Genomic DNA, 66,621 nt, shown 5'->3' with positions numbered 1-66,621 from the left:
AGAGTGTGGCCTTGAGGGCACCCTCCGGTCGGCCGAATGGAAAACAAAAACGGAAATTGGTGATTTGGTATTCGAGCAGTACGCGCAGCCGCTCCTTAATTTCGGTGAATTTCTCTTTCTCTTCGTGTGTTATGCTGCCCACACCGTCGGGCCGATTGCCGTGGACGTGACTGGCGCAGAAGGCAAATGAGTAATGGATTAGCGTGGGATCGATCATGAAGTCCTTTTCGGCGCGATCCAACAAATCGGAGAGGTAACACAAATGACGATAACAGCCCCGCACCCCGTAGCGGGCACAGTACTCGTCCAGCACGAACACCTGGCCGGGGCTGAACCAACCTAAGGAAGCGTATTGATCATTAAGGCGATATTCTAAAGCGAGATTCTGCAGCAGCTTGAAGAAGACAGCGTGATCGAGCGAGCATGGGTCAGCGCTAATGTAGTCCTCCATGCCGTGTTTGCGTGCCTTGTCGGCATCACCCTGAATTTTCGATATGGCCGAGTTCTTGTCCTGAGTAACTGGCGGTGTCGGTTTGTGTGATTGGCCAGTGGCGCGATACATTGCCATTACCCAGAGGCTACATTCGTTTTCGTCATCACAGGCAAAGGCAATACTATCACCCTCTCGCACAGCGTTAAAGAAAAAGCGGCCACCGTTCAGATCGGTGCCGAACATAAGGCTTGCGCTAGCTCCTTCGATGTAGTCCACCGTATAGCCGTCCAGCTGCATCATCTCCGACGGCTCCGACTTCTTCTCTTTGTAACTGCACATGGCAAAGGTGTACTGGGAGACTTGTACTAATACAAAATACCGTTTCTTCCATTTCTTCCATACAGATTTGCCAATAGCATACAAATGACCGCAGTGTTTCATGTTCGGAGGCTTCTCGAGGCGACAGGCTATCTTGATGCGCAAGTCCTGGTCGGGCAGATTCTTCGGCACCACCATTCGATGCCACTCAGGAGTTTTCGACGACAAGGCCGTGGGCTTTATTGTCACCTTGCCCAGCTCTTTGTCCTCTAAAGCTAGCATACCGGGGTTCTCCGTGTAGAGTTTCACCTTGACCACGGGCAGGGGATGTGTCGTTGTAAAGTCGCCCTGTGTGTCCCACATGGGCTTCGAGGCCTCGGCTTGGTCCGTTTGCAATTTCTCGCCGTTCTCCACTTCCATGGTACAGTAAACGATGCGGTTGGGCGCAAGCGATTTCAGGCCCTTCACCTCCATTACGATCACTTCCAATTGGAAACTCAAGACGACATCCAATTTTGAAAGCTGGGTAATGCCTTCCTCTGAGTCTCCCTCCAGCTTGGAGAGAGATCCGTGAGAACGCAAAATCATTTTCAAAAATGATGGCGTGCTATGATTGTAGCGCTTCAGCTTTTGCAAGCCATATTTACTGTCCATGTTACCCTTGGTAACGGGCAGAGATTCCAAATTGGCCATCAGCAGATTGATGGAGGACTTCAACTCCTCGATGTAGAGCGACTCCATCTCCTTGAGGACAAACTTTGGCATCAGCTTGCGATTCTTCTCCATTTCATTTACCCTTTGCATGCGGCCGTCCAGCTCACGCCGTATGGCGGCCGCCTGTTCGTCGGCCGAGTCCAACATTAAGGCATTGAAGAGAATTTGATGCTCGAACTTGCGAATGCTCAGAATCTGTTGGAACATGTCGTACAGTTGCTCCTTCGAAAGAATTAATTCGGAATTGAGAGACTGTTGCAACCGAGCCGGTTTCTTGGAATCCTCCTCCCCGGTGCCCTTTAAGATCACATCGAATTTGGCCATCCACGATGTCAGAACGGTGTCTTTGCTCAGTCCATCAATTTCGGGCAATGACCGTACCCGCTTTTCGATATTCTTGCGAAACACTTCGGTAAAATCTTGTATCGAACACGAGCCCTGCTGCACCATCTTGAGGACGCGATCCGATTTCAAGAACACGTCGTGATAGCTTTGTACTGCATTGCGGAAGGCCTCGTCGGCCATGATTTGGGTTTCGCCCTTGAGGAATGCCTGAAATCGTTGCGTAATCGAGTCCAATTGTTGTTTCGTCACTTTGGGCTGTCGCTTTGTCATGTCTGTGGGTTGTTTAGCATTAAATGGATATGCTATGCAACGCGAAACGAATACATACAGCTGTATGCGTTTCTTGCGCTCCTCTTCCTCAATACCTGGCTTTTGCTGACCGCCCGATTCATATTTGTCACTGGCCACTGATGGGGACGGTGATATGGGACGCGGCAGAGAGTTGCCGCGCGACGACGACCCGGCACTTTGATTGAGAGTTTCCTGGGAGATGCTGCCGGCAGCACCACCACCTACACCACCGCTGGCTCCGCCACCAACAGCACCGGAAGAATCATTGGCAGTTAGCTCATTTTTGCTAGCCACACTAGTTGCTGCGAGCGATGCAGGTCCCGGCGATTTGTCGAGACTATCGGAGGCCTTGTGGGGTATGTCACCGTTTTGTCTGGCCGCACCCACGACAGGTTTGCTGGTGTCGGCAGCTGGTGCTGCTGCTGTGATAACTTTCGGTTTGGTGGGTAGAGTACCGGCGGCCAGACGACCCTTGGCCGGTGGCTGGATTGGGACAGTGGAATCATCATCACCCTCATCTTCGCTGGAACTGGGATCAATCATGGTCTAGAATGTAAGTTGACTGGCCTTGGTGACGACGACGACGATCTACCAGTCAATCAACCAGCAAGCTAGGCAGCGCGTAGTATAGTAGCTGTAACACGAATACATACATACACATATATTTATATATAATTTTTAAAACAGCAATTCAATGCAAAACAATAAGTAAATAAGTTGTAGAAGAAGAAGAATTAAAACCAACCGAATTAACAAAACCGAAAAAAAGAATTTTATAAACCAAACCAAAAATTGTATTTAACTTCGTTATTATAACGAATTGAGTGTGTGTACGTACGTGCGTGCGTGCTTGTGTTAGTGTGTTGGTTTGTTTGCACAAAAACAAACACACCGAGCTACAAAAAGAATAACAGTAAAAAAATAAAGTTGTGCCAAAATACAATTACATTTGTTCGTTCGCTTTCATTCATGAACTTCTGATTAGCTTTTAGAATGAAAAAACAAATACGGAAATCCGCAATTGGATTTCGTCGTTTCGTTTGTTTTTGTTCTTGTTCTTGCTCTTGGTCCAATAAAATGTAGTTGTATTTTGGTTTTAGATTAAATTGGAAAGTAAGAATCTTATTGGATACGATATATTTACGGTTCACAGAAATTTTCTTCTTGTGGCTGTGGCTGCTGCTGTTGTTGCTGCTGCTTCTTCTTCTTCGGTTGGTGAATTGTGTATTAGTGGTGCGTGCGTGTGTGTGTCCTGGTTTGCTCCATCCACTTCCACTTTTTGCTCTGCTGTTGATTAGGGGTGTGAATGTAGAATGTAATCAGTCAGCAGGCACCAGCAGCAGCGACGACGACGACTGCGTCAGAAACGGCGGCAGCGGCGACCACAACAACAACAAACAAAAGAAATACCAGTGAAGAATGTAAACTGTTAATTTTTCGCCATCACTCGTTGAGTTGTTGTTCTTGTTGTTGTTGCTCTCAGTGGAAGTTGTTTGCTGTGACCGTTATTTGTTGGTGTTGTTGCCGTTGCGTTGCGTAGAAGAGGAAAGGAAACAACAAAACGAACGAATAATCAAAAGGATGTCATTGATTTCGCACAGGGTTGTATTTTATGACAACACCACAGCACACGATTAACGATTAGTTAGTTAACACTGGGTCGTCGGTTGGTTGGTTGTTAATTGCTCAGAATGTAATCGAAAGCATAGCCAATTGTCGTATTGCCAAATGATTGTTATTTAATCAACGAAATTTTATTTACTTTTATTTTATTTTTTTCCTCTAGGGGGTGATGTTTTTTTTAACTGCTTTATTTTATTATTATTTTTTTTTATGGGAAAAAAAGAAGAGAGACAGTAGAAAATGGAATTAAAACAACTATTAAAAAAATTTATATATTTCTGTAGGTATAGCCAGCAAGGCTATTAACTTGTTACATTGGGTATTTCAAACAAAAAATGTTTTTTTTTAATTTTTCCTCTTCTTCTTATTGGGGTGTTACACTCCCCAACCACACACACTCACTCACACTGAAGACAAACAGACATATACACACATACAATATGACAACATAAACTGCACATGTACACAATATACATGTGTGTGTATGTGTGGATATGTTTGTTCACCAACAACGTACATATATTTTGCAGGATTTTTTTCTTCCTTTCTTTTTTTTTTGCTTTTTAATGGTAATAATAATAAATTTTCCTTTTCTTGTTTGAAGGCTATTTTTTCTGCTTTTTTTGTTTCTTATTTAATTAAGCACACATTTCCCTTTCTTTTTTTCTTTACATTATTTTCTTTTTTTATTAAAATTTCTTATTTTTTGCAAGGAAATTAAATTTTTTATATAAATATTTTATACTTTTTTTATTGATTTTTCTTTGCTAACACAGTTATTTTTGTCCTCCGGCGGCCGATACGTTTTTCAACTGTGTGTTTCTTTGCTTTTCGATTTGCTTCTACTAACCCCCTTCGAGGAGGGTTTGTTACCGTTTGAACGCAACGATTTTCAATATTATGCTTGCAAGCTCTTGCTGCTTTGACAACTACCGCTGCTGCTGCTGCTGTTCACTAGTTAGTTGTTGGTGAGTGACTAAACTGGAGAGTGTAAAGCAATTTGACTTTTAACGGTTAGTAGTGTGTGTTCTCTTCTTGTGTCCTTATCTCAATACTCTTGTCGTTCGTCGTTGTTGTTGTCGTTGCCTTAAAAGTAACCACAAACATTTTTAACCCCTAAAAACGCACCAAAATTATCCAGAGTTGTATACTAGACTGTTAGTTATTGTGGATACATTCACTATCCAATAACGGTTAGATATTTATAGACTACTTGAGTTGTAGTATTTTTCAACAGTCTCTCTAAGAGTGGTTGGTTGTTGTGAAAATGAAGAGAGAAAACAACAGTGTGCGTATACAAGTGTAAACAAGTGTTGTACATTAGAGTGGTAACTTGGGAAAAGCTAAGGGAAGTAATCTAATAAGAATATAAATTGGGAGTAATAAAAATAAATAATTCCAGCAAAATAAAGGAAGCAGCTAATATTCTTATAAGAAAAGAAATTTAGAGTATTATTACTTTTTTTAAATTGAAACAAATAATTACGATACAATTTGGATTTGGAAACAAGGGCGCCAGAAATTTTTACAAGACGCTATTATTACTTTTTTTAATTTGGATTTGTGTGAAAGGATAGCGCTGTGATCCTGAAATTTGTACGCGGACATTTACTGTTGTGCAGCGACTACGGTGGCTAGGCCATGTTGTGCGAATGAATGATGGTTCCCGTAGAAGCGGAAGGCCACGAATTATATGGAAAGACCAAGTAGGAAACAACAACTTGGAACGTGGTCTTTCAAATTGGTGGATTTGTGCGCAAGACCGACACGCTTGGAAATCTTTTTTAAGCTCGGCTTATGGAACAACCATTCTGTAACAAGCCAGCTAAGTAAGTAAGTAATTTGAATTTGTGTGAACGGATAGCGCTGTGATCCTGAAATTTGGAATTAACATTACTGTTGGAGTGCAGGATTGAGATATGATGGTAGTTTAGAAAATTCGTAATTATTTGTACTAAATGGTACAATTTAGATTTGAGTAAACTGAAAAAATTAAATTAAAATTACTGTAAGAGTACAAGATTGAGGTAGTTTTGGATATTCGAACTTATAAGTACGGAAAGTACTAAATATGGTACAAATTGGATCTATGTGAAAGGATAGGGCTGGGATCCTGAAATCTATGATTAAAATGACTGTTGGAGTGTAAAACTGAGGATGTTTTGGAAAATTGTACTTACGTATACGAAAAGTAAAAGTAATGGTATTAAATTTGGTACAATTTGGATGTTGGTGAACGGAGAGGGCTGAAATCTTCAAATGTGGACTTAAAATTATATTATTTGAGTTCATGACTGAGGTAGTTTTGGAAATTCTTACATATGGGTACGAAAATTACTAAATTTGATACAATTTTGACATTGGTGAACGGATAGAACGGAAATCCTGAAAGTCCCAACTAATATTACTGTCGAAGTGTAGGATACAGATAGTTTTGGAGTATGGGTATGGAAAGTACGGAAAAATTGGTGAACAGATAGAGCTGAATTTCTTAAATTTGAACTTAGGATTACTATTTGAAAACATGATTGAGATAGTTTTAGAAATTCGAACTTATTTGTGCGAAAAGTACTAAATGGTAATAAACATGATATTAAATGCAGGAATAAAGGTGGAATTATGCAGTATTTACGATTTCCATATAAAATATTATTTGTTTTGTATTTCATTTCCGTATACGAGGTAGCGGGCACTATGCTAGTATCATGTTCAATATGATATAAGTTAATTCATCAGCGGTTATTTGTTCTCCAAATCAATATTTTAACCATTAGATCTAAAATGCATAAATTATAAATATGAATTATAACTTTAAATTTATTTATTAACAGTTTTGCAGCATACTTTTAGGAGAAGTGATATGAAATCCTAGTTGTTCAGACTAGTATTAAATTGAAATGAAATCAGCTGCTATTTCTTTACGTATATATACACATTTCTCTGGTTTCATAACAGCATCTTCTCCATATTAAAAAAGCTCATAATTTGTACAAAAATTAATTTTTTAATGTTTTCTTTACCCAAAAGTCCAATAAAATAGAGTGATTTGAGAGAGAAGCAGTTCCAAAGAATATATATTACTAGCAGAATATTAAATATTCTTACAACAAAATTTTACTCAGTAACAAATTTCTTGTTAATCAGCGGTTTTTTAAACCAACCACAAAACTGTTTTTAAACAAAATTTATTGTTTTGTGAATTTTATTTTGTACCATTGAACATTAAAATGGACGAGGAAATGTATAAAAACTGTACTGTTTTAAAATATAGTAATATTCATTATAAATTTAAAATTTTCCATCAGTTGTTTTGAATTGTAAAGTATTTTGAAGCATACTTTTAGGAGAAGTGAATAATTTTTTGTGCATAAGCAAGATTTAGCAAACTTATATATTGATTAATATATTATTCTTATATTATGGTGGGGGCCATATATTTTTTTAATTGATATTTTTTATATTAACTATCTCTTTCTTATTATTTCTTTTTTATTCATTTTGATGTTACTCGGACGAGTTATCAGCTATGTAATGTTTTGGCCTTGGTGGCTTGTATTACAGGAATGAATTAAACAAATAAATAAAATTGTAATAATTATACCATGGATTTTCTGTTTTTTTTTCTATATTTTTGAATTTTATTTATAAAAATACAAAAAACAACATCCAGTAGAATGTTCGCTGATGCAACAATTTTGAAGCAGAAATTAATTAACTTATTTTTTTATTATTTTTATTTGTAATTATAATTTCTTTATTTTTCGAACGAATTTATACGAAATATACGCAATATTCGTAATTACGCATGAAGTGGCAACACCAATTTTGGCAGTAATTTTTTAATCAGCTGTTCTTGGTTTTATTTTGTCATTATGTTAACCATTCAGTTTGCATGGCATTGTACTGTGCTGTGAATGTATGTGTGTAAACAACACGATTTCCATTTAGTCTCCACCTCATTCGTAATATTCGGTATACACTTTGAGTTCAATCTTTATCGGCATTTTGTCTTCTCCTCCCATTCGTTAGCATGTGGAACGTTTTTAAATTTTTTCTTATAATTCGGTGAAAAGTCCAGAACAAAATCACAAGTGAGAAAGAACTTTGCGAAACAGTCTTAACAAAAAATAAATAAAAAAATTCAAAAAAATAATATGTAAGTAAAATATAAAAAAATAGAATTTCAAACTCACTTCCTTGCACATTAAATAACATTAACAGCTGTATACTATTTAAAACAAATATTAATATATTTTTTGCAGAATTCGAATTTCACAATATGTTGTTGCGACTTGCATCATCATTGCCGGGTCGTTTGGTGACCACCAATATTTCAACTTCAGCCAAGCAGGTGTTGTTGGCTCCACGATTGATTAAGCCCAGCAACAATAATGTTCTGGTGCGCAATTATGCCCGTAGTCCACGTGAAAATCACATTGTGCGCGGTGAAGTGCGTACCCGTGGTCCAACTTTGAAGGAACGTTTGATGGCTCCACCATCGGCTAATGGTAAGAGGGTAGTCGATTTGTTTGGAGATTGTGGATTTTTTACTGTGGTTTTTATTTGTTTTTAGCTTACTCCTTGGGTAAAGGCGCTGCCGCCGGTGCTGCTGGTGTCGGTCTGGGTGCATTGTGTTACTATGGTCTGGGTTTAAGCAGCGAGGCCAGTATTCAAAATAACTCAATGTAAGTGTGTGTACGAGAAATAATGACATTAAGAAAGTGGAATCCAGAAAAATATCGAAGAGCTGAAGATTGATTTTGTAGATCCGAATTGAAGTGATATTTATTCGATGTTCTGAAGAGATTATCAAACAAACTCCTTATAGGAGCCATTGAAGGCGTCTGAATCTGAGAAAAGATTTTTATACAACCCGAAAGACAGACCAAAAGAGAGAAGGGAGTTTTTATAGACGACCAGAAGGGAGTCTTTATAGACGACCAGAAGGAAGTCTTTATAGACGACCAGAAGGAAGTCTTTATAGACGAGCTGAAGGGAGTCTTTATAGACGACCAGAAGGAGTCTTTATAGACGACCAGAAGGGAGTCTTTATAGACGACCATAAGGGAGTCCTTATAGACGACCATAAGGTAGTCCTTATAGACGACCAGAAGAGAGTCTTTATAGACGACCAGAAGACAGTCTTTATGGACGACCAGAAGAGAGTCTTTATAGACAACCAGAAGACAGTCTTTATAGACGACCAGAAGAGAGTCTTTATAGACGACCAGAAGGGAGTCTTTATAGACGACCAGAAGGGAGTCTTTATAGACGACCAGAAGGGAGTCTTTATAGACGACCAGAAGGGAGTCTTTATAGACGACCAGAAGGGAGTCTTTATAGACGACCAGAAGGGAGTCTTTATAGACGACCAGAAGGGAGTCTTTATGGGCGATAAGAAGGAAGTCTTTATGGGCGATAAGAAGGAAGTCTTTATGGGCGATAAGAAGGAAGTCTTTATGGACAACCAGAAGGGAGTCTTTATAGACGACCAGAAGGGAGTATTTATAACGACCAGAAAGGAGGCTTTATAGACCACCAGAAGGGAGGCTTTATAGAGAGTCTTATAGAAGAGTCTCTTTAAAGAACCAGAAGGAAAGCTTTTTAGACCATCATAAGGAAGTTCTGTAGTTAAAAATAAGGGAGTCTTAAGAGGATCTTTATGACCTCTGAAATATTTTGTGATCATAAACCATTCTGAAGGTTAGACAGTCTTTGGACTATATGTCTATACGACTTCATATCAATATTTTTGAACATCCCTACGTGGTCCTCTGTCAGATATTAAAAAAACGCTATTTTATAGGCACTTAAAGGAGAATATTATTTATAGATAAATTTTATTTCTCCAATCTCTAATCTGAATTTATATTTCTCCTACTAATTACCTATACACATTTTACTTCTTACAGCCTCTGGCCCCAATATGTGAGGGATCGCTTGCACACCACCTATGGCTACTTTGGTGCATCCTGTGTACTTACCGCTCTCTCAGCAGCTGCTGTTTTCCGTTCACCACGCCTTCTGGACTTAGCAACACGTGGTGGGTGGTTGGTAAGTAAATTAAAAATTTCCCTAGTTGTTGCCTGATTGTCATATATGTTGTCCATCCCATATCCTTCATTTTAGTCAACATTGGCCACATTTGCCTTGGTTATTGGTACGGGTGCCATGACACAATCTATACAATATAAAGAGGGTTTGGGTCCCAAACAATTGTCCTGGTTAGTACATTGTGCTGTTTTGGGCGGTGTTATTGCTCCATTATGCTTCTTGGGTGGTCCTTTGCTAACACGTGCCGCTATTTATACCGGTGGTGTTGTCGGTGGTCTATCCACTGTGGCCGTTTGTGCTCCAAGTGATAAATTCTTATATATGGGTGGCCCACTGGCCATTGGTCTTGGCTTGGTAATGGCTTCATCGTTGGCTGGCATCTGGTTGCCACCAACCACAGCTTTGGGAGCAGGTAATTATTGAAAATAATTTATTTTGAATTGAATTAAAAAAAATAATAAAATGACATTTTCTTATGATGATTTTAGGTTTGGCTTCCTTGTCCTTATATGGTGGCTTGATTTTGTTCAGCGGCTTCTTGCTCTATGATACACAACGTATTGTACGCAAAGCTGAGGTATATCCCCAATACTCCATGCAGCCATTTGATCCTATTAATGCGTAAGTATTTGGGTTTCTTTGTTTTAGGAATGTCGGATTGTAGACATCAGCTATATAATCCGTGATTTGTAATATCTATTTTGTATTGTTATGTATAATATTTTCCTTTACCCTTTCAGGAGCCTCTCAATTTACATGGATGCCTTGAATATTTTCATTCGCATTGCAATGATTTTGGCTGGCGGTGGCGGTAATCGCCGCAAGTAAATTTATTGTTTTTTGCTTTTTCTTTCGAACGAAATATTTTAACGATGTTTGAAGAATATTTTAGCGCACTGAGTGATTTATCTTGAGCTTTATATGGCTTATTGATATAAATTATAGTTGTAGTTATTATATATTAATCTGAAAATAAATTATTGAAATCTAACCTCGACCTTTTTAATTGTTTATGCCGTTTGGGATGATCAGAAGGGCGTCTATAGTCGACCGGAAGGGAGTCTTCATGAGGAATGAGTCTTTTCAGATGACCAAAAGGGAGTCTTTACAGACGATTAAAAGGGTGTATTTATTAACGACCATAAGGGAGTCCTAATAGACGACCAAAAAGAAGTCTTTATAGACGATCAGAAGGAAGCCTTTCTAGACGACCAAAAGGGGACTTCATAGACAACCAAAATGGAGTCTTACAGACGACCAAAAGGGAGTCTTTATGGATAATCAAAAGGGAGTCTCTATAGTCGACCAATTAGGAGTCTTTATAGATGACCAAAAGGGAGTCTTTATAGTCGACCAGACGGAGCCTTTCTAGTCGACCAAAAGGGGACTTGATAGACAACCAAAAATGAGTCTTATAGACGACCAAAAGGGATTCTTTATAGATGACCAAAATGAAGTCTTTATAGTCTTTTTGACGACCAACGACGACCAAAAGGTAGTCTTTATGGATGATCAAAGGGAGTCTTTATAGATGACCAAAATGGAGTTTATAGTCGACCAAAAGGGAGTCTTTATAGACGACCAGAAACAGTCCTTATGCACGGCTGGAGGAGAGTCTTTATAGACGACCAGAAGGGAGTCTTTCTAGACGACCATGAGGAAGTTTTTATAGACGACTAGAAGGAAGTCTTTATAGACTACAAAAAGGGAGTATTTATAGATAACCAAAGGGAGTATTTTTAGACGACCAAAAGGGAGTATTTATAGACCACAAAAGGAAGTATTTATAGATGACCCGAAGTAGTCATTATAGACGCCCAGAAGAGGGACTGTATAGACGACCAGAAGGGAGTCTTTCTAGACAACCACAATGGAGGCTTTATAGACACCCAGAATGGAGACTTTATAGACGTGCATACACAGAGTTTTATGGACGACCCGAAGGGAGTTTTTACAGTTTTACAGGTAATCTTTGTAGAAAACTGAAAGGGAGCCATTTAGGGATGCTTTACAAACAGAGGGAATTAATCATTGACAGATGACCAGCTGGGACTGAGTCATAAATAACCCAATTCCAGACAATATTGGGTTCGTTCGTTTACTTTCACAGTAACATTTACTCAGTAAGAATTTGCAGAGAGTAAAATAAGAATTTTTCGTTCTCAAGAGAGAATGCTGTAAAAAGTAAACGAACAACATCCAATGAAAAGATTGTATCGAAACAGCTGATTAAAACAATAAACAATTTGGCCTAAACAAAGAAAGCAGAATTTTTATTTGAAAATATTGTTGTTTTTAAATACTTGCGTTTTCTTCACTCATTTTAGTGTTTAAATAATCAATTTGCTTTAGTTTTGTTATTTGTTTACAAAAAAGCTGATTACATCAATCAGCTTATGGTACAAGAAAATTCTTGCTGAGTAAATTTTTCCTTGTAAGAATTTGCAAATACATACTCAGTAACACAACCGTCAAATCTACTCTCTCAATTTACACTTTTTTACTGGACTTTTGGGTAAACGAACGAACCTATTCTTGAGTAAAAGAACGAACCTATTTTTTATATATGTGTATATATAGACCCCTAGAATAATAACCCCATTTCACATTTTTGTTAATAATTTGTTATTGTTTTTTGTTTCTTATAAATTACTTATTCGTTCGCATCTCCAAATAGTATGGAAAACATAATTTTTATTAGATTGTAGTATATCAAAAAAAATGTAACTTCAGTCATGTTTGTTTTATACCCTTGTTTACATCATTGCAGCCATTAACAAATTAACAGCCTGTTCAATATTTCCATTGGCCAAATTAAGGAAATTCAAATTTTCTTCATGATTCAAAAATCCCATTTGTTGCATTGTCCGCAATTGTTCGGCATAGGGATGTGTTCTCAATGCCGATGGTATATCTCCATCATCTGTAACCGAAGTGTTGACTGCCTGTTGTTCTGTCGTATCCATTGGTTGGACCAATGTATCCAATGCTCTCTGTAACTCATTACGCAAAACATCTGCCGAAATACGTTCACCACTTGCCGAACTGGATAATGGTGTCGAAGTTGTTTCTGATGCCGATGCGGCCACAGATGTTTCACTATTTCTCGCGGCAATATTCGATAGAGAATTTGCCGAACCGGAACTAATTTGGGCCAATGCAGCCTGCAACTGTTGACGACTTATCATACGTATCCGGGCATTCTCAGATTGGCTGCGTCCACTGCTGGTTCTATCATCATCACGGCTGCCTCTTTCATTACTGCCAACCGAGTTTTCTTCTTCGGAGGAATTTGTCGAATCTGTTGCCGGTTCGGAGAACTTTGACGACGAACCATTACGTGCCAATTCCTTACGCACCGTACTAACAATAAATGGTGCCGCTTCTATGATAATAGGATAATGTTCGGCAATTTTCCTAATCACTTCGGGTTGATGTAGAGTATTAAACAGCACCGAATCTCTGATCAATGCCAAGGCAGCGGAATTTCTACGAAATTCCGGATATTCTGCGAGGATTTTTTGCAATATATTCACACGGCAGCTGACATTAATTTGTATGTTGCCTATAGTATAAAACAATGATTGGGCCGTGTCGACAGCATCCTTTAGCTTCTCAGATGGAACATATGGGGTATATTTCTTTGTCTTTTGGAAACAATGCACCGTATGTATGGTACTGGCACCCGGCTTCAGGGTTTCGCTTAGCTTCTCCTCATCTGTCAATGGTAAACCGTCATAGATCACCTCAAGATTTTCCGCCTGGAATTGACACTTCTCGGCAATTTGCTGTTTCAGATGGAGTACATTTTTGTCAAGATCTATGTGATCCAGTGTTAGAAATTCATCGGGTTTATTTGGTAAATGTAGACCAGCGTAAATGGATGGCATTTTACGTAGCTTTTCTTCTTTGTTGGATGATTTGTTTTTTACTTCTTGCAAATGAGTTGCAAAATCGCTTTTGTTTTCTTTCGAATAAAGGGAGGAAGTAGAAAATTGGTGATAAAAACGAGCGTGAAACAGAATGACAGAAAACGGTATTGTTTACGAATGAGGGAGATGGCATTAGAGCTGGCACACAATCGATGACAAGGGCTAACATCGATAAAGCGGAAATGTTATTCGATTTCCCTTTCTAATTTTTTGTTCCCGTACTGCAAGCTTCTATGATAATAGGATAATGTTCGGCAATTTTCTTAATAACTTCCTGTTGATGTAAAGTATTAAACAGCACTGAATCCCTGATCAGATCATTTGAGTACAGTTACAGCACCGTAAAAATAATTTTGACAGGACGTTCTATTTTCAAGAATATATCAAATATCGGAACAAGAATAGTTTAGGGACTGGTCGTGGAACTATTTTTATCATAGGTTATTCTTGAGGCCCTGATTACAATGGTATAAATTATTTCTTGTGAAAATTCGTATTTCTGTTCGTATTGACCTCTAAAGTTCCGCTTGGACATCTGTATTTTCTCATGATTATTAGAATTTGCTGAGAAAATGCCCGTTTTAATGCCTATGATCCTTCAAAATTCTGACAAACAAAACACACCTTTAAATATCCATTTCCAAGGACTTTATTATTCTTTGGGTAGCTTTGAATATCATATAAACAATCGCAGACAATCGGCGGGTCCTTGGGGAGAGTTGTTAATTGATAGAAATCCTACATCACATGCGAAGACTTTCACGGTATCCCCATCAAATGAGGAGAAAACTGTGCGTGGCCCGAGCACAACTAGGGCGATAGTGGCTAGGACGCCTGAGCCTTCAGCTCCCCCCAAGGGAAACTTGAGCGCTGTGAAATCCCTGGCATCATCATCCAAAGCAACTGAAGGTAAGGGTAAGGTAAGCGTAGAAAGGCCTCCAGAAAAGTTGATAAGGCACAACCTCCTTCTGTAAATACGCCCACTGCCGAAATGTCGAAACCGAAATCACAGGTTATGACAATTGGGCAGTTGTTGGTGGATAAACCAAAGGTGGCGAACACGAAGCAGGTGTTCGCGACAACTGGGTCAACCTCTGTGGCAGTTGCAACTCCGGGAGCCAAAACAGCCCACGGCTGTAAAAACGATGAGGTCCTCTGATGATCAACAACATGGTGCTAGAAGACCCACACAGTCGTTAAATGCACGAAGTACTGCTGCTTGCTTTGGTTTCCTGACCAAGGCGATTGTAGAGAGGGTGTGATTGACTCTTCTAGCTAGGATTTCTTTCGTCAAGCGTAATGGGATCTTGATTTGAAATAGAATTATCTGTAGTGGAGGTAGCGGTGTTCGATGTCGTTGGGGGGAATATTGGTAGTCTATGAGCTCGCGCTTGTTGTTGTTGAGTACTGCTATACGAATCGTATACACCATTGGATTGGAAACGGATTGCGCTTGTAAAATTCTCGACAGAGGATGTCAAGGCAGCAACATCTGCATCAGTCAACCATAGCATAACCTCTTCGCATAGCAAGAACTTGGTAATTAAGCTTGAGGGTTTGAGATCGACCATGACTATTGGCTCTTACCAAAGCAAGGAATTGGTAACTTAGTCTGAAAAACTTACTAAAGCGCCCATGTATCAACAAGGCTCCGTTCGACTACAGTCGGTACCCTGAGTGGAATACTAAAAATCTCCTATCTTTAATTAACTGATAAAAATCGACATCCCTATAATTTAAAAAAAAACACTGATACTTTTTCCCCAATGACAAGGTACTGAGAGCTTAAAAAAAGGTCCCGTGTACCATCACCTTCCCCAGATCAGCATCAGCTGATTGGCATTCCTCCATATATCTCATTCGTAAACAATACGGCTTTTTGCCAATTTGCTTCGAGTTCGTATTTTATCACCTGTCCTCCCTTATTACCTATATTCGTTGCATATAGACGCTTTTAAGTTCGGTCGGTTCGATTCATTCAGTAAAGAGGCTTCACTGAACTTACGGCAACCGAACGAACGAAAATACTCTCTCAAGGAGGTGTTATTACTACGGCCAAAAAAATTACTTAATTTACGTCTTTTTCATTGCAGAAGGACTTGCGGAAATTATTTATACCGGCCACAAGAGCCATTCAAACCAATAGACCGGGTAAGGATGCCAGAATATCCTTTAGCATATTTAAATAGTAGTAGACCGCACCCTGTAATTGACCTACCACTCACAAATCGACAAGGACTAGACAGGACAACGACAACACAAACAACAACACATATACACAGTCTTTAGCAGAGAACACGATGTCAATGTCAAATAAGCCATTAAATCCTGTATCCTTTCATTTTTTGTGTGTTTGCCTGTTTTACAGAATCAGGTGATAATCGCAGTTCGCAGCATCCCAGCGAAATGGAGAAACGTTATTTGGAAAATCCTTATCCCGATTATGTTAATAAACAAACAACGCCTATAAATTTGGACGAGGAGCATGTCAAGAATTTAATATGTACCTATGTGGATGCTATTCTGGAACATTGTCGCCCCGGCTGTGATGATGAGGATAATCGTGGCGATTTGTATGTGGGCAATGCTGGTATTGCCTATATGTTCTGGAAAATGTCCAGATCGAATCAGTGTCATGATTTGTATCCAGCCTCACTGGAGCATGCCCATGCCTTTATACGTAATGCCAAGGCAAATGCAGACCGTTACAAAAAGCGGCGGGAGGAACGATATTCGTTTTTATGCGGCAATGCTGGCATCTACGCCGTGTCTGCGGTAATTTCCCAGGATCTGAAGTTGGTTCAGGATCTGTCGGATGATTTAACAAATTTCAAGGCCGGCATTGCACCCAGCAAGGAGCACTTACACACCAAATATGGCTGTGATGAGGTGTTGGTGGGAAGAGCTGGCTACTTGTCCGGTTGCTATTGGCTGAATGATGTTTTGCCCGAGAAGAAAATCACCGATGACGATGTTATTTCCATTTGTCAAATGGTTATAGCCAGTGGCCGGGAATATTCCAAAATGACAAATGCTCCCTTGCCGCTTATGTATCAGTATCATGGTACTGAATATTTGGGTGCCGCTCATGGCCTATGCTCCATATTGCATATGTTATTGGATAGTCCATGGTTCAGCAGTGACCCCATATCGGCACCATCGGCTGAGTTGAGAGATATCAAGAAGTCCATTGATTTCTATTTAATGCTGCAGGATGAGGAGGGTAATTTCCCCGTGGCCTTAGAAGATTTACGTAGTGGTCGTGAGAAGAGATTAGTCCACTGGTGTCATGGTGCCCCCGGGGCGGTGTATCTGTTTGCCAAGGCGTATTTGATTTTCAAAGAGGACAAATATTTACAGTCTTTGAAAAAGGCAGCCGATTTGGTGTGGAAAAAGGGATTTCTACGTAAGGGCCCTGGCATTTGCCATGGTGTGGCCGGCAATGGCTATGTGTTCTTATTACTCTACCGTCTAACAAATGATCCCAAGTACTTCTATCGTGCCATTAAATTTATGGAATTGCTAAGCAATGCCGAATTCAAGTTAAGGGCACGCACCCCAGATCGTCCTCATAGTTTGTACGAGGGGGTCGCCGGCACCGTATGCTACTTAATCGATTTACTTGAACCCGATCAAGCCCACTTCCCCTTTATGGATGTTTTCCATTGAACCCCGGATTCCAATGTATTGGAGATTGAAGAAATTGTCGGCAGGAATATGAATCAAAATTTGATACACAGGCAGTCAGCAGCAGACAGACCTCAAAATGCAAAGTAATAGTACTTCATAAAAATATACATACAATATATATTTTGTCGTCTTGTTTACAAATTTCATACAAAAACAAAAAAAAAGGAAAATATTAACCTCTCTATCATCACATCACGCATATCAGGGAAATTACTTAAGCAAATTTAGTTTTGTGTAGAAAATGCTAACGGATTTCTCAAATTTTTCAAATGGCCAATATTCCATTACTGTGGAAAGGATGCTAACAAATTTTTTCTTTTGCTCTGGAAGCCATAAGTTACCATAAGGTTTGAGTTTGTTCTCTCTCCGCCACCTCAATTGGCAGTGTATGTGTCTTAAGACTTATTATAATATAAATCTTATGTATGTTTCAATTAAACAAATTAATAACAACAACAATATAAAAAAAATATTTATAATTATTATATTTCCCATCATATATACAACTAAGTAGTATTTATTGAATTAAAATTGGTAGTGAATTCCCAACCCCAAATAAACCGAAAATACTCAGTCCCACTCCCAATTTTTCTTATCAGCAGGGAAACCTAACGCCGAACATAGCTAAAGAAATATGATTAAATAAAAAAAAACATATTTTTTCAAAAGATTTACATAAAATTTACTTTGATCTTTGCAAAGATCAATTGTCAATATTGTGCTTTATATATAAATTTACATACTTACATATTTAGTATGTTTTATTTTTATCTATTTTGAATTACAAATTTAATGTATTTATATTAATACAATAAAAAAAATTTCATACGATATAAATAAAATGCAATATTTTCTTCTCAAATATTTAAAATAAAATTAAACCAAAATCTATATACAATATAGTCACAAGTGTTTTATTTCTCGATAAGTTATATTAAAATATTAGTAACGAAAGCCCAAATAGTTCTGAAGGTAGATCATTCCGTAGATTGATGAAAACAACTGAAAAGCTTCTAGTCAATTCCCCGGGAATTTTCTCACTCTCCCCTTTCGATTTACTACAAACAATTGTTTGTGATTTCTATACATATATATTGTTAAGCTACATAAATGATGATTTAATAATAGGACCAGTGGTAAGTTTTAAAATCCACTTTAACTATTTAGCTTGATTTTTTTTCTACATTTAAAATTGAATTATTGAAAATCGATATAAAATATAGTAACAAGTGTTTTATCTGTCGACAAATTATCACCTTATCCTGGATGTCAATTCCACGTGAATTTATTCGCTCTTCCCCTTCGACTTATTCTGAACAACATTTTCCTGTGAATTTTTTCGTATTCTCGCTTTCGCCTTATTCTGAATGAAGTTCAAAGCGGAAAAATTAGGTATTCTGGATTACAGGGAGTAGGAGAATGAGATGAAATTTTATGCGAAATTTTTCGCTAATAAATTCAAAGGGAGCTGACTACAAAAACATAAGTAATAAATATTTTTATGAAAAATATTTACACTATACTTATTCTATGATGATTTAGAATTTTATAAATGATAGTATGCAAATTTTTTTTAACTGGAAAACAACAAATAAAATGCCATTGGAAATCCTATTGAGTTTGATGCATTTTTGATGCGAAATTCAGACATTTTGGGTGAGAATCTGTCTATCTGTCTCACAACAGTGAAAAGCTTAAAAAAAAATTATGAGAGAACAAAAATAAGGCTTTTTTTCAAAATTATCTTTTGCATGATTTGAAGGAAAAAATAAAGGAGTATGAGCAAATCATAATATAACTGCCCACTTTAAGAATTTGGGGAGATAAAATATCGGAATTAAATAAAAAGGCACAAAATTATGTAGTAAAATAATAAACTGTGAATTAATTAATTCAATCGCAGATTTCTTCCTATTATTCGTTGTGTTTTTGCCATCATAAAAAAATGTTCTTTTATTTGTAATCTATTGTAGTTGTTGCAACAAATTTCATCAAAACAATGAACAGCTGTTTCACATGCCATAATTTCAAACTTTAATTTATTTTCTTTTAATTACAAAGCATTTATACAGCGGATTCTTGATATTTCACATTTGTATTGTTATAAAGTTTAAATAACAATTTTAAATAAAAAAATCAATAAATAAAAGATTGAAAAATATTACACAATTAAATTACAACGGGGCAAAACACATTGCAACTTAAATTACAATATGGTAACACACATTACAGCTTAAATTACAATATGGCAACACGAATCTTTTTTTCAACCACCATTTTCGAAAACTCGAATCCGCATCTCGCATTTTCTGCATCTCCCTATTCATTCAGAATAAGGCGAGAATGTGAAAGCGAAATTTTTTTACATGCGAGATATCTCCCTAGCTAATTCCAGAATTAGGCTGTATATTACAATATTACTAAATTGCCAAATTTGAATTATGGACGGCAACTGTTGTCAACTTCAGTTGCTTCAAATAGAATTTTTCGGCAACCAATTATTTCTGGTTGCTGTTTAGTCGTGTTTAGCAATAAGAACTGAAAATTGGTTGGAATAATGGTTAAACTTACTACACAATGGCAACATCTTCTTTTGGGACCATGATATGTACGTGTATGCCATCTATAAATCCGACAACACCCGGAAACTTTGTTTTCAAATAAAAAAAATTATTCTTCCCCTTTTTCCTCCTCTGTTAGTTTGGAAACAATCCAAATTTTAAACTTATTCTTCTATTAGCCGGACAACTTCGGTCAAATCCACCGACATTGTGGATTGAGCCAAGGTTGAAGCCATTGCATCCGCAAAAAAAAACCTCAGAGCTGCACACAGTTGCACAGATGAGGAATTGCTGTTAACCGTCGGGATTTTCGGAAACCAGGGTTTAATGCTCCAACTAAGTACACAACGGCATCTTTTGGTAGCCGAAAATACGCCTTAAAGCTAAAATGAGCAGTTGATTGAACATTTCTCTAAACATAAACATCTACTCTCAGTACGGATGGTAGTTGTAATGTATTGGATTTATCTCTAAATGCCTTCTAATAGATGATACGCCTTGCACATCATTTTCATCATCAAAAAATAGTTCCAATGAGCTTATCATTACTTAAAATTGGTTTTTCTAAAATATTCTATTCAATTTTTTGTTTGTTTACAATATTTCTAGTTGCAGAAGTGTCAAAACAGGTTCTATAGGATTGTGTTAATCCAGTGGGTTTTAATCGTCAATTCCTTTACATATCTGTCAAATAAATCCTCATAAAGAAAGTTATAGTACGTTTACATTTAAACGGATTTCGTTAACCCAGTGGGTTTTTTTGCCAATTCCTTTGTATATATGTCAAATAAATCCTCATATGGTTAACCCGGTAAAAAGTTCGAATGTACATGCCGTTTTAACCCTGCAAAAGTTCTAGTTCCTCGAGAATTATTAATTCTCCGCCTTATTCATGCTACATTTCGCATTTTTCCTAATATCATATATGTATTATTTTGACTAATTTGCCAAATCGATCTCGTCGATTTTTGAAGTTTTTTCGACATCAAAAAGAAAAAATGTTATTGTTATTATTATGATTTTTCCACGTTCGTTTGGATGTTATTACTTTGTTATGGATGGTATATATGTTATCCATGGTATTCCTTACTGAATTTTGGGAAGCAATTATAAACTTTCATTAATTTTTCGCATTTTAAGTATCGAAAAATGTCAAATATTCACAACCACTTATTGCATGTTTTATTTGACAGAAGAAGCCATTACCTACAGAGTTGATTATTGTATTATTGTACCATGCGCATACACATGCATTCATACTTGGTCTGTTCCCGTACTGCAAGAATCTACTATTTTTTACTACGACAACCATTTTTTCCTTTATGATATCGAAATAAATTGTAAAAAATAGTAGGTTCTTGCAGTACGGGAACAGACCAACTATTAATTAAAAAAAGTAACCCGTTCCTGTATTTATTTATTCCATATCATAAAGGGAAAATTGTTATCATAAAAAATGTATATTCTTGCAGGTTCAGGGACATAATTTTTTTGAATCGGCTTATTTTTTAAGGTATTTTTGACATATAAATGACCCACAATGAAACTGAATTGCACAAGAAAATACCACGGAGAAACTCGATAACGATAACTATTTGCTTATTAGATTAACAATCGACTTATAGAGACCTTAGCTGTGTTCCCAAACCTGCAATATAGTACTATATTGTACTAGTTTTGTAATTGTTGCTATAAAAGCGTTTCCTTACGCCGAAATGTAGGAAAAATTTAAGTTAAATTTAAGAGAGTTAAAACCAAAATGGCGTTCTCTTCTCCTATTTTCTGCAAGACCAATTTGGCCTAGCACGAAATAGTAAATGTAGTAAATTATGAATTTGACATTTGATTGCCAGAGATATACAGTCCGAAATAAAACATATGAAAGTTAGGGCTTCAACAAATAGGACACACGCACAGACGCACACTTCCAAATATTCGATAAGACTTTCCTCTAAATTATACAAATAAAAAAATTAACAAAAAATACTTATATTATCAAAATCACGCAATGGACGTCGTTTAACTTTTTGTTTTTTTTTTGTGCATTAGGTTTCTGTAGTCTTTTTTGTCCTTAACAAATGAAATTTTTGATTTTGACGCTTCTTCGTGTTTTAACTATTTTTCGTTCCTTTACTTTTTGCGCAAATCTTGTATGTGAGAGTAATTTTTGATAGTTCGCTCTTTTAATAGCTTTACTATCAAAAAGTACGGGAACGAACCTATTATGTTTAGTTGGGCATCAATAATAAAGCGGTGTATACACTATCAGTTATGAATGATTGCGTAAACAAATGTTGGTTGTCGACAGCGTGGCCGGTTACGTTTGTTACACATCAGGCATTAACAATTCCTGATTTGGGTCATAGGGTCATAAATAAAGTCACTCAAGACAAATATCAAAACATTTTGACGTTATTTACGGTTTCGTAATGTAAAGTCTACCGACACTAAAGCATTTTGACAAAAAAACAAACGTAAAAGCATCTGACCTTCCTTGGTGACCTTATAATAAACCTTCATGTGGGCATATTCCATTTATTTGTCTTTTCTGAAACCGAACATGACTGTTTTTATTAATATCATTTAAAATTCACAAATTCTAATCACTTCAAAGTTGATAAAAATGCCAATAGGCAAAATCGATAACATCATATCGATCACTTCCTTCATTCTCTCGTTTTCTCGATTTGGCAAAAGTCGACCTATGTAAACCTACAACTAACTGTCAGTAGTAGTGTCGCGCATCACTCTCACAGCTAACAACAACGACAAACAACGGGTAAAAAAAGATTTGGAAATCAGCTATTGAAAAAAGCAAATACTAAGGAAAAACTATAAGATTTTCGTGAAAAGTTTGTCGTCGTCGAAAGCATTGTGCAAGGGCAATATTATCTATATATTTTTGTGTGTTTTATTACAAATAATATTGTGTAATCAAGTGTTTGACGCTCTTATTGTTCAAATACACCACCTTTAACGAAAAGCAGAAGAAAAAATATTATTGCCTTGCCCTCCATTTTTTCATTGCGCACCGCCGTTCGTCGCTTTGCTGTCAGTTGAATTTGTGTGTGCGTGCGTTCGTTTGTTTGAATGCTTGGCAGCGTATAGTAGCAGGAAAAGTCAAAAAAAAAAAAAACACTGTGTATAATTTACACTATTAGAAAAAAGTAATAAAAATTGTGTATAGAATTTATAAATAAATCAGCCCAGTGAAAGTTTCCATTTTGTGGAAATTTAAAGAAAAGAAAGAAAAAAAAAAAACGAAGAGAGGGAAACAACAAATTTGTAGTGCATTTATTTCTCGGTTTGTTTATGAAAATAATATCAAAAGAAGCAAAAAATACGTTGTGGAAGTGAAGGAGGACGAAGAAGAATTTTGTAGATAGAATACAAAATAAGAACAACAACCACAAAAATACCGTCCTTTGAGAGCGAAAGAGAGAGAAAGCAGAAACGAAATTCTTTGCATCAGAGTTAAATTGTCAAAATAAAAAAATAGGGGTAAGTGTCATTTCTCATTTGATTTGATTTTTTGTTGTTGTTTTTTTTTCTGTTCAAGGGAAATCAAATCTTTGCTTGTTTTACGATTAGGTGTGCATTGTGCAGGGCTTTTTTTTGGAAATTAAAAATATTTCTGGGTGTTATCTCAAGGTCTACATATTAAAGGAAAGGGGGCGTAGATTTTAGTATTGTTTAAAATCTCATTGTAGAAAAATAGAAGTATTCACATTGTGGTGAGTTTTTTTTTTTTTTCAAATAGATGGCATTATTATATTGCACAGTGGTTTTAGGTTTTTAAATTTCAGCTTGACCTATGACAATAAATACAGTTTAGCCCAAAAATAATTTAGCTAACAAAAAGTGAGATAAAAATGTTAATTTTTAAAATAAACTATAAGGGATTTGGCAGGATGTGGATGTATGGATTTGGTCATCAGTTGGTAAAGCTATATGAACATAATTATTTAATCTTAAAATAATTTATTATTTTCTTGATATTTTTAGACTCACCAACTCAATTCTCATATGGCATAGAAGTATGACATCTTTCAAAGCCCATTTTAGCAATTCCTGATAGTGAAGAGCCTCATGGCGATCATTCGAATTAGCCGAATTTTGCCTTGAAAACTATTACAAGTGGACTATATTGAATTAGGAATCACATAATTTGGATACCTGGAAAAAAATTGAAGTTAACATTTTAGGCAAAATATTAAAATATCGCAATTTCAGACTTTAGAAAAGTATTGATGTTGATGAAGATTTGAAGAAGTATATTTTATTGCCTCAGCCTGAGGAATCATATTAAATTTGCAAATACATTATTTGACACAAGGACAAATTATCAAAATTTCGGTTATCGCAGAGAGGCAAAATAGGGTAAATGATGATTAATTAGATATTATTTAATATTTTATAATGTTCTCCAATTTTTGTCGTAGAAGATCTTCAGGATGAAATTTAAAGAGTTTCGCTTGATATAGAATTTCTAAAATCGAAATTTGAGTCTAGATAGATATTGTTGTCGATGACATTGTTCATAGGAAGTAAATTACGATCTGAAAACAGTATATTTAATTGCCTAAGCCAAATATTTAGCTAAGGGATCATATTAAATTTATAAATACATTATTTGCCAAAGAGAGATTAATCAAAATCTTGGTTTTTTTCAAAGATGTAAAACAGGGTAAATGATGATTAATTAGATATTATTTTATATTTTTAACTGATTCTCAATTTTTTTCTTCAGAATGTCCTCAGTAGAACTCAGAAAACTGAAATTTGACGATTAATTAGGAATTATTTAATATTTTTGACTGGTTCTGCTTTTTTTTCTACAGAATGTCTTCATTAGTACCCAGAAAAAAAATTTACTGTCTTCGGCAGTTATCTTCAGGGAAATATTTGTTGTGAAAAGCAACCGATTTTTATCACGGCAGAGCCAAGAATATTGAAATAAATTATGCCGTTTTTTTATAGGAAAATGTGAATAATAGCATTCCTTCAAGTACTCCTGCTCAATATCTGAATTTTTGTTATCAACAATTTTCAAAAATTAAGATCAAGTTGACCAATTTCAAAATTTGCTGGTGAAACCCATTTTACATTTTTATGCGGCTATATCTTTGCCTATAAAGCGGCTATCTGTGCCTATAAAGCGGCTATGTGAGCCTATAAAGCGGCTATACAGCCTCATCTGAGCCTATACAGCCTAATCTGAGCCTATACAGCCCCATCTGAGCCTATACAGCCCCATCTGAGTATATACAGCACCATCTGAGCCTACACAGCCCCATCTGAGCCTATACAGCCCCATCTGAGCCTATACAGCCCCATCTGGGCCTTTACAGCCCCATCTGAGCCTATACAGCCCCATCTGAGCCTATACAACCTCCCCAGAGCCTATACAACCTCATCTGAGCCTATATAGCCTCATCTAAAGACGCTCTTCAGCTCGTCTACAAAGACACCCTTCAGATCGTCTATAGATACTCCCTTCAGCTCGTCTATATTGACGCTCTTCATCTGAAAATAAAGATGTCCTTTAGCTCGTCTATAATGATGCCCTTCATCTGGAAATAAAGACGTCCTCGTTTATAAAGACGTTCTCCAGCTCGTCTATAAAGAAGCTTTTCAGCGAGACTTTAAAGTCTTCTTTTTTCTAACTTCTTCTTCTCTCCTCCTGCAACCTCATATCCTTTGTCTTTCTAATTGAAAATCTAAAATAGTCCTTTGACGTCACAATGTCGTTATCATTTGGTGCAAAGGACACCATCAGCAGCAGCAGGCTCATTGTCGAACATTCACCACATAGTTAGACGTCATCCTCATTATACACATTGCAGGGTTATTTTTATGTTCAAATGCTATAAATAGCAAAATTGTTACAACAAAAACAATTCAAGGATTCTGGGATTGAATATGAAAAAGTTTATGTTAACATTAATCTACTTGGGAGGAACATTAACATTTTTGTGAGAAATCTGTAGGAAATACAAGTAGTTTTGTAATAGTTCCTTACATCTATTTCACAGATAACTACATAGCTCAACGAGATTATTTTTTTAGGAAATAAGAATTTTTTTCTAATATGTGTGAGAAAAAAAGCAATAAAATTAAAACTAAATCAAAAGGAATCTAATATTAAATTTAATATCCATGGGTAGTGGTCAAATACGATTTTGGTTTTGAGGAAGTTTAGGTATTTAAAAAAATCATTTTATGCATTTTTCACTTCACATAAAAGTGACATGAAAAGACCAATAAAATTTGTTATCAACTACATGAAATTGTTTCCCTCATAACATCCATATCCCCCTTGGGAACAGCACAGATCAAACAAGATTACGATTATTTTTTTAGGAAATAACTATTTCCTCTTTAATCCTTTAATTCTCTAGGGTTACTAAAAATTTCTGCTTAACAATTTTCTATGGCTAATAAATAACTATCTTCAATACGATCTCCTCTGGTTAGTTTTTCTTTTTCCCTAATCACAAAAAACTTAGAGATAAGAAATAAACCACCCAAAAACACAATAAAGATAAATAAAGGGTTGATTTTTTATTTTAAAAAATAAGGGTTCATAACTGGGTTTAATAACCCACACAACTAGGTTCATTTTGGGTGTATTATAATTATTAAGTATGTCATACATAGTTATCTTTTGATGTATTATTTTAAGTTTATGACTTGTGTTTATTTTTAGTTTTGGAATAATTTCCAAGAATTTCAATTATTTTGTGGGGAAAAAATATTATAATTATTGTGGGAACAAGAAATATATTTTTTTGTGGTTTTCCATGCGTATTATTTTTTATCCTTACGTCAACAATGAAATTTTGTGGGAACAATATTTTGGGATTTTTTTATTTTCGTATTTTTGTTAAGATCTACCAAAAAACAACAACATCATCGACCCGCCCGCTCTTTTACAGAAAGATAAGCCGTGCAAATGCGTTAACTAGGTTCACTTTCTATGAAAATTGTTTGGTGGTTTTTTAAGAAATACCACTAAAGAAATATTAATAACAACAACAATAATTTGTTATATTTTCATTATTGTTCATATTGCGGTGGCTATTTTTTTTTTGTTGTACTAAATTTATAATTAAAAAAAAAAACGTGTACTTAGTTACGGTTAGTAAATGTGGTCTACATTTTGTGAAAAAAAAATGTTCGTATTAAATTCTGAAATTAAATATAGCTATGTGGTATTTTGTTTAGCAATTTTTCTGCTGTGGTGTGGTCTCTTTTGCAAAATTATAATAAAAGAAGTGAAACTTTAAGAGAAAATACAAATTAAAAAATGTCAAAACCACCATTAATTATTTTTTTAAAAAAGTTTTACTAAGAAATACCAAGTAACAATCTCAACATTGTGAAAACAATATTGTCATTAGATAAAGTATTAGTGGGAAAACATGTTTAAACATTAAAAAATAAAAATTAAAATAAAAAAGTAAAATACAAAAATAAAATAAAAATTAAATACAAAAAAATAAATAAAAATTAAAAAATAAAATTAAAAAAATGAAATAAAAACCACTTAAAACATATTGCAAATACATACTTTTTGGGAACGTTTTCTAAGCCTATACAGCTTCATCTGAGCCTACACAGACTCATCTGGGCATATACAGCCTCATCTGAGCTTACACAGCCTCATCTGAGCCCATACAGCCTCATCTGAGCCCATACAGCCTCATCTGAGCCCATACAGCCTCATCTGAACCTATACAGCCTTTGTGCATATACAACCATCTGAGCCTATGCAGCCTTCTGATCTTCCTCAGAGCCTATACAGCCTCCTCAGAGCCCATTCAGCCTCCTCAGAGCCCATACAGCCTCTTCTGAGCCCATACAGCCTCATCTGAGCCTATACAGCCTCCTCAGAGCCTACACAGCCTCCAAAGAGCCTATACAGCCTCCACTGAGCCTATATATCCTCCAAAGAGCCTATACAGCCTCCACAGAGCCTATACAGCCTCCACAGAGCCTATACAGCCTCCACAGAGCCTATACAGCCTCCACAGAGCCTATACAGCCTCCACAGAGTCTATACAGCCGCCACAGAGTCTATACAGCCTCCACAGAGTCTATACAGCCTCCACAGAGTCTATACAGCCTCCTCAGAGTCTATACAGCCTCCTCAGAGTCTATACAGCCTCCACAGAGTCTATACAGCCTCCACAGAGTCTATACAGCCTCCTCAGAACCTATTCAGCCTATTGAGAGACTATACAACCATGTGAGCCTATATAGACATTCTGAGAACCTTTACAGGCTCACACGATATAAAAATATAGCAAAGACTGCCTTTAGGTCATGTTTAAAAATTCCCATCCGATAGAAATAGAACCTCCTTCAGTTCGTCTATAAAGATTACCTTTAGCTTGTCTATAAAGACTCCCTTCAGACTACTTACAACGACAACTTCAGCTCGTCTATAAAGATTCTTCAGCTCGCCTATAAAGACGCCCTTCAGCTCGCCTATCAAGACTCGATTCTGCTAACCTAAAAAAACTACCTTCGACTTTTCTGTAAAGACTCCCTTCAGCCCTTCAGACTACTTATAACGACAACTTCGGCTCGTCTATAAAGATTCTTCAGCTCGCCTATAAAGACGCCCTTCAGCTCGCCTATAAAGACGCCTTTCAGCTCGCCTATCAAGACTCGATTCTGCTAACCTAAAAAAAACTATCTTCGACTTTTCTATAAAGACTCCCTTCAGCTCGCCAATAAAGATACCTTTCAGAAAGTCTATAAAGACTTCATCCAGCTCTCCTGTAAACACTCCCTCCAGCTCGCCTAAAAAGACCCCTTTAGCCCGCCTATAAAGACGCCCTTCAGCTAGCCTATCAAGACTCCATTCAGCTCGCCTAAAAAGACTCCCTCGAACTCGTCTATAAAGACGGCCTTTTGTTCGTTTATAAAGCTCCCTTCAATTCGTTTATAAAGACTTCCTTCAGTTTGCCTTTAAGGGGACCCCCCCATTCTCGGTGTCAAAAATTTTTTTGATTTAATTCGAATCTACTCTAATTCTAGAATGTCTCTACAAAATTTCAAGTGAAAATCTCAAGAACTCTTAAAGATATAGCCGATTTATTGTGTTAGCATCAAGTGACGGCTAAAGGGCTTCTCAAACTTTAAACGCGTTTTTCTCAAAACGAATGGCGGGCACGATAACTCAAAACTAATAATCCAATCGGTTTCAAATTTTGACACGTTTCTCTGGGAGTGTGTAGCTCTCTATGAACTAGGATAAAGCTAATCGGTGAAGATCTTCCTTATTTTTTAACTTAGTTTGTGGTAAAAAATAGGCGATTTTCCATAAACATTTTTTCAAAGTTCCGCCATTTTGTTAATTGTTGTGCGAAGTCAATAATCCTAGTTCATACGAGAGCCAGACATGTCCTCTTTCTAAAACAGTTGGAATTTTCGGATTCCGATGTTCCAGTGAGGAGTTATCATGCCCGCCATCGAAAATATGGACTTTTCTTTGAACCCAAAAAACAACAACAACAAATTTTGGTAAATTATTTTTCTTCCTTTTTAAATCTTCAAATACATATTGTCCAAGTTACAAACCTTAACAAGCATTGGTATTCATTTACCAGCCCATTTAAAATCTTAAAAATAAAAAATCGAGAATGGGGGGGGGGTTCCCTTAAAAACTCTCCAGCTCGCCAATAAAGACACCATTCAGCTTGACTTCAGCTCTTCTATTCACCTCGCCTTGATAAACTACCTTCAACTCGCCTAAAAAGACTCCCTTCAGCTAGCCTAAAAATCGTTTCTTCTCGCTTATAAAGACAAAGACTACCTCCAGCCAATCTATAAAAACTTTTCTTCATATCGCCTGTTAACCCATTTTTTAACTTCGTAAGTAGGCTTCCTATGCTTATTTGCCATATGGACCTTATTTTTCTCTCTTCTTACCTTCCTTTGTATTTCTTATAAGAAAACAAAACTAGTCCTCGTTTGTGACGTCACATTGTCGTTTATTTCGTTTTCGACCAAAGGATAGCAACGGCAGCAGCAGCAGGTTCATTATTGAAACGACTAGTCACCACATGGTTAGGTTAAGCGTCATCCTCCATCCCATACACATTCACATTACAGGGATATTTTTATTCCATTTTCAAATATTGTAAGAAGCGTGTGCTGACTGCTGCTTCTGATGGTGGTGGTTGTTTTAGCCGGCCTTCGTTACGCTGTGACAGATATTTTATTATGGTGACGCTACCTACCCTAACTGTGAAATTCTCGCCCGTTTTTTACCTTTGGCCAGGCACGCACACACACAGATGTACAGTTTTTTTTGTTTTTGTATTATTCGAAACCTAAACACATGGAGTGTGGTGTGAGCTGCAAGCGTCGTGTGGCCAAAGACCCCAGGAGTGGATTTAACGCTCACGTAGAAAATTTGGAGGTATATTATGATGATGATGATGTTGTTGTTGAAGAAGAATAAGGTAAAGTGAAATAATATAAACAACAACAACAACAAAATATATTCTAATGTTCACAAACACAGCTTAGAAAACTCACCCTGAAAATGTCATAACCGGCGATCTTCGTGCTCTCCATACGTTTGATCAGAAAATACTACCCAATATGAAGATTTTTGGTATTCCACCACCATCAATATCATTGTGTTCTGTTTCCTCCCCCTCGAAGTCATGCATTAATGCATGTCTATCTATTTTACATGGGGTGTATGCAGTGAGCCCTTGTGGAAAACAAAAGTGTGTGGATATGTATTTATAAAATCAAATCACATCGAGATATTGTGTCGCCAGAAATTGTATTACAAATTTCAATTTGTTTCCTCTGCTATTTTTTTCTCTCTCTTTCTCTCCTTACACCCCAAAATTCCTTATTTTTTATTTAACGAATGCCATTCTATGTATATTTATGACCTGACTGTGTCTGGCTGGCTGGCATGGGGTCATTGTTCTTCTCTACGAGTTTCCCCCTTTGTGGAGAGGTATTCAGACTATCATTACCTATGTTGTTGTTGTTACTCACTCAAATCATATGTTTCCTCTATTTTGTTGTTGTTGTTAGATTTGATTTTCTATTTTATATCCCTTCCGTTTTGTTTACTTTTTTTCCACTTTCATTTTAAAGTTTTTCTTCTTCCGTTTATTTAACCTCAATATCTGTTAGGCGAAGAGGAAATAGAGCAGTAGATAATAATAATGGATGCCAGCTGAGGTTTATATACATACTTTAGATTATAGTGCAGCATATTTTTAGCTAATTGATTGAAAATCCGCACCCTACATAGCTTCCTCCCTCTCTGTTGGTCTTGGAAAATTGCAGTTATCTCAGGAAAGAAGGCACGTGTTTTTCTTTTTTTTGTTTCAATAAACAGCTGAGATTTTAATATTCACTAATGGAGAAGGGAAGTGCATTTATATACCTTCAAAATAATCTGTCTAATTTTTATTCAGCTTTGAAGATATAAGGCGGGAAAAACGGAAGGGAGTCTAAAGGCAAATTGATTTGGGGGGTGTCGTTATTGACTAACTGAAGCAGGAGGTCTTTGTAGACCATCTGAAGCAGGGAGCCTTTTTAGAAAGCACCCAGTGAAGATGAGTTGAAGGATCTGTTTTTATAGGCGAGCATCATGGAATCTTTATAGACAAGGACTAGTGAGTTTTTTAATACGAGCTGAATGAACTCATTGAAGACAAACTGAAGGGACTCATTTTATACCCTCCGTCATAGTATGGAGAATATTATTAACTTGTTTATTTCCGTTTGTAACTCTTCGAAATAATCATTTCCGACCCTATATACTTTATATATATTCTTGACCAGCATAAAATTAAGATAGATCGCCAAAATTTAGCATAGAGTCGTCTTTTGTCTGCAGTCATGTCAAGTTCACAGATGTGATATATCGGTCCACGTTTAGGCATAGCTTCCATATAAGGGTACCCCCCAACGGTTGGTATTAGGGGTTCCTGAGCGTGTTTTTCAAAGGAATTTGCTGAAATTTGATACATTGAGTTGTTATTGGGTACCAAATTTCTCCACTTAAAATTAGAAAATTAGGTCCCCTTTTTCTTGTAGCCCCCATATAACGGTACCCCTCAATTTTCAGTATTTAGGGGGGTTTGTACTTTGAGTTGTTATTGGGTACCAAACTTCTCCATTAAAAAAATTGGAAATATAGGTACATTTTTTCGGGTAGCCCCCATATAAGGGTACCCCACAATTTTCGGTATTTGAGGTTCTTGAACGCGTTTTTCAACCGAATTCTCTGTAATTTGGCTGAATGGCGTTTTTATAGGCGAACTGAAGGCAGTCTATATAGACGAGCTGAAGGGCGGCTTTATAGACGAATTGAAGGGAGTCTCTATATCGAGCTGAAGGGCGTCTTTAAGGCCGAGCTGGAGGCAGTTTTTATAGGCGAGCTGAAAGGCCCCTTCGTAACCGAGTTGAAGGCAATTGACGAACTGAAAAGAATCTCTATAGACGAGCTGAAGGTCGTTTTTATAGACATCTTTCAGAGGCTATACATCCATCTGAACCTATACATCCATCTAAACCTACACAGCCTCCTCAGAGCCGTTACAGCCTCATCTAAGCCTATCTGTACCCATACAGCCTCATCTGAACCCATACAGCCTCATCTGAGCCCATACAGCCTCATCTGAGCCCATACAGCCTCATCTGAGCCCATACAGCCTCATCTGAGCCCATACAGCCTCATCTGAGCCCATACAGCCTCATCTGAGCCCATACAGCCTCATCTAAGCCCATACAGCCTCATCTGAGCCTAAACAGCTTCATGGGAGTCTACCAGCTTCATCTGACCATTTACAGCTTAGGGCTCCTCAAAGCCTATACATCCTCCTCAGAGCCTATAGCGAGGCTGAAAGACTTTTATAGACGAGCATAAGAGAGTTTCTATAGAAGAACAGAAGATTCTCTGACGAGAGGTCTATAGACGAACCGAACACTCCAGTTCCTCTACAGAGGAACTATCTCCTTCAGCACATATATAAAGGCAGCATTCAGGTCGTCTTTAAATAAACCCATCAAATTCAGCTCGACTTCAAATACGCCTTCCTTGGAAACCTTAATGGAGGAACGGAATTTAATGCATATGGACTAGGCAAGAGGCCTTTGTTGACAAGGTTAAGTATGAATTTTTATATTCAAGGTAAGGGAAGTTCAATATTTAAAATACTAACAGCCTGTTTTTGTAAAATTCTAAACGAACGAATTCGAGTGACTTACGACCAAACTCCTTGGTTTTGAAAAATATGTCATTTATTTTTGTTTTGAATCAAAAAATATTTTTTTACATAAACAAAGGTTTGGTCGTAAGTCACTCGAATTCTTTCGTTTAGAATTTTACAAAAACAGGCTGTAAGTCTTAGAGGTAAATTTCCATAGAGCAAGCGCGGTTCCCACGAACAACTAATTCCAAATTCTAACTAAAAATTCTGTTACACTGATAAACAAACTAAGTCACTGGATTAATACCACCACCCCTCACATAAACCACTATTCCACATTAAATTACATGCCTCAATATTTCAGTACGTATCTTAGGAACGACCCTCCAACACCCATCTAAACACCCCACATGTGAGAAGTAACATAAAATTACTACTAAAAAATAACAACCTGATCAATGACAAACAAAACTCAAAGCTTAATCATAATAAAATAAAATGATAACACCGGACCGTGATAGATAAGTTGAGGGCATTGAGAGAGAATTCCCTGGTAGTAGTTGTCCGTCCCACGGTGTGTCAATTATCTTTACAAATATTTGTTTATGTTGTGTGGCAGCAGATAAGAATGAACATATGATGGTATAATACCACCACCACCTCCTCCTCCCATTTCATTACTTACTACTTGTACTGTGGGTCCAGCGCTTCGGCAATGACAAAAATATACAAATTTTCACATAGAAAACATTTTTTCTTTTGTTGTGTGTGTGTCAATGATTAATGTACGGGTGTATTATTATTTGGGTGAATACAATGGAGCTATATATGGGGGTTCTCGTTTATATAGTTTCACTGCCTCCCTAATGGTGGTGACACATTAACAAATACTGAGACCCAACAAATGAGTAACACCAATCCAATGCAACAATATGTAGGTTGGTCACTCAGTCAGCAGGCAAATCCAAAAAGTAAATAGGATTCCAAATTTATTCCAAGTCCAAAAAAACTACTGCCTTGTTAGACATTTTTGATGTGCCAGAATAATGGGGTGTGGTTGTAGAATATTGCTCAAAAACAACAACAAAAACAAATAATCATAAAAATGAAATAAGAAAATCAACGCATTTCCGAAGTCATTAAGCCATGCCAACCAAGCCTCAAAAACAAAAAAACCCTCAAACTGCATATAATGTTGAGCGCCGTAATGGTATTACTCACATCGACTCTAGCAAAAAAAAATAATAATTGATAAGCCGGCGACTGCTCCTCTTATTAACAAATAAATTTAAATGTCAAAAAAATGTTATTAAAAATTAACCGTGACTAATATTTGTTCAATAATGGAACCACATTAACTGCTGTCTAATGCTTAATGCTGGCCAGCCCTCATCATGTGTTCATGATGAGCCTAAATTCAACACTCCCCCATTTCTTTTCTGTTCTCTATCACTTAACCATTTATAATTCATTTAGGGTCCTTTAAAATAACAATGACATATGTTAGAGGTCTTGTTATCACCATAACTACCTTGGAAAACAATTAAAACGGCAAGTCGGGCTGCTTGCAGAAACTATTAAAGGAGCCAAAGTAATAAATAACTTCGGAAATTAGTTGAATAGAAGAACAAAAAAATTGGTTACCCGCATTTTTTTTTACAAATTTCAATAAATTGCAGATAGATCGATTAAAGGCCGTTAGTTGGAAGAGAGTACAAGGGAATTTGTTTATAAACGCTGATTGGAACCTCAGCATCCCGTGTCCCATGCACACAAAAAAAGGACACAAGACGATATGTGCCAACTATAGAGGGATTAGTCTAGCCAATGGTCAATTGGATCTTATTAATCAGACCTGACAAATCTAATATATACCAGATTTTCACTCTGCGCAAATCCTTAAAAAGACTTACGAAAAATAAATCGACACATTCCACCTATTCGTCGACTACAAAAACGCATTCAACAGCCCACAAGCTCTGAGGTGTTTAAAGCCATGTTTGCGTTTGACATTCCTGTAAAATTAATGGGGCTATAATAACTCTAACTGGCATATGGTTAGCTGTTAAAACCCTCTCGGAATCCTTTAACACCAAACGAGGATTCAGACAAGGTGAGAGTTTTTCGTGTGACTTTGTTAACATCCTGCTGGGAAAAGGTCGCCTTTAACTAGCCTTCTAAAACGCCTCTTGACTTATCTATAAAGAGGCTCTTCATATCGACTATACATACCTCGTTTCTATCAGTTCAGTCCGGCTATATATACTCCATTTTGCTGTGGTTTATTGCACAGCCCAGCACGATTGTAAAGACTCCTATCCCAGTTCATTCATAAATGCAGCCTTCAGTTTCTCTATAAGAGACAGAAAGGAATTTCTAATGCCGATCTGAAGGCTGCCTTTGTATTGTATGACTGTATAGTCCGAGGCCAAAACTAAAATGTCAGACTGTATAGACTCTGGGGAGGCTGTAAAGGCTCTGAGGAGGCTCTGTAGGCTGTGAGAGGGCTCAGTTGTACAGCCCGTCTATAAAGACGTCCTTCAGCTCGTCTCAAAAGACTCCCTTCAACTCGCCTATAAAGACCCCCTTCAGCTTGTCTGAAAATACTCCCTTCAGCTCGTCTAAACAGACTCCCCTCAGACTCCCTTTCTGTACGATATTTTCAATTCAGTATGTTTGAAAATTTTTTTCTATAGGAAATCAATAATTCAGCGTTGCTGAATAGTGTTTTCTATAGGAAACAAACAATTCAGCCCGGCTGAATAATAATTTCTTTGACAAACATTTAATTCAGCTTGGCTGAATAGGGATTTCTTTGCGAAATATTTAATTCAGTTTGGCTGAATAGTTTTTTCTATAGGATAGTGTTTTCTATACAATTTAGCCCGGCTGACTAGTATTTTCTATAAGAAAACAACAAATTCAGCCGTGCTGAATAGTGTTTTCTGTAGCAAAACTTTAATTCAGCATGGCTGAATAGTGTTTTCTATAGGAAACCGACAATTCAGCTTGGCTGAGTAGTGTTTTCTGTAGGAAAACAACAATTCAGTCTGTCTGAATAGTGTTTTCTATAGGAAAACAACAATTCAGCCTGGTGAATAGTTTTTTCTATTGGAAACCAACAATTCAGAATGGCTGAAATATTTTAATTCAGATGGCTAGATACTGATTTCTTAGCGAAATACTTAATTCAGCTTGGCTGAATACTGTTTCTATATTAAAACTTTATTTCAGTCCGGCTGAATAGTGTTTTCTTTGGGAAACCAACAATTCAGACTGGTTGAATAACGCTTTCTTTGTGAAATATTTATTTCAGCCGGGCTGAATAATATTTTCGATAGGAAAACTTCAAGTCTCGTTTCTGCTCGTCGATGGAGACTCCCTTCAGATCTTCTATTAAGATTTTAAAGAAATTCCGATTGGTTGCCTTAGCTCCTCACAATTTGTTTTCTTCAATTAGCCATCGAAATTGTTTTCTTAGTCATCCAACAATTAGTCCACTTATCATCTATTTTGACTAAATGACAAAACAACTACTGTTTTGTTGTCGTCGGTCCGGCCAAAACAAAACCATTATTTCGAAATTACCTAACCTCATTTACTACAGGTCTAATTGGGAATTTATGAACGACGGAACTACCTCTGGTGATTATGTTTTTGTAAATTTTGGCGATTATGGCTCATGCCCTGATCCTTTGGCCGCGAGCCTGTTTTGAATTAGCAAATATACCTGACATGTTGTTGTTGTTTTTGTTGGCTGTTTGTTCAGTTGTCAATTTGTGTTTTGGTTTTTAAAAACAAGTGACAATTATTCATCATCCTCAAGACGCGCGAGTCATTGTATCCTTAGGCTTGTTTGTTATTGTCTTCTTGTTGTTGTCACCATTAACACCCTGATTTCGGTTGGTTGGGCGGACGGACACTCCGGCTATGCTCATTCAGGCATTCGTTTCAAGAATAATATTTTGTTTTATAAAAGGCCACAGTGGTTGGTTAATTGAGAACAGTTTACTCACAGAGCTCAAACGATCAACAACCCAAAGAGAAGAAGTGAAGTGCAGTGGAGTTTACAATTTAATTGTTATCTTTTTCTTTTACCAAAGAAGTGTGTGTGTTTCGAAGCAAAAAGGGGTGGAAAATATTTGGGTAAATAGTTGAAATAATTAAAAAAGTGTGTTTTTTATAAATAATTTTTCAATTCAGCTTGGCTGAATGTGGGAGAAATGTTTTTCATCCTGGCTAAATAGTGTTTGTGTTGGAAAAATTTAATTCACCGTGGCTGAATAGTGTTTTTTGTGTGATATCTTCAATTCAGCTTGACTGAATAGTGTTTTCTATAGGAAACCAACAATTCAGCCTGGCTGAATAGTGTTTTCTATAGCAAATCAACAATTCAGCCTGGCTGAATAGTGTTTTCTATAGCAAATCAACAATTCAGCCTGGCTGAATAGTGTTTTTTATAGCAAACCAACAATTCAGCCTAGCTTAATAGTGTTTTCTATAGCAAACCAACAATTCAGACTGCCTGGATAGTGATTTCTTTCGGAAAAATTAAACTCAGCTTGGCTGAACAGTCTTTTCTAATGAGAAACTTAATTTCTGTCCGGTTAAATTGTGTTTTTTATATGAAAAATTCAATTCAGCCTGGCTGAATAGTGTTTTCTTTAGGAAAACTTCAATTCAGCCTGGCTGAATAGTGTTTTCTTTAGGAAAACTTCAATTCAGCCTGGCTGAATAGTGATTACTTTGAGAAATATTTAATTCAGCTTGGCTGTATAATATTTTGTTTGAAAAACCTCCAATTCATCCTGTCTAAATTGTGTTTCCTTTGTTAAATCTTTAATTCAGCCTTGCTGAATTTGTGATTCCTATATAAAAAGTCTCTGTTTGCCTTAAAAAATTTAGTTTTTCCCATATCACCACCCTAATTGTGCTGTCACATAAATCTTGACCAAGTGTCTTAAAGACAAGTGTAATAAATTTTCGAAAAATTTCTCTAAACTTAGCTATTCAGTATTCTCAACACGTTAGAAATCGTATCGGGTAGAATTCGTTCACCTATTTTTAGCTGATAGCTACTACATCAAATCGTGATCTTGTTTAAGCATGCTTTTAAGGGCAGTTTTTTCTGGGTCTATTGCATGGGATTTTTCTATTTAACCATAAGCGGATTTAAACACCACGTCGTCGTTTAAGGCGTCAAATTCGGAGGCGTCATCGGCTTAACATGATGTATTCACAACACGACATACCTTTTGTTTAAAATTTCTGGCCAGGTCGTTTAATCCCACTGACTTGAATGCACACTCCGTCGCCCACCCCCTTTCCTCGTGGATTATAATAAAAGAGACACGTTTGTGTCTTGGTTTTGGCTTGGGTTCTTTTCTTCAAATTTTTTTGGTTTTTGGTTTTGTATTGAAACAATTATTTGTGGCTTGTTACAATGTCTTTTATTGACATTGATTAATTAATTACTCATTTTGTTTTCGAATTGCTGGATGGATGGGGTTAACGATGGAAGGTGGTTGAACATAGAATTCGTGTGTGTGTCTTTTTTTTGGCGGGAATTTGAACAATTACCAGTATTTGTATAAATTATTTATGAGTTGAACATGATGAGAAAATTTTATTAATTACCAATTTGTTCTTTCTTTTTCTCTATTTTCAGAAAAGTGCTTTCCTCCCACCAATTATCCAACAACAAAATTTGTGTTCCTTAAAATTGTATATATATTTTTTAAACGAGATTTATTAAATACATCACCAACATGTTTAGTCCTGATTATGAAAAACGTATTTTAAAACACTGCAGTCCCGTGGCCAGAAATCTTTTCAATTCATTTGAAGCTGCCTCAACAACATCATCGCTGGATCGATTTATACCTTGCAGGTAAGTTTTCACTTTACTATTATAAAACATACACACACATGCACACAATGGTGGCAAAGATCATTACCCTTTTGGCGGGCTGATGATTGCCTCACTTGCTTTGCAAACAATAACAACATTCATAGACCAAATCATTTCGTATGGCCATCTTTTGTAACCGAGGTTTGTTTTGAAATGCTTCGTTGGCATTGTTTTCCATTAGACTTTTCTTATTTGGAGTCATCAGCAACAATAATAAAAAAACAACAACATGCATACAAATAAAAAAAGAGAAATGAAGAAACTCATCATAAACTAACATTTAATTATAACTTGCATCTAAACGTGTGTATGTATGTGTGTTTGATGTCTATAGAAATAGAAAGATGGAAGATATGTAATAGCAGGTTTACACCATGTGCTCTTCAATTTCTTTCAGGCGAAATAAATGTTTTGATATAGAAAAACCCTATTCAGCCAGGCTGAATTGTAAAATTCCTATAGAAAAATTATGCTGAATTGAAGTTTTCCTATAGAAACCTCTATTCGGCCAGGCTGAATTGAAGTTTGGCTTTAGAAAATACCATCAGCCAGATTGATTTGAAGATTTTCTAGAGAAACCTCTATTCAGCCGGGCTGTACTGAAGTTTTCCTATAAAAACCTCTATTCAGAATTGAAGTTTTACTATAGAAAACATTATTCAGCCAGGCTGAATTTAAGTTTTCCTCTAGAAAACATTATTCAGCCAGGCTGTATTGAAGTTTCCCTATGGAAACCTCTAATCAGCCAGGCTGAATTTAAGTTTTCCTATAGAAATCTCTATTAGACAAGGCTGAATTGAAGTTTTCCTATGAAAAACATTATTCAGCCAGGCTAAAATTAAGTTTTCCAATTGAAACTGTTTCGAATCTGCTCGTTTATAGGATTCCCGTCTGTAGCTCATCTTTAAAAATTATCTGTCTAGTCTAGTCCTTGAAAACTTCGTGCTTCAAAAAGTCTAATAAAGATGTCGTGCTTCAGATCGTCTAAAGAGATTTTCTTCTTCAGCACGTCCAAAAAAACTTCTTGTTTCAAATGTCTATAAAGACTGCCCACTTCAGCTTGTCTAGACCAGATCCTGCTTCAGCTGGTCTGTATACTCTATGCTTCACTTGGTCTTCGTGGCACAGTTTGGCTATAAAGACTCCCTTCAGGTCGTTTATACTGTACCAGTTCGTATTTAATGACTTCTACTTCAGTTCATCCATAAAGCAGGGGGGCCTGCTTCAGTTCATTTATACGGATAACATTTTTAGATTGCCTATAAGGATTCCCTTTTAGTTTTTTTCTCCAAGGACTTCATTTTCTGACTTGTCTAGTTTCTATTTCCTGGTCTATTTTCTTTAATGCCCTTAGGAATATTTCTTTTGAGTTATTTGTTATTCTTTTCTTTCATTTGCATTTCTCTCTCTCTCTCAGCTGGTTTCTGTTTACATCTCACTGTAACTGCATCTCTCAATGCTTTCTTTAGGGTATGTTCAGTGTGCTTACATTTTATCGTGTTAAGGAGTCGTTCAGTGCATACGTCATGCTTTAAGATTAATGAATTGAACAATTTCAGCAACAAATCTAAATAATTACAGTAATTTATCGGTTATTTATTGAAACGAAATTGAAATTTATTCCATTTATCATGAAATAACCAAATAATTTATATTTTTCTTAGAATGTGTAATTTTGGGGTATGTTTAATCCCTCCCACACCAAAGAAACCTTAATAATTAGGGCAGTTTTTTGTTGTTTGTTTTTAAATATTAAATGAAAATCAATTAGGAAAATAATTAGGATAATTGCTAAACGATTTACACCTACATACCTTTATGTAATTAATTGTAATCCAAATGATGTATTTAATTACAAACTTTAGTGGTAATGATCGCAAAAGGTTTTAATTGTTTTTCCAATGGAATTACAGAGTCTAATGAAAACTATTTATAAATAGTGGGTGTATTCTAGATGGTTTTAGAAGTAATAATTAACCCTATTTTTCAAATTAAATCCAAATACAAAAAATATAATTAAAAATAATTCAAATCATTAATTTTCCTTCCCACCAAATATTTTGTATTTGTACGTGATTTATTTGTACTTCACAACATGTCATGCATTTGCATTGAAACCCAAATTGTGTTCCCAATAAATTCTAATAATGTATTTTTTATTAAACAAATAAAGTATAAAAAGAAAACCTTGACAGAGTTCAAAAACCAAACTTTTTGTCATTGCATTTTAAAATGCATAGGATATTCGCATAGATAAGACGTACAACAAAAACATTGTCTCCTTTAGATGAACTTGAAATGACACAATAATATTTTTTTATTAATTTTTTCTTAACGATAGCCAAGCACATGGCTGGGCTAACGTCATCGCAATACCTGTGTGCACACGCTCCAAGGTAATCTAATACCGTAACACAATACACAATTATTGTCATGTTCAGTTGTGCTTCTTGTTAAATATAATATTATAAAACGTGCAATTTCTGCCAAAAATATATAAATTCACATAAATTTATTGCAAATATTCAACAAAATGTCTCTATTGCTGAATTTGCAATTATTATGCAAATGCTAAGCTGAGCACATACAGATTTACAAAGTGAAAAAAACAAAGGCCTTCATAAAAAGGTTGTCCACCACACAATAACAATGGGAAGAAAATAATTTTGGCAGAGAATTTTGTAAAAAAAATAGAATATTAAAAAAGTAAATGAAATAATAAAACACTTTTTTGAAAAAAAAAATAATTTTGAAAATATAAACATTGCAATTAAAGTCTCTCTGGTCCATAAGGAATGTAGGGACCGTATTTAGAGACTCTATGAACCTTCAGTTGGACTTTAGAGCCTTCCCTTAGCTCAGTTTGTCTGTAGAGCCTCCTATCAGTTCGTCTAAATGGACTGGCCATTCAGCTGATTTATAAAGTCTCCTTGACCTCTATCTCCTCTATAAAGACTGCCAGACTTCCAACTCCTCTATTAAAAGTCCTTGATCTTTGACTCTCTCACTCTTCAGATGTATCAGCTCATCTTTAATGACTCTCACTTCAGTTCATCCATTATTTTTATTCTTCAAATCGTCTGCTTCAGTTCATTTATAGGGTATATTTAGATGTATACGGTAGATTGTCAATAAGACTTGAATAGCTTCCATTCCCTGGTCTATTTTTTAATCCACCTTGGAATATTCCCTTTTGATGTAGTTGTTATTGGTTTTTACATTTGCATTTCTCTCTCTCCCTCTCAGCTGGTTTGTGTTTACATCTCACTTTAACTGTTTGCAGTATATCTCTCTGTTTTCATTAGGTATGTTCAGTGTGTGTAATTATATTGTGTTAATCCTAAGGAGTTGTTCAGTGCGCACAAGGTCTTGCGAGTGTCTCCTTAGCCCGTCTATAGGGATCACCTGCCCCAACTCGCCTGTAGAGTCTAACCTCAGCTCGTCTTTCCAGACTCCCTTCAACCCTTCCCTATATGACTAGCCTTCCATCTATTTAGTATTGAATCAAATTGAGTTGAATAGCGACCTTTCCTTCTCTTCTTCTTCCCCTTGGGTAAATTATAATAATAACGGAAATTTAATATTTTTATGTTATTGTTGTTACTGAAAGACAAGCCCTTTCCTCTTTACAATAAGCAAAACATAAACACGGGCCTCTGAAAAACATACAGACTTTCATACATATCCACAAAGCGACAAAATTTACATATAGATTTGCATTCCACCTGTGTGTTATTTTGAGGTAACAACATTTACCGGTTGTAATTGTTGGTGGTGGGTTAATGATTTCATTTGAATTATGAAGCCGTCATAGTGTCAACTTCCGTTAAAAAGTTTTTTTTTGTCCGCCGCATGGCCACTCATTGCTGCAATAAGGTTCTTTTGGCGGTTTGGTTAATTATTTTTGTTTAACCCACACCCATTTCAAGCCAAAGAGCTTTTTTCTTTCCTGCTGCCTATGCCAGTGACTAAGTTATTTAAATAAAGTCATATTTTAGGTTTGTAATTATGCTTTTTAATGAATTTTTCAAATTAGTTGGAATTGATGGCTTTCCAATTTCCTGAATTTTTAATTAGCAAAGATAATGGAGTTGGATAAAAAGGTTCCCATGGCAAATGGCTGACTTTGTCTTTTCCCTTTTCTGTCCCTTTGGAACATCAAAAAATGTAATTTGTGTTTGCCGCCTATAAAGAAAGTCTTTGGTTTTCTATAAAAAACTAATTTGCGAATTACATAGAATCCTTTCTTTTAATTTTCAATAAAGGCAGTATTTTGAATGCCTTTAATGGTCTTTATTTCGGTGATATATAAAATATTTCCTCTTGACCGTCTATAAATTCTCCACTCAGATTGTGTCTTTATGATGCCGGTCTCTTAGTCGCCTCTAATGTATTTTTTTAACTTTTTATCTTTCCTTCTATTTTAAAATTTTAATTAACAATTTTTCATTTTTCTTCTTCTCTATTTTTTTCCAGAGCAAACAATAATTGGCAAACAAATTTCGCTTCAATAAATAAATCAAATGAAAATTCACCACAGACGAGTAAAAAGCAAAGGGATTGCGGTGAAACGGCGCGTGACAGTTTAGCCTATTCGTGTCTATTAAAAAATGAACTGCTCGGCACTGCCATTGAAGATGTAAAGGCCATTAGTGATGAACGTAATGAGAATGCATATACACCGACAGCCAAAAGGAGTCTTTTCAAATATCAATCGCCAACGAAACAGGTAAGTGGTGGAAAATACAAATAAACTTATTTTAAGACAGAATTTCAAATCATGCATTTCCTGGCCAAGAAGGCCACTGACCACAATACCATTTCTTATTGAATTTTTATGAGTTTTGATTTTGGTGCTGGCTGCATCACCATCCATTCTTCTAGCTTCGTGGTGAGATTGCATGATTATGTCTCATGACTGACAATTTAATTTTTTTTTTTGGTTTAAAATTTAATTTCGGTTCATGTTCTTCTCTGCCATAAGCCGTGAAATCAAATTCTTATTGTGATTATTTTTCCATCCGTTGTTGTTATTATTGTTCTTTTTGTGTTCTATGATATGATAGTTTTTCTTTTAGTCCAGAACACCAAAAAGTGTGAACTCATGCAAGCAACAAACAGCAGTCTGATATGTAACAGCAGCACTTTTCAACAAAAATTATAAATAACTCAATTTTGTTATGTTTATTTTACTTTGATTTATTTTTCCTTTGTCTTCAGAGTTTCTTCTTCTTATTTTAAAATGAATTTGCCCTTATCTCTGCTGTTGTTTTTTTTTAATTTAAATGGAATATATTTTTAAAAATGTTGTATTTTGTGCAGCAGTCAGGGAGTTGTAATAGACATTCAGATGGGAGGTTTTTTGGAGGGGTAGAAGAGAGCTTTCATGGACAAGCTGAAGTGAGACTCTATAGGCGATCAGAAGAGGGCATCTATAGGAGATCTAAATGTTGTCTTTATAGACTAGTTGAAGGGAGTCTTTATAGAAGTTCAGCTCAGGCAGTCTTTATAGACGAGCTAAAGGTAGCCTTTATAGACGAGCTGATGGGAGTCTTTATAGACGAGCTGATGGGATTCCTAATAGATGAGTTGATGGGAGTCTTTATAGACGAACTGAAGGGAATCTTTATAGACGAGTTAAAGGGAGTTTTATTGATGAGCTAAAGGGAGTTTTATTGATGAGCTAAAGGGAGTCTTTATAGACGAGCTGAAGGGAATCTGAAGCCGGTAGCGTTTGTAGATTAACTGAAACAGCTAGTCTTTATAAACGAGCTGAAGCACGGAATTTTAATAAACGACCTAAAAGAAAGAGTCTTTGTTAATTAGCTGAAACAGGGAGTTTGTACAGCTTACCTGATTTTTTTTAAGCCAACGGCTCTTCTTATCCGGGCTAATTATGAGAATTTATTTATAAAAGATTTTAATGGCCATGGACTCCGTTTTTCTTTCTTAATTTTTAAATTGTCTTCTAGTCTTAATAAAATTTAGCCTCAAATGTTAATGACACATGTATCAGCTGTTTTTCTTACAATCTCTTCTCTCCCCTCTACCGATAAATGATAAATCACTGTTGCTAGCTCTTTTGATTTCATGCTCTCTCTCCCACCAAGCAACTCTCTGTGAAATGTTTTGTTTTCTATTAAATAACGTTTTGATTATCTTTTGAAACACATGTTTTTTGTTGTTGTGTCCATCATCTTCTTTCACCTGTTTGTTTAGGTCAAAATTATTTTCTGTCTAACCTTTTACATTTTATACGAAAGAAGATAATAAAAGACGAAGATGGTGATGATGACGGTGGACATAACACAAATCCGGTTTCTTTTGAGAGAACGCTGACCTCAAAAAAATATGAGTGTGTGTATGTTTTTGGTACATCTAACAGTGTTTTTGTCAGTTATAAACATTCCATGATTTCCTTTCCTCTCCCCTTTCTCTGTATCTCCCACTTTCAACTTCTCTCACATGATAAATTAGAAAATTGAAGAACTGGTTTCCTTCAATCAAAGAAAATTGTTAACGTTAAACAAAAACAATAGGAAGAAGACGATGATGAAGGAGAAAATCATAGACACTCACATACACATACACACAATAATGTTGACTTTTTATATCAAAACTTGTTCCCCACCCCGTGAAATGTGTAACAATAAAAGACAACAAAAATGTGACGTTACAACTTATACGCTCAATACCGCCAAATCATTCAAACGAGTGACAGGTAGAAGAAACGTCACAGCTATACGAAATTAGTACAGGTGTTAGATGCACACATACATACATCTTTCCATACACTTGTTGTCTGTCATGTTGGAATTGGGTTTAGTTTTTCCCAACTTTTCCACTTTTCTTTCTTGTAACTGATTTGTTGTTTCCCTTTAGTGATTTGATGTGAGAGAGTGAAGAGAGAGAGTGGGAGAATAAAACGGCCCATTGTTCTAACAACCTGTTGTTGTTATTGTTTGTTTACACCTGTAACTTAAATGCAATCAGAGTATGATGGAAGAACTAACTGTTAAACAAAGGAAATATAAGAAGAACAAAAACGTGTCTGATCATATGCATAGGGCTTGCACGTGGTTGCTTTTAATAGACAGCCATGTGGGACATGGAAATTGGGGTTTAAATGAAAAAAAAGAAGTAGAATTTTATTTAATTGATAGGCAAGTAAAAGAGAGACTTTATTAAGGAACATATTTGAGTCTTTATAGGAGACCAGAGGGGAGTATTTATTGACGGTCAAAAGGTAGATTTTATAAACGACTGAAAGGGAATTTAAAAACGAGCTGAAGAAAGTCTTTATAGACTAGATACAAAATAAGGGAGGGGAGACTCGAATTTTTGATTTTTTTTATTTAATTAATGAATAAAAGAGAGAATTTATGAACGAGCAGAATTGAGACTTTATAGGTGACCAAAAGGGATTATATATTGACCTTAAATGGTGGATTTTATCAACGACCGAAAGAGAATTTAAAAAAAAAGGGCTGGAGGAAGTCTATTTAGGCTAGATAAAAGTCTTTATTGATAGAATTTAAATCGGTTACACAGAGAGAGGGAGGCTGGAATTTTAGAAAATACACCAAAAATTTTATTTGATCGTCTGTAGACCCCTTCAGGAAGCCTAAAAATACCATTGCAAATACTCTACTCTCGTCGTTGGGATTTTTTTCTTTTTTTCGAACAAGTTTGTTCGTTATACTAGAATCGCTTTATAGGTTGTATAATCATTTTAAAGTGTTTCAATTTTCCGGCAATTTGTAACAACAAATTTCAAAAAATTTAAAATACACACTCATACACATCATTTGTTGCCATCAATTAGAGCTTTAAAATGGAATTTCCGTTGCGTAGAACATTTCTTGTTGCCCTGTAAACATTTTTCTCAACAAAATTTCTTCATTGAGTCACCTTACATGTCATATCTTGTTAAGGAAAAAACAACAACAAAAAGAACGATACACATGCACCCACACACAATTTGTTCAATTTATCGTCAATTTTTACATTATTTGTATCTTGACAAATTTTTTTCAAGTTGTTGTTGTTGAAGGTATCACTTTTTTGTTCTTCCCCACCCTCCACTGGCAATTGAGACAATGTCACAAGAACAACAACAATAGTATCTTTTTCTTCATTGAATCTTCCGAAGAATACTTCAGTAGGTTGGCTGTCATCATATTGTGCGGTTTTGTTTTTTTTTTCTGCCAAAAGAACAACAACAATCTCGCATGCTTCCCCCTGGCATATCAGATCAAAATACCCAAACGTAATTTGACGAAATGAAAAAAATGAAATGAGTAGTATGACACTTGTGTGTGATTCTTCAAAAAAAATTGGAAATTGTTGTGAGATTCATTTCGGTTTCGGCCTCCTACTTTGTAAAGAATGCGTAGAGAATACAGTGCATTGGATAAGAGTGATGTGAAAGTCTCTATCCATTTAAATAGGATGGTCAAAATTCGAAATTAAAATATTTAAAGCCTGAAAAGACCAGGGAATCTTTAGAGGAGTGCTAATGGTAGGAGGTCTATATAGGCGGACTGAGGGTCAAAGAGATAATTCTAAATTAAAATATTTAAAATTCTGAATAAAAATATTTAAAATTCTAAATTAATATTTAAGGTATGAATTGGCCAAGGAGTTTTTATAGGAGAGCTAATGGTAGGGAGTCTATATAGAAAAACTAGAGGCCATATAGTCTTTATAGTTGAACTGAAGGCCAAAGGGATATGGTCTACTTCACTGTAAATATACAGTTAAGTAGACCATATCACAGATTCTGTAACCTTCTGAAGCTTTTATAAATATGACAATTTTTTAATTTAAATTTTTAAATTAATTTTTTTAATAAAAATGTTTAAAATTAAACTTGTCTTTCAAGATTCTAATTCAAATCATGTTGAATCAACTTTTTCTAATGTCCTATTTCGTCTTCAATACCATGCCTTGTCTCTGCTAATTAATTTTTTTCTCTATGCCTCCAACTTTTTGAATGCACTGTAAATTATAATTTCCCTCACTACTCCTCCTTCAGATAATCTGTGAAATTCATTTCAATTCTTCGTATATGATATCTCACAAATGCGCCACAAACAATAATGTCATTGGCACATGCTAAAACAGATGATTAATAATTTTGTAGATAATAAATTTTGAATAAAATGTTGATATCTCGTTTAGTGAAATAAGCCGAACTTTTTTTTTGGTCGACGCCTGCTGCCATAGGAATTACACACGCCAATACACATTGTCATAATCATCAACAACAACATTCATCTTTATGATGATGCCATTAACATGTTTTTGGAATACGAAACCACCGACAGACTCTTTGACACATTAACATTTGATTTAGAAACAATGAGAGGATAAGGGAGCTAAGTAAGAAATTTCGAAATCTGATGAGAAGTCTTTGTAGGCGAGCTGAAGGGAGTCTTTACAGACGATTTGAACAGTGTATTTATAGACGAGCTAAAGATGGAGTCTTTATAGACGAGCTGAAGGTGGTCTTTATAGACGACCTGAAGGGAGTCTTTATAGACGGGCTGTACATCCATCAGAGCCTACATCCTCAGAGCAAAGGAAATTTTATGATTGTCCAATTTTTGAGTGCCAGTAATTTGATATTTATTTTTTTTAGTAGATAAAACTCCTGGCTGGCATTTTACAAAATCACAGTCTCTTATAAACGACCAGAACAATTTTAGATTTTTTAAGTTGTAGTTAAAAGTTGTAAAAAGTTCGTCGTTTTTATTTATTTATTTCATATAATATTTTTGGATTTATTCCACTCCTTCACCTGAAGAACTAATAAATATTCACACGTATATCAAATATAATTTTTCTGTCTCGTGTATGACTCTTAAATTTTTATAAACATTAAAAAAATAAGACAAAGAAATATTTATTTATGTCTAAAACCAGCTCGGCTGAGGGGAATTTAGGAAAAAAAAATATTTTAAAGGTTCTCATAATAAATAAACAAAAACTGCGTTGATTATTCATTATTAAAATAACAAAGCCACGAGGTGAGTTATGGCGAGAGAGAACGGCTTACTGTGTATTGTTGTATTTTTCTATTGAATTTACTGCTGGTCAAATGCTGTCCAGCAGCAGCATAGCTCTCTAATGATCAATAATAATTTTCGATCGATTTTGTTTTGTTTTTTAAGAAAAAGTGGAGTTTCACGTTCTCTTTGTTGTCATTTCGCTTTTTTGTTTACTTATTTATTATTCTTTTATTTAAGCTTGGCAGGTAACTACCTACTAGTACCAACCACTTCAGTATGGCAGTCAGCTGACAATTAAATGACACTTGAATCAATACCAGTTTTTTTTCTTTAATTTCATCAAAAGAAAGACTTTAATGAGTAATGATGGGGAGACAAATAGCCAAATATGTTTGCTTTCACAATGAATATTTGATTTGATGATGGGTGGTTATAGAATATGGAGTCACCATGGTGGCTCTGGAATATGTAAAAGGAAAGATATTTGTTAATATTAAAAAAATACTAAATAAATATTTTACCTTGTTCTTCTCAAATTCTTGGTTCACATCGCCTCTCTAAAATGCCATCTACATTACAACTTTTTACCTGTTTTTTTTTTAACAATTCGAAATAAAATTGGAAAAAAATATTTAAAAAAGTAACAATAATTACTGGTGGTATACTTACAATTGTTTTAGCCTTACCCCTCGGCAAACAATGCCATACATTCCCCACTAATAAATAGTTGTTTTTTTTTTATAAAAACAACAAACTGGGATTCAGCCTGACTATTTTGCAAAAAAAAAAAAGTTTTAGCGTCACTCCAATATTTCAACAGCATTCTTGGCATATTTTTGTCGGCTCTATCCAAATATGTGTCGGAGTCTTCTTTTTATAAATTAGCAAATGTCATTGAACATATTAAATTGTTGCCAAAAATTTAGCCTATGAATTGCGTGTGAACTTCACACTTGATTAAATTTGAACATAAATTACTAATTAACTATTCATGGTCAATGGATTTCAGCACTTTTTTCCTTCATTGCTTTGCTTTTTGTAAACTTCCGAAATGCCACAGGTGTGAAGAGTAGGTGTCGTCTAATTGTTAATTGTTTTGGTTTCCCAAATAAAACAATAACAACTTTCAAATGCTATGTATTGTGAATGTCATTTGCATTCATTACATATTTTTTACTGTTATAAATTTTAGGCTTATTTAGCTATTTTTTGCAATGAAAAAAAAAAATCCATTTAGACTTTGTAAAAAATACGTAAATAAATTGTGACAATTGTCAGCGTCAAAGTATGTCAATTAAATGTGGGTCATTTTCTTGCGTGAGTCGCGCTGTGCTGTGTTGTGACGTTTTGGAAAAATAAAATTGCTTGTTCAGTTTTGCTGTGCTGTGCTGCTGGTGGCTATTTGACTTCTCTATGAAATTGCAATGACACCCTGCAAGCAAAAACTATCGCGGAAGTTACGTCGAGGTAACGTCAAGGCGATAGAAACAGTCGCGGAAGATAGTCGCATTCTTATCGCGGAAGTCACCTCCTTCGGGAAGAAATGAACCACGTCCGCGTCACTTCCAAGAAGTAACTTCTGCGTAACGTCTAGAAGTAACTTCCGCGATACTACGCACATGACACGCAGATGTTACTTCTTGGAAGTGACGCGGACGTGGTTCATTTCTTCCCGAAGGAGGTGACTTCCGCGATAAGAATGCGACTATCTTCCGCCACTGTTTCTATCGCCTTGACGTTACTTCGACGTAACTTCCTCGTCACTTCTAGTAGGCATAATATTTTCAATATTACATTATTTATTCACTGAAACAACTTATTGATTTAATAAATTAACAATTTTCAAATTATTTTATTTATTTTTTCACACACTCACATTCAAAACATTATAAAATACAAACTTTTAACAATCACAATATAAATAAAAATTTCTGTTTTTTTTTTGTATTTTCTTTACGCTTTTCTAATTATTTAAATATCACACTATTGATACATACAGATCACTTTGAAAAATTAACATTAACTGAGTTGATTTATATGTTTTCTCCTCTAACTGTTTTTACAAGGAGATGAGAGACAATTTTGAAAGAGAGCAAATTGTTTTTGTAGCATTTGATCAATCTTCTTTTGTCTTCCTAGGCGTCACTCCAAAGTAACTCAAAGGCGATATAAAGTAGAGAAGAACAGGTTTGTTATTGTAATTATACAAACTATCGCCTTTTATCCGAAAAGAAGTGACGCGGAAGTGACTTATTGGGCGAGGGAGTGAGAAACTCACTTCCAATTGCTTGCAGGGCACAAATAAATTGTCAACAAGATACGCACATACACACACACACGCATAAAAACAATTAACAGTTGTTGACCATATAATGGGGGGTTCACACCTTGTAAGCCTTTATAGATAATAAACATGGTAATGTAATCTATAATCTAGTATGTGTGAGAGAGGCTGATATTATCATTATAACGGAACATATAGATAATACACATGACAAGGTAATCAATCTATTGAGGAGAGGGAGAGAGTGTGTGTGAGAGGATATTATCATTGTAAAGGAACATAAATTTAAGATGTCCGAGAGATGCTTATTTGAATTTTTCTATGAAATGGCATAAATAAGTTGTCAAGTGCAACAGTTATTGACATTATAAAGGTGGTTCACACATTGTAATTTTTTTAGATAATACATATAAAAAGGTATAATTAACCTTTTAAAAAGAAAGATAGAGAGTGACAGAATGCTAATAACGGACCATAAATGAAGAATTTCCTAGGGATGGTCATTTGACGTTTCTATGAAATGTCACAAATAAAATGTCAGGAACGCACGCACATACGCTATTATTTGTTGTTGATATTATAAAGGTAGTTCACATATTGCATTTTATTTATAGTTAATGCATTTGACAATCTGGTGTATTTTGAATTGAGGAGAATAATACAAATCATATTTATCTAAAATAAATTATACAGAAATATTTCCCTCTCCCTTCCCCGAAAATTAAAATAACTTTACTATTGCTGTTTTTTGTTTTTTCAAATCAAAAAATAAATAAATAGGTAATTATTAATTGAATTAATATTACAAACATTAACATGCATGTCATAAACATATATTTCTTTAATTTTTTTCTTCTTCGTTTGTTGTCAAATGTCGTCGAACCTGCTTGCGCTCCATAACATGAATATCTGTAATTTGTTATGTTATAGGCCTAAACATAACAACAACAAAATAATAAAAAATTTGCATAAATTCCAAAACATATTTTTTGGCATTTCTGTGTTTATTATTTATTTTTTGATGATGATTTAGCTACTGACACATGACAACTGTATTAGACATAGATTTCTGGTTTGTATACAACTTGAATGGCATTAATAATTTGGAGAAAAAAAATATTTGGGAAAAAGAACACTTGGAAAAAATAATTTTTAAAGTTGGGCGCCATTTGCATTAGATTATTTTTTTTTTTGAATTCAGGAAAATTAAGAAAACTTAAATAAAAAGTAAAAAAAATATTTAACAATGGGCGCCAACAAGAAATGTGATGTGGAAACTCAAATTAAATGTGTTGTTTGAAATGTGCTGGGCGCCATATTTAGTGAAAACACACTTTTAAAATATGTTGGGCGCCATTCGCACACATTACTTTCTCAGTGAATGCAATTTTTCGAAATGTTATGAGCTGGATATTGTGACCAGTTGGGCGTCATATTCATAATGAAATATTATCATTAGTTGCCATATCAAAATTTTGATTTGGAACTGTTTTTTTTCGAAAATTTTCTTAATTTCTTTCGGAAAAATCAATCCTTAGCTCAAATCTGAATTACGTTTGGGCGCCACATTAAAAATAGTGTTTAGCTTACTCTTAGCACTGAAATATTCATAACGTTGGGCGCCAATTTATTCAGCTTTGATAGTGGAAAACGAAAATTGGAAAATTCTTTAGTGTTGGGCGCCACGATCATCATTGTTATCTATTTATTTGAAAACATGTTTTTACATTCTTTAGCGTTGGGTGTCCACATCTTGTTTTTTTACTTTTTAGATTTACTGTGTTTTCAAGTCAAAGGTTATTTTTGCTTCTCATTTAAATAAATTCCAAATAAATCACTTCTGTGATGGGGAGCTATAATGAGAATCACTCCCCTAATTTAAAAATATATACCCAAGCATAAGGAAACAATCAATTTCAAACATTCAATATGAATGTATTTGATTTAATTATACATAATCATAACGTCAGAGTTTATTTTAAGGAACAAAAAAGAAGAGTGATAAAAAACGATTTCCAACATTCAGAACTTCAACAGCTTTGACCAATGACCTGTAATATTTTCAATTAAAAATAAGTATCCCAAAAAAATACTCAAAAACATTCTGAAAGACCCCCATTACAATGGGGACCCATCGCGGGTTGTGGTGTTGATTATCATTATCATTTTTCAGTTTTTTTTTTTGTTGTTGGCTTTGAACTGCCTTATAAAGTTCAACAATGTTAGCTTTAATTAAATTATCTTTTTGGCACTACTTGATCGTCATGAAGTTATTCATCGTAAATTGAATTTTAATTTTGAAAATTCAATTAAAAGTATTTTTTTCTTCTTCTGCTTTAATTTTCGCTTTCAAAGAAGATATGCCGGAGAGCAATAACCATAGTGAATGATTGTTTGTTAATGGATTTATCAGCAATAGTTGGGAGTTGTGTTGCGTATTTGCTTCTTCGGGTCATCATATGGGCATTTTATGCCTACATATATGCAATTGTAATGTCTGGAGAATCAATTAAATATAGATGATATAGCCCACACAAATGATTGGAAAATGCCTTGGAATTGGTGCATTTTTTATTTTGAGGAATCTAAACTGAAACTCAAAATGCAGCTAAAAATCATCATTATTCAGAAATGATGCCGAAAGAGACAGATTTTCATATGAGCAGCATTGTTTTTGGGTTATGTTAGTGATGGCTGTTCCTTTTCTCTTTACGCCTACACCCCTAAATAGTGCACAATTTAAACACCATTGGTATATTTGATGTAATCACGACCATTTAGCAGACTCTCAGAGAAAATCTTTCCACATTGAAGAATTTTATTTACTCGTGAATTTAATTCAGATGTATTGTGGAAATTTTACCATTTTTTCCAAATATGTTTACGTTTTAATTTTTTTAATTTCTAATATTATTCCCAAGTATATCTTCGTATACTTCCCAAGTATATCTTCAAAAAGCTGTCAAATGTGTTATTTTAACGAATGATCAGCTGTTACTCTACTCCTTCGCACTAAATATTGTACAATGTGAACACCATTTGTTCATTTGATGGAAGCACGGCCAAATGTCCGACTACCAAAGAAATTCGTTCCATATTGAGTGAAATATTCACAAAAGACAGACGGAGTCAAGAGTTAACGAACGATAGAATCCTTTAATCAGCTGTTTCTTTTTTTACTTTATACCTGCGCTCCAAAATATTCACAATGTGAAAACCATTTGTAATATTTAATGTAATCACGGCCATTTAGCAGACTTGCAGAGAAAATCGATCAACATTAAAGAATTTTATTTGATCGTGAGATAAATTCAGATAGTGTACAGTGCAAATACTCATGTGTAATCTGTGAAAAATGTTCCCGCCTATAATTTCACCAAAAAGAGATCAAATATTAACAGATGTAACGGCCAATCACCTGTTTATTTTAATTGGAAAATGTAATCACGGCGAATGCTCCAACCCTAATTAAAAATCACTCCATATTAGAATATATTGCAATTTTTTGTAATTATCTGACGTCGAAACAAAGTAGAATAGAAATTTGTCTATATAAGACCCTGTTTTCACAAAAATGTATTAATATTTACATTAACTACCAATCAGCTGTTTATCCTCACTATTTTTGGTAGTGTACAGTCCAAATACTCATGTGTGATCACTGTAATATCGGCTCTATTATTAATGTCTTTCATTAAACGAAGTGAAAAAAATTTTCCGTATGAAATTTCCCCCAAAAGGGATAAAATGTTAACCGATGTAACGGATCCGGTGTCAATCAGCTGTTTATTTTATTTGGAAAACGTAATCACGGCGAATTAGCCTATCCTAATTTAAATTCGTTCCATGTATAAAATACAATAAAAATTTGTCTATATAAGACCCAGTTTTCACTAAAATTTATTAACATTTACATTTAATACCAATCAGCTGTTTCTCTTCACAGATTATTGTACGGTACAGTCCTAATACTCATTTTCGGTCCAAAATTTTTCTTGAAGGGGACCAAATACTGAAAATATGAATCGGTGTAACGCTGTCTGGCTGATTGCTCCATTTAGGAAAATGTAATTATTTGTAATGATCTGACGTCGAAATAAAATATAATATTTTTACATTTAATACCGATCAGCTGTTTCTCCTCACTGTTTATTGTGCTGTACAGTCCAAATACTCATATGTGATCAGTAGTAAATCATTCCTATTATTAAGACATCATTTAATTGAAGTGAAAAAAATGTTTTAACACAAAATTTCTCTTCAATTGGACCAAATATTAGAAAATATTAAACGGTGTAACGGCCTCTGGTATCAACCAGCTGATTGTTTCATTTGGAAGATGTAAAGACGGCGAATTAGCCTATCCTAAATCAAAATATTAAAGAAAATAGTAATTATGATGTTGTGGTAAAAATTCCAAAACAAATCTCAACATTTCTTTCAGTGTACCACCACAAGACCACATTTGAAATTTCACCAATAAATAATCTGTAGCAAAGCTACTGGCTTTTTTTACTCCGCATAGACATTTCTTGAAATGATCTATGATTGTCCATGTTAACATAAAACCCAACCACAAAAAAAATATTCAGATAAAAAATCAAAACAGACACAATTCGTATAACATTTGAATTATTTATAAATTTTTGGCGTCATATGAAAGATATGAATCTATTTGTAGAGTAGTAGGAGTGGTATGTAAGACAAGGTATAATAATTTAAATTTAGGTTTCAACTTCAAATTTATTTTGTTCGGCTATAGGATATTGAAAAATTGTAATTACTGTTTGCTGCAAGCGTGTGTGTGTTATAAATTTAAATTTGAATGGGTGATTGTGGTTAGTTTTATTTTTCAGATTTCGTAAATGGTGAGTGAGAATGATGAATGAATTACTTTGGGTATAATTAATCATATCACACCAAGATCTAGATCTTGTGGGATATTTTTCAATGAAATAAAAATGCCCAAGATTTGAAACGATTTTTCAAAATAGATTTTTTTGAGTTTAACCTTGCATAATATTTCCACTCAAACCTTACTCAACGAAATATTTATGTAATATTATTTTATTTTCCATTGTCACCATTTTATGTTTCTTCATCAGCACATTCACTTAAATGCGGAAGTAAATTTTCTGAACTTTAAAAAAAAGGTAAATGTCACAAATGTCATTCACCATAACATAATCATGCCAAGTCATTATTTGTTTTGTTTTTGATATGTGTTAACATGATGAGTTAACATATTTTCGCTTTATTTCCCCCCTTCATTTTCTTTATCCACAATTTCCTTTCATTTCTTCACAAAAAATATGTTCTCCAGAAAGACTAAAGTAAGATAAATCTAAATACATTTACAAAACATTATGACTTTAAATGTCCAAATAAATGTCCAATTTCTTTTAGAACATATATCGCTTGTGTTCGCGACATGTTTTGACAATTAAAAAAGTTTTTTGTCTCATTAACTACGACGACGACAAAAGAAAGCCCGTCAAAAAACGGTGCACTACCTACGTGAGTTTAAATAATTTTTGAAAATAAAAACAAAATTGTTCAACAAATGTTTAACCGTTAACAATAACATGATGGTTGGTTTTTACCCCACACTAAGTCTGACAAATGATTGTTTTGGAACATTGAAAAAGCCACAAAAGATCATGGTTTGGTTGAATATTTAAAGAGAGGATTGGAAATATAATTTGAATGTGGAACAAGTTACATTTATGATGGTCTATTTTTAGGGGACTCCACCACAGGAAATAACATACATTTTAAAGTCATCTATTAACTGCTTAAATACTTTTCTTTTTGAGTAATTTTCACATTTTGTGATCGAAATACTTGTAATTATTTACACTATTCTCGTGTGTGAATAAAAATTACGTTTTTATTTTCTAAGCACAAAAAACGTTTTTTTTTTTTTTGTAAAGATCGTGCAATGAAGTAAAAAATAATAAAAAAAATTACATTATAAGACCCAACTCTCACTAATATGACTGTATATTTCCGTTTAATACCAATCAGCTGTTTCTCCCTTATGTTTACACTGTTTATTGTACTGTACGGTGTAAATACTCATATGTAATCAGTGTAATATCGTTCATATTATTGATGTCTAATTGAAATACCTTTTATTTAAAAAAAATTATTTTGTAATCGAAAGACCACATTTTTTATTATAAGAAATTATTTTTTTCTACATATTACCCAAATTCCCATTAAAATTTATTAAAATTTACTTTTTATACCAACCAGCTGTTTCTCTGCATTCTTTACACTGTGTAATGTACTGTACAGTGTAAATACTCATATGTGATCAGTGTAATATCGTTCATGTTTTTTAATGTCCCACTGAAATGCTTTTCATTTTAAAAGAAATATTCACATTTTGTGATTAAGGGACCTATTTCCTAAAAAATTGTCAATTTTAGTCATGTTCAGAATCTAGCAATGAAAGAAAAATGTTTACGTCATAATAAATACGCTTTCAATTTAATGTTCAATATTTAAAATTGGTCTTTAACTCATTTAAAATTTGTCTTTAACTGATTTGGCGCTTCCGAACTTTGAAAAGAACATCAAAATCATCAACACTAATCTTAGATAACAGCCAATACATTAAAATTTCTGTATTATCAACTTTTGGTTGAAATGTCACAAATTGGCCATTATTACAGTTGACATATGTGTAGCGTTCACACTGTACAATATAAATGTGACAAACAGCTGATTTATTTTTTTACAAGAGAGAAAGATTATTTCTAGTTTATTATTCAATTTATTCAATTATTTGAGAGAAAAATTAATAAAAATTAAATATTTCCAGAGAAATATGAAAACCCGATTTTTTATCATTTATTAAATTATCTTCTCTTTATGTGTAGGTAATCTAATTACCCCATCCATCTATCTCTTCCATTTAACTTACAGTATCTGAGATAACAATTAAACTTGATAAGTGATAAATTGGCCGAGATTACACTTACAATTAATATGGAAGGTGGTTCACATATTGTAATATAATAAGGAGCAACAGCTGATTGATGTCATGTTGTTTTAAATTGTTATAGTTATGCGTTTAGGTAATAAATGATCGGCAGTAAGAAATGGTTTCTAAACCCTGCGATAATTTATCAACTTCTTAATTTGGTTTTCATTTTCTTTTTTATTTATCCAACTTTATCAATTATCTTCATCATGCCACATTTTCATGTGCTTGTTTCCATTTTGCATTTACCACAGGAAATTGTGGTAGACTCTAAAGATCTATGATTCTAGTTTCCCTAGCAAACAAAGTAGGAACTCTTGCAGCTTTACACGTTCTCGCCAAATTACAATTGAATTATTTTTCTCAGCTTAATGTTCGTTCCTTAGCTAACCGCAAAGCAATACAGAATTGTATGATGTTGGTCAAGAGGTTGTGGGAAATCCAATTTCGAACCTAATTTATTTTTTATAAAAATAAGAGGAAGAGGAGATAAGAAAAATAAAATAATAGAAAATAAATAAAAAAATCATTTAAATATTAACCGAAATCCCTATGGATACCAAGAAGTTAAAGAAATTGGAAATAATGTTTCATTTTTAGAAAAGTTCGTAACATCAGATTAGAATTAATTTAAACGGGGTTCCCTATCTGAACATTATGCTAAAGATGCTCGGGAAAGCTCCCCATTTTCAACATTTTATGAAATTGTGTATAATTAATTATAATTTTCTTCTGGAGGAAATCTAATATGCGATTTTTTGAAAAATAGAACATTTTATTTTTGGGTCCTTTGTAATTTATCGATCTGGTTTAACCATTCAATTTTATTTAATTTCTAATTATAGATAATGAAATTGAAAAAAAAAAACACCACTCCACTTGTTTTCGATTTCAAATTATTTACATGACAAGCGTTAGCTCCCTGAAAATATTTGAAGTTTGGCAGCCTAGAACCCCCAGTGAATACTCTGTATAATCTCACTCCCAAATCAAGACATAAATAAATAAAAAGGCAGACAGCCAACACACTGTTGGGACAGCAAATTGAAAAAAGCAACCAAAATTGAAAAAAGGGGAACATTCCTTCTGGATAGAACGCTCACTTGCTCTCCCACACATTTAAACTCCCCATTTCTTCACTTCGATTTCGGGAGAAATACGAAATATTTTCGTTGGTTGCACGTTTCATTTGTTGCGTTCAGACGATGCTTGGTTGGCCAATAACACGTTTTCATTTATTTTTTTATTTTGTTTTGAAATTGTCTGATGGTTTTTTTTATGGATTTTTTCGGTTTTGTGTTCGAAATTATTTGTGTGGATGGATGGCATGTTTTTTCTTCTCATTGAGGGGGAATTATCATTGAAGGTGGGCGGTGCTTAATAAACGAGACTTTTATTAAGCCCCGGCGCGGGCAAACATGTTTGAGTTGGAGTCGTCATAATCATCATCGTTTTTTATTTGGTGGTAAACTAAAGTGTTTTATGGCCCATTATGGTTTATGGTGGTATCCCCCATTGAAATTGTGGGGAACCCTTTTTATGAATAATAAATTTTTGTATCACAGGTAGTTTATTTAAATTAGGTATCATTTTTTATGGGATATCGATTGTGTAAACTTGTAATCAAACAAGTGAATTTGAAGGCTAAGGGGAGGACAAAGTAATAAGTTCTTTATTTTGGAAAAAAGACATAGAAAAATGTTACCTTATTATGAATCATTTGAATTAATTAATTATTTACAAGGTTACACAAAGGAATATCGAATTTTATTGCTAAGAGAGATGAAAATGTATGGAAAATTATCTCACTGCTCCCATCTCTTATCGTTAACATCAATTATTCTTGCATTTGAATTTTCATTGTCATTTAAACGACTTTTCAATATAAACTTTTAGTGGAAATGTCATAAATTGGCCGTTATTATTTCATCCATATGTAATTCCTTATGTGTGTCAAAATTAGCGGCGTACACAAAACATTTATTTTTGTGTTCAAATCGGCATATGTATTTTACATATGACATAACCTATAAACAAAAAAAAATCACTTTTATTTTTTCTTAAATCAACATCTTTTTTTATTAAACACCTACAAACGAAATAATAATTTGTAATTGTTGCCTTTTCATCCTTTTCTTTGACTTGCAATTGAAATATTTTCTTCCAACAATGTGTTTCATTCAAACAGCTGATTTCCTTATGTTTCACATACGAAAATAGAGCGCGTCCTATTCGGAAAAAAATACATATGTAATTGCATATCGTTTTGACACATTGAAATTTCCGTATGTTTCACATGACGAGTTCGATTTCCATATGCAAAAAAGTGACAGCACATCGTGTAAAAACACCATTGGCATAGTTTATAATTTATATATGTTTTTTATACGTTATAGGCTATTTTTATTATTCCCACAAAAAAAATATTGTATTCTCAAAAAGTATTCTTTTGTGTGTCCCCACCCCCTCCTTTGGAAACGTTTTTCACATTGCCATGTTAATTAAGCAACTGTTGTATGGCATTTAAACAAATATGTTTTTTGTTTGTTTGTCCGATAAATAATGAAATGAATTGATGAAGAACCGCTACCAAAATATAACACAGTATTTTTTTTACTAATGACAATTTTTTTTTTAGGATTTCAATGAACAATGCCCTTATTCATTATCGCCCGTCAGTACGAAAAGTCAAAAGCTGTTGAGGTCACCACGAAAAGCCACAAGGAAAATATCACGCATTCCCTTTAAAGTAAGTTTTATAAAATTAAAATATTTTCTTAATTTTAACAATAACTAATATTTTTAATTTATTTTCTTTTCAATTAGGTCTTAGATGCCCCTGAATTACAAGATGATTTCTATTTAAATTTAGTCGATTGGTCATCACAAAACGTATTGGCTGTTGGTTTAGGTAGTTGTGTTTACCTGTGGAGTGCCTGTACAAGTCAAGTAAGTTGAATTGTTTTTTTCTGCAAATTTTTTTTCTTAACTAATTAACTACTTAAATATTAGTTGCAAAAAAGCTAAATATTTGAAGGTTAAATATGTTTGGATTTTATTGACTTGCTTAAGTAGTTGATTTTGTTTATGTTTCTATAATCTATTTATTCTTTAAATACATTTTTAATTTATATTTTTCATATTTTTTAGGTAACACGTTTGTGTGACCTTAGCCCCGATGCCAATACCGTCACATCGGTATCATGGAATGAACGTGGCAATTTAGTTGCCGTAGGTACCCATCATGGTTATGTTACCGTATGGGATGTAGCAGCTAGTAAACAGGTATGTTTAAAATGAATTATTTTTATTTTTTAAGATTTATTCACATATCAAGGGATTTAAAATTAAAATCAAGAAAGACGAATATATCCTTTAATGTGAAAAGTTATTAACAAGGAAAGAAAGACGGCCTAGAGAGAACCTAATTATGGCTTTCATTCTATAGAAGATTTTTCTGTCTTCTGGCTGCCTTTTTAAAAAGACTGTAGAAAATTTCCAATCTTTTCGGAAAAAAACTTCTGTTGTTCTAGTTCTTCTATCTCTGAAAGATCTTTATAAAATTTTCTACAAAAACAGACCTTTAGAAGATCTCTTAAGACTGTCCAAAGCAAACCTTATTATGGTCTTCATTCTATAGAAGAATTGTAGAACATTGCCTGTCTATATTGAAGTCTTTTGATAGGTCTTTTGTATATAGGAGGATAGTAGGCGGGTTTCGGAGTTTTTTTTTTCAAAAAAGTTTCCTACTGCAGACCGTTAGAAGGATTACTTTTAGATTCCTGAAGATTTGAAATTCCCTAATAAAATTTAACCGCATTACTGTTCTCTGAAAGGTCTATATAAAATTTTCTACAACAGCAGACCTTTAGAAGGCCTCTTAAGACGGTCCAAAGCAAACCTAATTATGGTATTCATTCTATAAAAGAATTGTAGGAAATTGTCTGTCTATATTGAAGTCTTTTGATAGGTCATTTGTATATAGGCGGGTTTCAGGGTTTTTTTCAAAAAGTTTCCTACAACGGACCGTGAATGGGTTAACTTTTAGATTCCTGAAGGTTGGAATTTTCCTTATAAATTTTAACCTCATAACCGTTCTCTGAAAGACCTTTGCAAAAATTTCTACAACAGGTCTTTAGAAGGCCTCTTAAAACGGTCCAAAGCAATCCTAATTATGCCCTTCATTCTATAGAAGAATTTTAGTAGGCGGGTATCGTTTCTTTTTTTTCAAAAAAAAAAAAAAAATGGGTCTTCCATCTCTGAAATACCCAATAAAATTCCCTACAAGAACAGACCATTAGAAGGATAACTTTTGAATTCCTAAAGATTTGAAATTCCCTTCTAAAATTTAACCGCATAACCGTTCACGTTTAGATATAGACCCCTTGAAAATATCGAATTTTCTTGTGGGTGTTTTTATTTTGGTGGTCATATTTGGCCATTGAGTTCATTTAATTTTGGTATTCTTACCTTGCTTTGTCCAAAAAAGTCTAATATGGCAACGTCGTTCTTTAAAACAATTCTTTTTCATGAGCCTAAAAGTATGCTACACTTTTTAATAATTTTGATACTTTTTCTTATTTGTAAGCAAAATTTTTTTTCCCATTTTATTTACCATCTTTTCTTCCCTACCTCTCTCTTTCCAGATCAACAAATTAAATGGTCACTCTGCCCGGGTTGGTGCCTTAGCCTGGAATGGTGATATTTTATCATCCGGCTCACGTGATCGCCTCATCATTCAACGAGATACCCGAACACCAGCCCAACAATCTGAACGACGTTTGGTCGGACATCGTCAAGAGGTATGCGGTCTCAAATGGTCACCGGACAATCAATACTTGGCCAGTGGCGGCAATGACAATCGTCTCTATGTCTGGAATCAACATTCTCTCAATCCTGTGCAATCCTATACCGAACATATGGCTGCCGTTAAGGCCATTGCTTGGTCACCACATCATCATGGCTTATTGGCCAGTGGTGGTGGTACGGCAGATCGTTGCATTCGCTTTTGGAATACCCTAACGGGTCAGCCAATGCAATGTGTTGATACGGGATCACAAGTATGCAATTTGGCATGGTCGAAACATTCTTCGGAGCTGGTGTCCACCCATGGTTATTCACAAAATCAAATTTTGGTCTGGAAATATCCATCGTTGACACAAGTGGCCAAGCTGACAGGACATTCATATCGTGTTCTATACTTGGCCCTGAGTCCTGATGGTGAGGCCATTGTAACGGGGGCCGGTGATGAGACATTGCGTTTCTGGAATGTGTTCAGCAAAGCTAGAAGTCAAAAGGAAAATAAATCGGTTTTAAATTTATTTACCAATATTAGATAAACAAACAACAAAAACATAGAACACAACAAATTTCTAGTTTAAGTTAAAGAATTATGAAAATGAAAAAAAAAACAAACAAACAAAAAACTTAGAATGGCAATTATTAATGGATATAATTATAATAATACATACTAGAAAATATGACCATAAGAATTATATAAATATTTAAATTTTAAGTAGTTGTGCTTATCATATATAAAAAACATAAAACAAAAATTGAAAACAAAAAAACATACATTGTCACATTATTATCATCATCATTGTTTCTCATCATAAGCCGCCCATAAAACACAAAACAACCAACCAACCATGCCACACATCCTAACTTTAATGCAAATCACCAAAAATATATTTGTTTTATTCTATATAAGCCTGCTTAAAATAATGACTTGATATATACACACACCTAGCGCTATATATATTTGTAAAATTACTTTATTTTTTGATTTGAAAGACTATATTATATTTTTTGTTTCTTTTTCTCTATATGCTCTTTATATATTTTGTTTTCCTATTTTATTTTTTATTATTAATTTTATTTTTTCGAAAAAAAAACATTACTTTGAAATTTGTTTTCAAAATTTTATTTTGATTTGTTTAATATATTTAGAGATATATATTTTTTATGATTTGGAATATACTAAATTTTTTATTTTTTAATTTTTCTTCCTTTGTTTGAAATTTGTCATAAAAAAATACAGTGCAACAAGTTTTTAAAACAAAAAAGCGATTGATAGATGAGTTATATTGGATTTTTCTTTTTTATTTTGATCGATATTAATAGGTGAAAAATAAACGCTCTAAATAGATTCTAAATACTATGAATTACAAAACAAATTTGGAATTATTTATATTTTATAAAAGAGAGAGATTATGATGAAATTATTTTTATAAAAAAAAAAAATAATTAAAAAAAAGGTTTTAGGTCTACACGAAGACACTTCAGAATGTGCTTAGACTAGCACAAAAAGGTTATGTGTTTTGAAAACTTCCATCTCTGTTTTTTTCTATATAAAGGAGTTGCCAGATCGAAACAAAATTTCACATGTGTTCAAAAAAGAGATGGAAGTTTTCAAAACACTTAACTTTTTTCTGTTTATACCAAGCTTTTTGTGCTAGTCTAAGAACTTTCCGAACTGCCCTCGTATATTATAATTAAAACAACGATCCGTATTCTAATTCAGAGTAAAATTCTATGAACTGTCAATATGTTTGTGAGGAGCTCTACCTTCCAATTAAAGAGCTGAAATGTGGAATTCTTTTCACTTCATTTAAATCGGACGGTTCGATTTTTCGAAGGCCACACTAAAGTGATTCATGAAATAAATTAAACGAAATTATGAGCTCTTAGACCGAGTTCCTCAGTTGAACATTTTTTTCTGTAGTGGGGAACTCGATCTAATAAAGCCTACTTTAGTGTGGACAGGGACTTTGGAAAACGCGGCTATTAGATTTTATGAGGGCATGCAAAAACATAGATCTATACATTTTTCGTGATCTTCAAAATATTAAAATTTGGGAAGTTTTGTTTAATGGAGAATATGACAAAGTGTGAACCTGGGATGAACAATTGTTGTGAGCACATCTGAACCAATATTACAACCCATTTTTAAATAATATATAACAACCCAAATGAGTGTAGCTTATACTAAAGTCGCTCGGTTCTGTTTAATGGGCTGTTATGTCAAAATTTGGACCTGAATTTAAAAATATTTGTGGATATTTATTATCTACAAGAACACAATTTTAGGATCTTTAAAATACTTAAAATCGGTGAGCGTCATTATAAGGAGGACATTCAAATCATAGAACTATGTTGGAAAATAGTTGGGATCAGGTTCTTTATACCTGATATATAGGTTTAACTTTTAGAATGTCCTCCGTATAACAGTATAATCAAAATTTCGGTAGTGAGTGTTATTTGGGATTTTGGATTCTCATTTTAGATATTTAAAAGGTGTTCGATAATTTCGAACATCGCATTTTCGCAGAGAATGAAAAACGAAAGATTTCCCACAGAACATTTTTGTGGAACTATTGGTACATCTTTTGAAATAGTGTCAGTATAAAAATGAATAAAATTTTAAGTACTTTATGGTTAGGTCGAGAGGGATATTTTACACCATCACATGTCCAATAGAAGGACATATAACTAAGCCTGAGAGTGGCCTATTGTGAGCTCTAGAAAAGGAAATAGGTTAGAAGAAGTCAGCTTTAGGTGTGGTTTCCCTAAACTTGTAGGAATTCTGTTTTATTCACAGAGTCCTTCAGTCTTTTCCATTCACACCCCTTAGGTCGTCTTTTTCGCCAAAGAGAGTGATTTCCAATGAATTGGGTCCGAAAACTTGAAAACAACAACATTTCGCTGTCTTAAAAAAAGGTTTGGCGCTATTTACATCTAATGTAGGGAGGTTGCCCTCTTCTTCTTATTCGCTTCAGTTTGCCCTTGCTCCTGAATTACCTTTGATTATATTAAAGCTTTTATTTGACATCGATGTAGAAGAATGATTTATTTCTCAATCTCGAGAGCCGTCACTCGGCCTTCGGAAATAGATGGAACAAAGCTCATGTAATTTTTATAGTGGGTATTTTATGATTATGGGCTTGTCGTTCATACAACATTCTTCTTCTTTACCGGCAAAGAAAATCCGAAATTTTTGGCCGTCCAAATCAAAATTATGTTGCGAGTGCCGAACTCCTTCACAAATTTTATGATTTTTTTTATTATATTATCCTTGCTAAATGGTTGCTTCTCGGATTTTTTTGGAATTTTGGTTTCTTGCTCTGTTAGGATTATCCACGTTCACTATCAGAGCACTCAGAGAACGTTGAAAAGAGATATCTATGCTAGAGTTTAGCCTTCTTGTATTCCTCCAGAATAGTATCAGAATGATATTTGCATAATTTTCCAGAAATTACC

At 34.6% G+C, this 66,621-nt stretch overlaps 5 protein-coding genes across 5 annotated transcripts in view; 3 read left to right on the top strand and 2 right to left on the bottom strand.

The window, feature by feature from the left end:
- The window catches only part of LOC133321192 (calcium-dependent secretion activator), a 4,247-nt gene extending 1,600 nt beyond the window's left edge, over positions 1 to 2,647 (bottom strand). The window contains exon 1 of the mRNA XM_061530279.1: positions 1 to 2,647. This exon is cut by the window's left edge and continues 1,600 nt beyond it. Within this exon, the coding sequence (XP_061386263.1) occupies positions 1 to 2,644 (2,644 nt within the window). The 5' untranslated portion in view covers positions 2,645 to 2,647.
- A 5,349-nt stretch (positions 2,648 to 7,996) lies between these two features.
- On the top strand, positions 7,997 to 10,623 carry LOC133321189 (growth hormone-inducible transmembrane protein). The gene is made up of 6 exons (XM_061530277.1): positions 7,997 to 8,232; positions 8,298 to 8,409; positions 9,637 to 9,778; positions 9,854 to 10,190; positions 10,267 to 10,399; positions 10,519 to 10,623. The coding sequence occupies exons 1-6, from the start codon at positions 8,004 to 8,006 to the stop codon at positions 10,604 to 10,606; spliced, it is 1,041 nt and encodes a 346-aa protein (XP_061386261.1). The 5' UTR covers positions 7,997 to 8,003; the 3' UTR covers positions 10,607 to 10,623.
- Positions 10,624 to 12,534: 1,911 nt separating this feature from the next.
- On the bottom strand, positions 12,535 to 13,668 carry LOC133321187 (uncharacterized). Its single transcript, XM_061530275.1, has one exon. The coding sequence runs from the start codon at positions 13,666 to 13,668 to the stop codon at positions 12,535 to 12,537; it is 1,134 nt and encodes a 377-aa protein (XP_061386259.1).
- Positions 13,669 to 16,083: 2,415 nt separating this feature from the next.
- LOC133321186 (lanC-like protein 3 homolog) lies at positions 16,084 to 17,379 on the top strand. The gene has a single exon (XM_061530274.1). It carries the CDS (start codon positions 16,117 to 16,119, stop codon positions 17,377 to 17,379), a length of 1,263 nt encoding a protein of 420 aa, XP_061386258.1. The 5' UTR covers positions 16,084 to 16,116.
- Positions 17,380 to 38,931: 21,552 nt separating this feature from the next.
- LOC133321190 (fizzy-related protein homolog) lies at positions 38,932 to 63,704 on the top strand. Its single transcript, XM_061530278.1, has 6 exons — positions 38,932 to 39,053; positions 43,551 to 43,803; positions 61,001 to 61,111; positions 61,189 to 61,311; positions 61,513 to 61,647; positions 63,009 to 63,704. Exons 1-6 carry the CDS (start codon positions 38,932 to 38,934, stop codon positions 63,699 to 63,701), a joined length of 1,437 nt encoding a protein of 478 aa, XP_061386262.1. The 3' UTR covers positions 63,702 to 63,704.
- The last annotated feature ends 2,917 nt before the right edge of the window (positions 63,705 to 66,621 follow it).

This window comes from Musca vetustissima, unplaced genomic scaffold, assembly GCF_032173495.1.
Source record: "Musca vetustissima isolate MV318-11 ecotype Yass unplaced genomic scaffold, APGP_CSIRO_Mvet_v1 utg5396, whole genome shotgun sequence".
Classification (NCBI taxonomy): Eukaryota; Metazoa; Arthropoda; class Insecta; order Diptera; family Muscidae; genus Musca; species Musca vetustissima.
The sequence above is the reverse complement of the archived record's forward strand: the minus strand, read 5'-3'. Positions and strand labels throughout refer to the sequence as shown.

Excerpts from the sequence above, each read along its gene's own strand:
- LOC133321189 (XM_061530277.1), top strand. The coding sequence starts at position 8,004 with ATGTTGTTGCGACTTGCATCATCATTGCCGGGTCGTTTGGTGACCACC. Across the intron at positions 9,779-9,853 it reads CAACACGTGGTGGGTGGTTG|TCAACATTGGCCACATTTGC; the intron begins GTAAGTAAATTA and ends CCTTCATTTTAG. Across the intron at positions 10,191-10,266 it reads AACCACAGCTTTGGGAGCAG|GTTTGGCTTCCTTGTCCTTA; the intron begins GTAATTATTGAA and ends TGATGATTTTAG.
- LOC133321187 (XM_061530275.1), bottom strand. The coding sequence starts at position 13,668 with ATGCCATCCATTTACGCTGGTCTACATTTACCAAATAAACCCGATGAA.
- LOC133321186 (XM_061530274.1), top strand. The coding sequence starts at position 16,117 with ATGGAGAAACGTTATTTGGAAAATCCTTATCCCGATTATGTTAATAAA.
- LOC133321190 (XM_061530278.1), top strand. The coding sequence starts at position 38,932 with ATGTTTAGTCCTGATTATGAAAAACGTATTTTAAAACACTGCAGTCCC. Across the intron at positions 61,312-61,512 it reads GGAGTGCCTGTACAAGTCAA|GTAACACGTTTGTGTGACCT; the intron begins GTAAGTTGAATT and ends CATATTTTTTAG. Across the intron at positions 61,648-63,008 it reads ATGTAGCAGCTAGTAAACAG|ATCAACAAATTAAATGGTCA; the intron begins GTATGTTTAAAA and ends CTCTCTTTCCAG.